The sequence below is a fragment of the Arachis hypogaea genome, chromosome 20, assembly GCF_003086295.3.
Source record: "Arachis hypogaea cultivar Tifrunner chromosome 20, arahy.Tifrunner.gnm2.J5K5, whole genome shotgun sequence".
In the NCBI taxonomy this organism is placed as follows: Eukaryota; Viridiplantae; Streptophyta; class Magnoliopsida; order Fabales; family Fabaceae; genus Arachis; species Arachis hypogaea.
Genome location: NC_092055.1, coordinates 100,755,818 through 100,827,906, shown reverse-complemented (window position 1 = coordinate 100,827,906; position 72,089 = coordinate 100,755,818). Strand labels below are relative to the sequence as shown.

At 37.9% G+C, this 72,089-nt stretch overlaps 2 non-coding genes across 2 annotated transcripts; both read left to right on the top strand.

Annotated features, from left to right (window-relative positions):
* The first annotated feature begins 26,445 nt into the window (after positions 1-26,445).
* LOC112788424 (small nucleolar RNA R71) lies at positions 26,446-26,553 on the top strand. The gene has a single exon (XR_003195788.1). It is a non-coding gene; the product is annotated as a small nucleolar RNA R71 (small nucleolar RNA).
* A 31,938-nt stretch (positions 26,554-58,491) lies between these two features.
* Positions 58,492-58,599, top strand: LOC112788740 (small nucleolar RNA R71). The gene has a single exon (XR_003196091.1). It is a non-coding gene; the product is annotated as a small nucleolar RNA R71 (small nucleolar RNA).
* The last annotated feature ends 13,490 nt before the right edge of the window (positions 58,600-72,089 follow it).

Sequence of the window (72,089 nt, the reverse complement as noted above, 5' to 3'; positions counted from 1 at the left end):
AAGTAATGAAGAATCTCAAGGGAACATTGTAGTATTGGCAACTAAGAAAAGGAATTTCAAAAGGGAGCCTGTTTTCAAAGAAGAAGAGTCAACAAAAGGAAGGAAGAAAAACAAAAACAGAATCAAAAAGGGTTGGAAGAACAAAAAAATTCCAACAGAAGGGCTCTCCAAAGGTGACAAAGTGCAGTTAGTCTATCAACAACTGGGAACAGACCAACAGACTAACGATTACTATACTATGAGCAAAATATTATCACTAGAACATGCTGAGATAGAGCACCAAGGAACAAAGAAGAAGCTCACGATCAGAGGGGACAAGTTGAGGCACTACAGTCATCAACCGCCATAAAAGAGGGAGTCAATGTCAAGCTAGTGACAATAAAAGAGCGCTTGTTGGGAGGCAACCCAACCTGAGGTAGTTTCTTTTCCTAGTTATTTCAATAAAGAGGTTAATTAGCCTTATCTATATTGCAAAAAGCTAAGTTTGGTGTTGCACACCAAAGCAATATAAGGGAGAATGAAGGATTTTAAGTTTGGTGTTCCACCAAAATATCATCATAAAACATATTCTCACCCCTACATAATGCTAGCTTTGAGCACTTAGATAAACTAGTTAACTAGTTTGCTGTTTCCAAATCATTAGTTTATTCCTTTTGAAAAATAAAAAAAAAAAGAAGTTCACATATAAATTGTTGCATGAGGAATATTGGCAAGGGACTAAGTTTGGTGTTCACACACCAAAGTAAGTTCGAGAGCCACACACATACAAGCTTTGCAGATTTACCAACACCTAAAAGGGTTGAACAGCAAGCAACATTTGAGGAGCAGGCAGAAAAATAACCAACAAATTAAAAGAACACCTGAAATACAACTCAAAAGGAGCAATTTGAAGTAAGAATGGAAAACTGCAACTCAACAGGTTGTATCTATTCTTGATCCTTGTTGTTATGTAATGAATTAATTCAAAGAATCCTTTATGCTTGGCTGGAATGATTATTTAGTTGCAAGTGGAAGTACATGTTAAAGAAAGTTATCTGCATAATTTTTGCTTGAAGGTCATCTGCATAATAATTGTCATCACTCATTAACTAGAATACCTTGTCTTGTCTCCCTTGCTGTTTGAATAAAAGAAAAGATGTTTGATTTAGAAAAGTCATTGTTCAATGTTGCAAAAGTTAGAATGAAGATTTGTGGTGGTGTGTGTTTGATTCAATTATTAGCCCATGAAATAAATGTTGCAGAATGACTTGTTTCTTAAAGCTTAAGCTAGTTTGCTGCTATGATCCTTCAAATAATGAAAGCCCCTTGAAAATAAACCAAAACAAAAAGAAAAAGAAAGAAGAAAAGCCAAAAGTTGGCAAAGAAACAAACAATAAGGCTAGACACCAATAGCTTGGACCCTAGGACATATGCCTGTGGTGTTTATGTACTAGGATATGCTTGGACAAGTAGGTTCTAAGGAGTATCTTAAAACTTGGCAACTTAGATGAACTGATTTGGGATTGTCAACTGAAAGTCCACAATAAAGAGCAACCTAGCTACAAAACATTTAGTAATCCAAAGAGATGCTGGGCATCAATGATCCTAGGAAGAAAAAGGTGAGCCATGTGTCTGTGGTGAAAAAAATGTTGAGTGAAAATAAGCCAAAGGCCACTGCAACATTTGACACCAAGCCTCTAATAGATAATAAGCTCTGAAATGCAAAAGAAAGCAGAAAAAGCTAACAAGGGGATTAAGCAAAAGGGTAAGGAATCATAGCAGCAACCTTGGTGAACCCTTAAAGAAGCATAGTTATTTTTACAGAAGTAATAAATGAGCTATTTTTGATCTGCATAAAACCCCATAAAGAAAATTCAACTAAGTGCCTAATAAGGACATGCATGCTTATCTACTTCAATCTATCCTCTCTTATGTTTAAGTGCTTGCTTGGGGACAAGCAAGTTTTAAGTTTGGTGTTGTGATGACAAGTCATCTTAGCCTAGTTTCACTAGCCTTTTTCTTAGTTTTTATTAGGTTTTATGCACTTTCTTGCATTCTAAGTAAGTGATTTGGAATGAAAATGCATGACTTCTTTAAATCAAACAACCACCATGTAATTAGTGCAAAGTCATGAGGTTTAAGCTAAATTTAATTGATTTTTAATGATTTATAAACCTTGTGAATTTTGTGATACTTTTATTGGTTGTTTTGATTACTTGTAGGTGAAGAAAGAAGAAAAGAAGAAAAGCGTGGCACAAGAAACGTGCCCAAGGAAGCAAGAAGCGTGTCCAAAGGAAAGAGAAAGCGTGCTAAAAGGAAAGAAAAAGCATGATCGCATTGAGGAAGAAAGGGAAGCTAAGTTGAAAAAGCTAACTGAGCTTTATAAGGAATGGAAGGAGAAGGAAGCTACAAAGCTAAGTTAAAATAGTTAACTGAGCACCAAGGAAAGCAAGGAAATGGTGCAAAGCTAAGTTAACTAAGTTAACTTTATCAGGACTTCTCCATATTAATTCAAGAAGAAAATTCCAAGGGGTGAAGCCAACAAGATTCGAACCAAGGACCAAGGAGAAGCAAGGAACTCACCTTGCAAGGAAATTCAAGAAGAAATGGCCAAAATGCATCCTCCATGGTTTGAACTTGGAACCACACGCTACTCCTTGCAAGGGAATTTGAGAATAAATAGCTAGAATGCTTCCTCCAGGACTTGAACTTGGGTATTCTTTGAAACATAAGGAAGGAGTGCCACCAAGCTAGCAAGGAAAATCAAGGGAAAATAGCTTAAATGCTTCCTCCAAGTTTCGAACTTGGGAACTCTAGGAAACACAAGGGAGGAACACCCACTCAACCAAGGAAATTAGCCCCAAGGCTTCCTCCACCAAGTGTTGAACCTGGGACCTTGAAGTCTCAAGCAAAGGCGCTACAAGGAAAGCTAAGTTAGAAATTCCAACTGAGCATTGCCTCTCCCCCAAGCCTCCACACTTTGGCGCACACTCCTAGCACACCAAGGGAGCTGTGACACACATTTTGGCGCACCAAGGAGGAAGCCTTGCGCATCATGACACGGTCTAAAGCTAAGTTGGATTTTCCAACTTAGTTCTAAGACAATTGACACCCAAACAAGGCTGGGCACACCACACTTGACACGGATAGAGCATGCTTGAAAGCTAAGTTGGATTTTCCAACTGAGCTTTCCCCTGGAGGTGCAAATTGGGCTAGGAATTGGATTAAAAATCCAATTTAATTCATTTCTTCACCAAATCAAAAGCCCATCCAAATTCCAAAATCCAAGAATAGAAAGTGTATAAATAGGAGTTAGTTTGATGTAATTAGGACCTTTTGACATTTGGAGATTTTACTTTGAATTTTCCTTTTAATTGTCATTTTCATTTTTGAGCTCTTTACTTTGAGTTTGTAATTTCAGAGAACTTGGAAGGAGAATTGATCTCTCTTCTTCTTGGTTCTTGCTTGAGCACTCTTTTATTTTCTTGCTTTGGATCTTGGGTGAAGAATTGAAGAACTTCTGTTTCAATCTCACCTTGAGATCTCTTGTTTACTTCTTCTGCATAATTGAATTTCATTTGCTGTTTACTGCATCTTCTTCTACACTTCTACAATTTTCTTCTTCACTTCTTTTGCAATTATTCTTGTTGGATCAAGGAAGGATTTGAGATCTAGACTTGTTATCTAGTCTCTTCCACCCTGAGATCTTCAACCTCTTTTACATTGCTGCAATTTAAGCACTGCCTTTCTGTCTTTACAATTCTCAAAGCATTTTTACGTTTCTGTTTGAGATCCATTCTAATTCAATTCATCTTCTGCTTTGCTGTTTGATGCAATTTACTTTTGCTTGTTTAAATTCTGCAATCCCAATTCCCAATTCCTTTTACAATTCAAGCAATTTACATTTCTTGCACTTTAAGCTTCAGTTATTTACATTTCTTGCAATCTAAGTTTCTGCAATTTACATTACTTGCACTTTAAGATTCAGCACATTTACTTTCCTGTTCTTTAATTTACTGCAATTTCCCCTTCCCCTTTACATTTCAAGCAATTTAGTTTCTGCCAATTGCAAACAACTCAACCAAATCTTGATTCGCTTAACTAAATCAACCACTAAACTAAAATTGCTCAATCCTTCAATCCCTGTAGGATTGACCTCACTCATGTGAGTTATTATTACTTGATGCGACCCGGTACACTTGCCGGTGAGTTTTGTGTTGGATCGTTTTCCACACATCAGAGAGTCTCGAATCAGAGCTGGAAAACATCTTTAAAGATGTTCCACCTGATCTAGAGGATTTAGAGGAATTGAAAGAGTCTCTGAAATTTCCTCAGGAAGAGGAAAAATCTCCTAAACCCGAGCTCAAACCATTACCACCATCCCTGAAATATGCATTTCTGGGAGAAGGTGATACTTTTCCAGTGATCATAAGCTCTGCTCTAAATCCACAGGAAGAGGAAGCACTAATTCAAGTGCTAAGGACACACAAGACAGCTCTTGGGTGGTCCATAAGTGACCTTAAGGGCATAAGCCCAGCTAGATGCATGCACAAGATCTTATTGGAGGACAATGCTAAGCCAGTGGTTCAACCACAGAGGCGGCTAAATCCAACCATGAAGAAAGTGGTGCAGAAAGAGGTCACTAAATTATTGGAGGCCGGGATTATTTATCCTATTTTAGATAGCCCCTGGGTGAGTCCTGTTCAAGTTGTCCCTAAAAAGGGAGGCATGACAGTAGTTCATAATGAAAAAAATGAACTGGTTCCTACAAGAACAGTTACAGGGTGGCACATGTGTATTGATTACAGAAGGCTCAATACAGCCACCAGAAAGGATCATTTTCCTTTACCATTCATAGACCAGATACTAGAAAGACTAGCAGGTCATAATTATTACTGCTTTTTGGATGGCTATTCAGGCTACAACCAAATTGCAGTAAATCCCCAGGATCAAGAGAAAACAGCATTCACATGTCCATCTGGAGTATTTGCTTACAGAAGGATGCCTTTTGGGCTGTGTAATGCGCCTGCAACCTTTCAGAGATGCATGCTCTCTATTTTCTCTGATATGGTGGAAAAATTTCTGGAAGTCTTCATGGATGACTTCTCAGTATATGGAGACTCATTCAGCTCCTGTCTTGATCACCTGACACTGGTTTTGAAAAGATGCCAAGAGACCAACCTGGTTTTAAACTGGGAAAAATGTCACTTTATGGTGACTGAAGGGATTGTCCTTGGGCATAAAATTTCAAACAAGGGAATAGAGGTGGATCAAGCTAAAATAGAGGTAATTGAAAAATTACCACCACCTGCCAATGTTAAGGCAATCAGAAGCTTTCTGGGGCATGCAGGATTCTATAGGAGGTTCATAAAGGATTTTTCAAAAATTGCAAAACCTCTAAGCAACCTGCTAGCTGCTGACACGCCATTCGTGTTTAACACAGAGTGTCTGCAGGCGTTTGAAACTCTGAAAGCTAAGCTGGTCACAGCACCAGTTATCTCTGCACCAGACTGGACATTACCGTTCGAATTGATATGTGATGCCAGTGATCACGCCATTGGTGCAGTACTGGGGCAGAGGCATGACAAGCTTCTGCATGTCATTTATTATGCTAGCCGTGTCTTGAATGATGCCCAGAAAAATTACACAACCACAGAAAAAGAATTACTTGCAGTGGTTTATGCCATTGACAAGTTTAGATCATACTTAGTAGGATCAAAAGTGATTGTGTACACAGATCATGCTGTTCTTAAATATCTACTCACAAAGCAGGATTCAAAACCCAGACTCATATGATGGGTGTTGCTTCTGCAAGAGTTTGATATAGAAATAAGAGACAGAAAAGGGATAGAGAACCAAGTGGCTGACCATCTGTCCCGGATAGAACCAGTGGAAGGGGCGTCCTCCCCCTCTATTGAGATCTCTGAAACCTTTCCGGATGAGCATTTGTTCGCCATCCAGGAATTACCATGGTTTGCAGACATTGCAAACTACAAAGCTGCAAGGTTCATTCCCAAGGAGTACAGCAGGCAACAAAAGAAAAAATTAATTACTGATGCAAAGTACTACTTGTGGGATGAACTCTATCTCTTTAAGAGATGTGCAGACGGAATAATCTGTAGGTGTGTGCCTAGAGAAGAAGCACAGAGGATCCTATGGCATTGCCATGGATCACAATATGGAGGCCATTTCGGAGGTGAGCGAACAACCACCAAGGTCCTCCAATGTGGTTTCTACTGGCCTACACTCTACAGAGATTCCAGAGAGTTTGTACGTAACTGTGACAGTTGCCATGCCTCACAGTTACACCATGCCTCAACAAGAAATCTTGGAGATTGAGTTGTTTGACGTATGGGGTATTGATTTCATGGGGCCTTTCCCACCATCATACTCAAACACTTATATTCTGGTGGCAGTTGACTATGTATCAAAATGGGTTGAGGCCATTGCCACACCCACCAATGATACTAAAACAGTGCTGAAATTCCCCCAGAAACATATATCCAGCAGGTTTAGTGTCCTTAGGGTACTAATCAGTGATGGGGGCACTCACTTCTGCAACAAACAGCTTTACTCTGCCATGGTCCGGTATGGGATTCGCCACAAAGTGGCGACTCCATATCATCCGCAGACAAATGGTCAAGCTGAAGTTTCTAACAGAGAACTAAAAAGAATCCTGGAATGGACTGTAAGTACCCATAGAAAGGATTGGGCACGAAGCTTGGATGATGCTCTGTGGGCTTACAGAATAGCATTCAAGACTCCTATAGGGACCTCTCCGTACCAACTTGTGTATGGTAAGGCATGCCACCTGCCCATGGAACTGGAACATAAGGCCTACTGGGCAACCAGATTCCTTAACTTTGATGCCAAATTAGCTGGAGAGAAAAGATTGCTCCAGCTGAATGAGCTAGAGGAATTCAGATTCATTGCTTTCGAAAATGCCAAGCTTTACAAAGAGAAATAAAAAAGGTGGCATGACAGAAAGCTATCATCTAGAATCTTTGAACCAGGACAAAAGGTTCTGTTGTTTAACTCTAGGCTCAGGCTATTTCCCGGGAAACTGAAGTCCCGGTGGAGAGGACCATATGTGATTACAAGTGTATCACCATATGGTTATGTGGAGCTTCAAGATATTGATTCTGATAAGAAGTTCATTGTTAATGGACAGAGAATCAAGCACTATCTTGAAGGCAATGTTGAGCAAGAGTGCTCAAGGCTGAGGCTAGATTAAAAACTCAGCAAGGTCCAGCTAAAGATAATAAAGAAGCGCTTGCTGGGAGGCAACCCAGCCATGGGGCATCACTTCCTCTAAGCATTTTGCCCTATTCTTGATTTTATTTGTTTATATAAAGTTCATTGATACTAAGGTAAAGAGTCAATTGTATAAGTTTACAGGGTTACAGAAGGATTCTGCACACAAAACAGAGAAAAAGAGCTCACTGGCAAGAAAACGCTAGTAAAAGTCTGTTTTGGGTGTTCAACGCCCAAAAGAAGCATCCACTGGGCGTTGAACGCCAGTAAGGATAGCCATCTAGGCGTTAAACGCCAGAAAAAAGCATCTTCTGGGCGTTGAACGCCAGAAAGAAGCTCCTTCTGGGCGTTTAACGCCAGATTTACAGCGTCCTGGGCGTTCAGAAAAACGCCCAGTGACAAAGGAGTTCCTGGCGTTCAACGCCAGAAAGAAGCAACAACTGGGCGTTGAACGCCCAGGAGAAGCAGCAGTTGGGTGTTGAACGCCCAAAACATGCAGCGTTTGGGCGTTCAAACGCCAGGATGGTGGGGAGGAGGTAAATTCGTTTTTACTTCAAATTTTTCATTTCAATTTTAATTTTCACGTTTCAATTCATGATTTCTTGCATAAACATGTTACAAACCCTGATTTCTAAAATCCCTAATTTCTAAAAACCCTTCTTTAAAAATATCAAATGTATCTTAATCCATAAGCACAAATCCTTTTTTCAATCCAATTCAACTCTTTTTCAAAATTTTCAAAACAAATCTATCTCTTTTCATTCAAAAATCTTTTCAATTAATCAATATCTTTTTCAAATATCCATATTATCTTTTTCAAAAATCCAAATTTATCTTTTTCAAATATCTTTCATATCTTTTTAATTTTAAATTATATCTTTTCTTATCATACTTATCTTTTTTTTTAAATCATATCTTCTATCTTATCTTTCTCCCTATTTTCGAAAACCCCCCTCCCTTTTAAAAAACCCATTCGGCCTCCTTCCTCTCATCCACCATTCAACACTAGCTCTCCTTCTATCCCTCTCCTTTCTTTTCTTTTGCTTGAGGACAAGCAATCCTCTAAGTTTGGTGTGTTTATCCGTGATCACTAAACCATACCCACTAAGATCATGGCTCCTAAAGGAAAATAACCCACTCCAAGAGGCAAGAAAGAGAGTGTTCCAAAACCACTTTGGAATCAAGGGAGGTTCTTAACCAAAGAACATTCAGACCATTACTACAAAATAATGGGTCTAAGATCTGTGATCCCGGAAGTCAAGTTTGATATGAAAGAAGATGAATATCTGGAGATCCAAGAGCAGATTCGAAACAGGAACTCGGAAGACCTAGCTAATCCTGAAACGAAAGTGGGAAGGAATATGGTTCAAGAATTCTACACTAATCTGTGGCAAACAGACAGACAGAGAATATCTGGAGCTACCCTCTATGACTACAGGACTGTGGTCAGAGGAAAGATTGTTCACATCTACCCTGACAAAATCAGGGAGATCTTTAAGCTACCTCAGCTGAAAGATGACCCAGACTCCTTCAATAGGAGAATGATGAGAACAAACGAGGGCCTGGATAAGATTCTAGAGGATATATGCATCCCTGGAGCCAGGTGGACCACCAGCACGAAGGGTGCCCCAAGTCAACTCAAGAGAGAAGATCTCAAACCAGTCGCCAGAGGATGGCTGGATTTCATTGGGCGTTCTATATTGCCCACTAGCAACCGTTCTGAAGTCAATATTAGAAGAGCAGTGATGATCCATTGCATTATGTTGGGAAAAGAAGTAGAAGTTCATCAACTGATCCCATCTGAATTTTACATACTTGCCAACAAGAACTCCAAGGATGCCAGGTTGGCTTATCCAAGCCTAATCTCTATGCTCTGCAAAGATGCTGGAGTAAAGATGGGAATAACAGAGTATATCTCAGTGGAGCAACCAATCACTAAAATCACAATGGAAAAACAACAAATGCAGGATGACCCCATTAAGAGGAGGGCACAAGAATTCCTACCAGAACTCCCTCAATTTGAATACTGGGAGCATCTTGAGGCATCTGTCACTAAGTTGCAAGAAACCATGGACCAATTGAAGGAAGAACAACAAAATCAAAACAGCATGCTTTGCAAACTGCTCAGAGAACAAGAGGTGCAAGGGCGTGAATTAAGAGAACTAAAGCGTCAGAAACTATCTCTTGAAGGGCCAAGCACCCCACAGACTAAAGAGGCATCCGCTTCCCGAAGTCAAGGTTGTTGAGTTCTGATCTTAACCTTAACCCTGTGATAACTTTTTTTTCTATTATTTGAGTTTCACCTTAGGAGTCATATAATGGCAATTAGTATTTATATCTTGATTTTATCCCCAATTAATCTATAATTTATTTTTCTCATCATCATTAAACATGAATAAAATAGAAGATTTTCTTTAGAACAAGGAGGCAATAATTTTCGAGTTTTTAATAAAACAAATTCTAATTGTTTACATGTGGTGGCAATGCTTTCTGCCTTCTGAATGAATGCTTGAACAGTGCATATGTGGTGCACGAAATTGTGATCTCAGGCAACGGTGCCAGAAACTCTATACGCACGTCTTAATAAATCGTTTTTCATTCACAACTTCGATACAACTAACCAGCAAGTGCACTGGGTCGTCCAAGTAATAAACCTTACCTGAGTAAGGGTCGATCCCACGGAGATTGTTGGTATGAAGCAAGCTATGGTCACCTTGTAAATCTCAGTCAGGCGGATATAAAATAGTTATGGAGTTTTCGAAAATTAAATAATAAGTAAACATAAAATAAGGATAGAAACACTTATGTATATCATTGGTGAGAATTTCAGATAAAGGTATAGAGATGCTTTCGTCCCTCTGAACTCCTGCTTTCCTGCTGTCTTCATCCAATCAGTCCTACTGATGAGAGAACTTTTGCGTGGTCTAGAAATTTGCGGATAAATCTTCGTTGCAAGTATAGTTTCTAAACCTTCAAAAGTCCTTTCATACAAACATTTTGGGTGTCACAAGTAACAAACCCCTTAAAAATTGTTAACCGAGTATTCAAACCTCGGGTCGTCTTCTCAAGGAACTGCGAGGAAGTATGTTCTTATTATTGGTTATAAAGGTTGTAATCGGGGTTTAGAAGGTGAGAAGCAAGTAACTTAAATGACGAGTGAATTAAATGGCAATTAAAAATAAATAATAACTGTAAAACAACTTTTGGCAAGATAAGGGAAATTAGAGGTCCAACTTAGTTATCTCTCTCAACTATAATGAAAGTTGAATCTAAACTCCACTTGGTCAACCTTTACCAGTGCAAAGGAAAGTCAAGGGACTAATTAAATTGACTTTTGAATCCTAATTATTTCCTAAGAAAATGTTGGGATTATTTAAGTTCAGCTCAATTAGCAAGATAACGATTATCAATTACGTTGAGTTTAATAACTGTTGAGTTACTGAATTCTTAATCAGGACCAAAAGGGAAAAAAAAGTAAAATTGCTGAAACAATAAAAACGTCCTTAGATAGGAAGCAATGATAACTTAAATCAAAGAGAACAATCATAAACTGAAAATACCTCAAATATCATTAATTCAAATAACTGTCTGTAACATGAAAGAATTCATAGATCCAATTATAAAGGTAAATAGCCAACTCAGATACTGAAATAAATAAATAGAGTAAAAGGGAAGTTTAAAATAAAGAAATATAAAACCTGGATTGAGAGTCACTCTTAAAACAAGAAGAAATCCTAAATCCTAAAAGAGAGAGAGGAGAAGATCTCCCTCTCAACTAAATCTAAATCATTGAAAACTAAAATTATGCGAGCTCTCTTTTGAATGGATGCATTTCCACACTTTATAACCTCTGGTCTATGCTGTCTGTACTTGGATCTGGGCCAAAAAGGGCTTCAGAATTCACTGGGGGCGTATTCTGTAAATTCTGATACGTGGCCTCTGTCCCGCGTCCGCGTGGGTCACGCGGTCGCGTCATCTGGAGCTTTTTCTTTCCACGCGGTCGCGTCAGTCATGCGACCGCGTCATGTGCGTTCTACTTAAGGCGCGTGGTCGCGTCAGTCATGCGGCCGCGTCGCTGCTGATTCGTGCTTGGCACGCGATCGCGTCATCCATGCGATCGCGTGGATACCAGTTTCCTTAAAGCTCCGTCTTGCTTTCTCCTTCCATTTTTGTATGTTTCCTTTTCCATCCTTTAAGTCATTCTGCCTTAGAAAATCTGAAACTACTCAACACACTAATCACGGCATCGAATGGAAATAAAAGTAATTAAAATAATTAATTTTTAAAGCTTAGGAAACATGTTTTTCACAATATGACATAATAAGGAAGGGAAAGTAAAGCCATGCAATTAATGTGAATAAGTAGGTGAAGGATTGTATAAATCACTCAAATTAAGCACAAAAGAACTCATGAAATATGGGTTTATCAACCTCCCCACACTTAAACACTAGCATGTCCTCATGCTAAATCCAAGGTAAATAATTAAGGTTAAAGTGATGGAATGTTATGAAATGCAACCTATGCTAAATGCATCTACCTAATGAGTCATGCAATTCTAATTCATCCACTCATATATAAAGCCTACATGTAGTCAAATTATTTCACATTCTCAAGGAGATATATATATATATATAGCTAACCCTCAAATAATAAAGCATGTTTTTGCAAATGAGATGAGAAAAAAAAAACTTGCAAGACAATCAGAGATAAATGTTAATGAGCTTTTGAACCCTCACTGGATTTTGTGTTTTCTCTCTAATCACTCAGTGTTTATTGGGTTAATCACTCTATTCTTCTTTTTATTCTTCCTTTCTATAACTTTGTTTTTCGTCTAACCAATCAACAATTATAGAACATAGTCATACCAAAACTCATGAGGTCTTTAATTAAGGTTGTAATGGGGTCAAGGCAAAGGGTAAGGATATATGTATAAGGCTAAGTGAGCTAATAAGTGAATCCTTAATTAGACTAAGTTCTCACCTAACATACATACTTAGTAAAACAATGCTTCTTTACCTATTCTCCCTATTTTCTCGCTTTTGATGTCACATGCTCATGTTTCAATTCTTGTTTTTATCCCATGTGCATTGCTTTTTATTTTGCATTGGGGAGTTCTTTTTTTGTACCCCCTTATTTACATGCTTGAAAACTAACCCTTTTTTTTTTTTTTGAATACACATGGCAATTGAAGCACTTTGATTTTCTCATGAACATGCTTCCCAAATTTATTTTATTTCTTTTAATTTTTCTACCTTTTGTTTCTATCATCCATGTTCCCAAAAGGTTTCCCACATTTAACTCTATTAAGGATTTTCTATCTTAAGCTAACCAAGGATTCACTTGGGATTTTCTTTTGTTTTTCTGCTTAAGGCTAGTAATTTGGCTAAATAGAATAAAGGGGTTTTAAAAGGCTCAAGGGGGCTAACAAGGGTGATGTAAAAGGTAGGTTAATTTGGGGTAAGTGAGCTAAAATCAAATGATGGCCTCAATCATTCTCTTGGTATGTATCTATTCTATATTCTATAATTGGACATATAGATTAAAGCAAAGGAAAGAACATCAGAATAAAAAGAAATGTAACACACAGAAATGAAATTATGGTTCGAATGCAACCATACAATTTAAGCTCAAGACTCACAGGCTGTGTGTTCTCTAGCTGAAAAATCATTTATCACTTATGTATGTCATGCAGGTTTAGTTAAAAATTCTCATTATTCTCTTAAAAAGTAATTTAGGGTAGCCTTTGAAGTTTTAATGTTTCTCCTTGATGAAATGTTGTCAGTTTAACTACATCATGTAATGCTATATATACAAGGTTTTATGGATCTAAATCTATTATGTTCAAGTTCCTAGCTTACTCTTTTTTTTTTTATATTTGTCAATTTAAACTAAGCTATAATTAAGCTATCTTATGTAAAAAGGGTAAACTATACTAATTGATCCACTAATAAGTTAGAATTGCAAACTAAACTAAATAACTAAAATGAACTAAATAACTAAAATATGAACAAAAATTGCAAAATGCAGAAAATAGAGTAAAATACACAAGTAGCAATGTATAAGTACTCAAAAAATAACAATAAAAGAAAAAGAGAAAAATACAGAAAAATATCCAAAATAAAAGAAAAAGTATGTAGTAGTTCACCAAAATAAACGCCAGAGATGGCGACCTCCCCACACATAAAATGAAGCATCGTCCCCGATGCTCAATCAAGCCGGGTGTGAAGGAGTGTCATCACTGGTAGGGATGGTAGCTGGGGTCTCTGTGGCGGTGGTGGGCTGAGAGTCTGGCTGCTGTAGAGGGGGGACTGACTGGATCGGGATCTCCGGATCTGCAGCTTCAAGCTGATGTGGTGCCTCCTGCTGTGGTGTAGCGTGCTCTGTGCCTGCCTGCTGATGAGTCTCCGCCTAGGAATGAGGCTCCTCCTCGTGCTCATCCTCCTCCTCCTCTGATGGCTCTGATGGTGTGTCGGGCTCGGAGGGGATGTCGGCGCCCTGTCTGATCATCAGCTTCAGATGGGAATAGCGTCGCCTACTGCGGTGCTCCAATCTCTCATACCGGCGCCTATTACGGCGCTCCATCTGATCAAGCTGGCGGAATAGACGGTGCACGAGGCGATAAACCGGCTCAGAGGCGGGTGGAGGTGCAGTGGTGGCAGCAGGGGCAGCTGTGGATGAAGAGGGTCCAACAGACGGAGGGGCTATCTCATCAGTAGCAGAGACAGGTGGTGGTCTGTAGCCCAAAGCAAGGAAGTTCCTGTTGTGAGGGATGATGTTCCTGCAGTCCGCTGCTGGTAGTCGCACATCGGCATCCTCCCAAGGTACATCAGCCTGACGGCCTAGCTGTGTAACCAGATAAGGAAAGGGGAGGGTGCCTCGGACGTAGACCCTGGCCATATAATGCCGGATAAAACGAGGCAAGTACAGGTCCTTACCCTCCAGTACACACCAGAGGAGGGTGATCATGGCAGCCGGGATCTCAGTCTCATGAGTACTCGGCATCACATAGTTGCTCAAGATCTGATGCCATAGCCGAGCCTCATCATTGAAGTACACTCTCTTGATCCCTCTATGCATAGTGGTGTCCTGACCCATCTCCCAAGGAACAGCAGGGTCGAGAGCTATCCGTGCCTTCACAGCATCCCAATCAAATCGCATCTGGCCCATGTCCTCCTCAGCCTGTGCATAACCATCTGGCTTATCGGACTTGGCTGGGAGCTGGAGAATGGTCTCTATGGCCTCCTCAGTGACCAGAATTTGCTTTCCCCTCAGGTTCACTGCATCTATGGTAGTAAGGTAGTAGTTGCAATAGAATTCTCGTACCCAAGATGCATTGACCTCTGTCAGTGGTCTCTCCAGAAAGAACCAGCCCCTTTGCTTGATTTGCTCAGTGGTGTATTGCTGGAGGGCTTCTGGAATCTTTAAGGTACGTTCCAGGTATAGATTTTTGGAGTTTGCAAAAGTTGGGTACTTCAGCTCACAGTACCGGTTTGCAAATTTTATAGGATCAGTCAAAGGGAGCAGCTGGTCAGCTTTTTCCTGCTGTGTGAAGTTCTTCTCCCGCCATGAGGAATCGTGCATTAGAGCAATGATGGACTAGGAGGAATCTCCTCTCTTGCGCTTGCCAGTAGCCTTGCCTTTGCCTTTCCTTTGTGAGGCAGACATCCTAAAAAATAGAAAACCAGGAAATGGATAAAATAGAAAGCAAATAGGCAATTTAAACAAAGGAAACTCAAAGAGGTAAGGGAGAAATAGAATAAGAAAAATGAGTAATTGAAATGTGATTGAATTAATGTTAGATGAAAAGAAAAAAAATCAATATGCCATAGTGAGAAAGTTAGAGGAAGTGAAAGTAATCAGAAAAGAGATCAAGAGGGTTAATATGGTAAAAAGAAATTAGTAAATTAAAATTAGTGAGTTAGGAAAGTAAGTGGCATAGAAAAAATTCCAAATAACAAGGATTCACAGGTAAGAATAGAAGTACTCATAATCGAATAAACAGGGTGATGCTGATTCGAATAGAAATAAAGAAATCAGAAATTGGAATCAGTGAATCACAAATGCAGGTTATGAACCAGGAAATCAAAGAGGATAAGAAAGTGGCCCTAGCATTCATGAAATGGTTTGGGGGAAGCAGAGTAAAACAGAGTTGCCAAACCAAAACAAGAATGAAAACAATTTTCAAAAAATTTGGGCAGCATTCCGGCTAAAATTGGATTGTCCCGGAAAATAAACAGCAATCATATCAGTTCATATGAATTAAAAGAAATCAAGCTGCATGTACATAGATATAAAATAAACATAAAAACTCAATGTAAACAGCAGCAACATACAAGAAAGCAGCATATGAATCATGATTATAGCAGCAATAGATTTGCACATAGGATAAAACAGAGGTAAGAGCAGTACAAGTAAACAGACCTAGATCCACTAACCACAGCCTAAGCTACCTAACAACCTAAAAATCCACTACAACATGCAAGTCTAGCTATCCTAATCATGAACATAAACAGAATAAAAAATACAGAAAAGTGACGAACGGATAAAAAGGGTTGCATGTTGCGGAACCTGGTAAGCAGAAGGGGTGGAACAGGGAAGAAGGTGGCTGCGGCGGCGTCCGACGTGGTGGTGGTGCACGGCGTCGCGGTGGCGGCTGAGGGGGCAGTGGCGGAGGGAGGTATTAGGGTTAGTGAGAGAGGGAGAGGATAGGGGAAGGGAGGGCGGTGGTTGTTGCTGGCTGAAGGGGGTGGATGGCGGAGAAGGGGGTGCGGCTGGATGGCCGGCGGTGGCTGGGCGGTGCTCGCGGAGGTGGCTGTGGTGGAGAGGGGAGGAGAGAGGAAGAAGGAAGAAGAGAGAAGGGGAGGGGGGTGGTACGGCGGCGGCGTCTGGGCGGCGGCGGCGTCGGGGTGGTGGCGTGGTGGCTGGGGGGAAGAAGAATAGAGAAGGAGAAGAGGGTTGGGGGTGAAGGGGGGCTGCGCGACTAATAGGGTTCGCGTGGCTGGGGGTTATATTTTCGAATCCTGAAGATGGGGGAGACGCGATCGCGTGGGTCGCGCGATCGCATGAGAGGGGGGAAAGAGGGGTGACACGATCGCGTGGGTCGCGCGATCGCGTCACTGGAATTTGTGCTAAACGCACGACTCCAGCGCCGTTTCAGCGCAACTCTCTGTCTCTTTTTGGGGTGATATGCAATCCATGCGACGCGATCGCGTCGCTCACGCGGTCGCGTGGGATTGGTATTGGGTAAGTGACGCGATCGCATGGGCATGCGATCGCGTAGACCAATTTGTGCGAAACGCACAAGAGCCGCACGATTCCAGCCCAACTTTCTGTTTGTTGGATCCTTACGCCGATATATATATCACGCGGCCGCGTGGGTCACGCGGTCGCATGGGTGGTGTTTTTCGCGATATGACGCGATCGCATGGGGCATGCGGTCGCGTCGTGCAACGCTTTTTTTTTAAACTGAAAATTGCAGGATGCAGTGATTAACATGAATGCTATGCATGATTCCAGGTTAATTTTAAAATAAAATAAAAAAAGGTAAATTGAAAACAATAAACAAGAAATAGATTGAGAAAGAAGCGACCATACCATGGTGGGTTGTCTCCCACCTAGCACTTTTAGTTAAAGTCCTTAAGTTGGACATTGGAAGAGTATCCTGTTATGGTGGCTTATGTTTAAATTCGTCCAAAAATTTCCACCAATGCTTGGAATGCCAATAGCCTCCGGGGTCCCAAACTAGGCATGTAAAGCTTCTGAGCAGCTTCAAACAGATATTCAGCCTCCCGGGATGACGAATATCAGAATATAATCCATGATCCCAAGCTGTGTTTTTAGATCTGCCTCCGTTTTGATTTGTAAGTTTCCATTCGGGCGGGTTAAAAAGTAGAATCTCACCGTGGTGACCAAACGTTCTCCGTGATCCATGCAATTGAGCATGATACCAATCTGTGTACTTTGAGGTGAAGCGTGGAACCTTATTGAACCTGGTGCACCAGTTTTGAGTACGAGCCAATTCCCTTTTACTCTTAAAGCCGCAGAGAGGTCTAAGTTGGCCCTCTGTTTCGGGCAAACCATATTCAAGTGAATAAGTAAAATTATAAGTTAAGGATTGTACCCACTTGAAGCTTGTATTAGGTGGTAATGGCCTTGGGATAGGTGTTTTTGGTGGTTCTGCAAGTTCCGTTTCCTTGTGCTCTTCTGTGAATTCTTCCACTTCCTTGCAAAGATCTTCAATTGTATCTGTATCCTGGTCAAAGTCTTCTATGTCTTCCTTATCACTCGAGTCATAGATTGGAGGTTGAGAGAAATCTACCTCCGCATCATCTTCATATTCACTTGGGGAAAATTCTTCGATCTCAGAGAATTCACTTGCGAATGCAAGTTCATCACTAGGAGAACTAGACTTGTGACTATCATCATCAAGGAAATTTGCTTCTTGGATTATTCCGTATGATTCTTCGTAAACGACTTGCCTTGGAGATTGTACGGTATCCTCCTTAGCATCAACTGTAGCATCTTGGACGGAGTTTTCCTCAATTCTGGATTCCCAAGGAAGCTCAGCATCTCCTAGATCTTTAACCAAATCTTCTTCTTGAACAATGACAGCTTCTTCCACTTGTTCTAGTACGAATTCATTCTCTGTCTTGTCCACTGGAGTCTCTAGTATTTCTTTCATGCTACGCTCTTCATCGGGCTATCCACATGGAGCTGTGGTTGATCCTTGTATATTTGAGCGCCTAGTGGCCCATTGAATTAGTACTTGCTCCAGTTGTTGAATGGTTGTTTGAAATTTAATTACTGTTTTTTTAGGCGATCCTCTGCTTCGCGGTTTGCCGGACTTGGACATGATACAAAGGAAAGTGGTGATGATTGGGAACGATTGGATTGGTATTGGGGTAAAGAAGGATCATATGATGGCGAATGGTGAAGAGAAGCTTGTGAGTGTGGTGGTTCAAGGTTATGTTGAAAGGATGGTTCATATGCACGGGGTGGGGCTTGTTGGTAGTTACAAGGTTGTCCACCATGTCTTTCAGCTGGGCATGCACGGTAGAATGGTCTTTGTCTAGGATATCTCGGAGGGTGTTGCTGCCTAAAGGGTTGATTAGATCATCTTGGTTCCATCCATCCTTGATTGGTCTGACCCTGATGCACATTCCTGCTGTAACTTCTATTTCCTTTAACAATATTAGAACCAAACTCAAAGCAAGAGGGGTGAGAGTTCATAGTAGCAAATAAAGATAAAGAGGAAAAACAAAAATAAATAAACAAGCAAAAGAAAAATATTTACAATAACCAATAATAAGGCACACGTTAGCAGTTCCCCGGCAACGGCGCCATTTTGACGAGAGAACTTTTGCGTGGTCTAGAAATTTGCGGATAAATCCTCGTTGCAAGTATAGTTTCTAAACCTTCAAAAGTCCTTTCATACAAACGTTTTGGGTGTCACAAGTAACAAACCCCTTAAAAATTGTTAACCGAGTATTCAAACCTCGGGTCGTCTTCTCAAAGAACTGCGAGGAAGTATGTTCTTATTATTGGTTATAAAGGTTGTAATCGGGGTTTAGAAGGTGAGAAGCAAGTAATTTAAATGACAAGTGAATTAAATGGCAATTAAAAATAAATAATAACTGTAAAATAACTTTTGGCAAGATAAGGGAAATTAGAGGTCCAACTTAGTTATCTCTCTCAACTATAATGAAAGTTGAATCTAAACTCCACTTGGTCAACCTTTACCAGGGCAAAGAAAAGTCAAGGGACTAATTAAATTGACTTTTGAATCCTAATTATTTCCTAAGAAAAGGTTGGGATTATTTAAGTTCAGCTCAATTAGCAAGATAACGATTATCAATTACGTTGAGTTTAATAACTGTTGAGTTACTGAATTCTTAACCAGGACCAAAAGGGGAAAAAAAGTAAAATTGCTGAAATAATAAAAATGTCCTTAGATAGGAAGCAATGATAACTTAAATCAAAGAGAACAATCATAAACTGAAAATACCTCAAATATCATTAATTCAAATAACTGTCTGTAACATGAAAGAATGAATAGATCCAATTATAAAGGTAAATAGCCAACTCAGATACTGAAATAAATAAATAGAGTAAAAGGGAAGTTTAAAATAAAGAAATATAAAACCTGGATTGAGAGTCACTCTTAAAACAAGAAGAAATCCTAAATCCTAAAAGAGAGAGAGGAGAAGACTCCCTCTCAACTAAATCTAAATCATTGAAAACTAAAATTATGCGAGCTCTCTTTTGAATGGATGCATTCTCACTCTTTATAACCTCTGGTCTATGCTGTCTGTACTTAGATCTGGGCCAAAAAGGGCTTCAGAATTCGCTGGGGCATATTTTGTAAATTCTGATACGTGGCCTTTGTCACGCGTCCGCGTGGGTCACGCGGTCGCGTCATCTGGAGCTTTTTCTTTCCACGCGGTCACGTCAGTCATGCGACCGCGTCATGTTCATTCTACTTAAGGCGCGCGGTCGCGTCAGTCATGCGGCCGCATCGCTGCTGATTCGTGCTTGGCACGCGATCGCGTCATCCATGCGATCGCGTGGATACCAGTTTCCTTAAAGCTCCGTCTTGCTTTATCCTTCCATTTTTGTATGTTTCCTTTTCCATCCTTTAAGTCATTTTGCCTTAGAAAATCTGAAACTACTCGACACACTAATCACGGCATCGAATGGAAATAAAGGTAATTAAAATAATTAATTTTTAAAGCTTAGGAAACATGTTTTTCACAATATGACATAATAAGGAAGGGAAAGTAAAACCATGCAATTAATGTGAATAAGTAGGTGAAGGATTGTATAAATCACTCAAATTAAGCACAAAAGAAGTCATGAAATATGGGTTTATCACCTACTCCTTTCTATGGCTGGCTTTATGTAAGGACATCACCGTTGTCAATGGCTACTTTTTATCCTCTCTGGAAAATGGTCCGATGCGCTGTCACTGCATGGCTAATCGTCTGGAGGCATCACCCTTGTCAATAGCTGCATCCCATCATCTTGTGAAAATGGTCCAAATGCTCTGTCACAGCACGGCTAATCATCTGAGGTTCTCGATCATACTGGAATAGGATTCACCCTCCTTTTGCGTCTGTCACTACGCCCAGCACTCGCGAGTTTGAAGTTTGTCACAGTCATTCAATCCCAGAGTCCTACTCGGAATACCACAGACAAGGTTTAGACTTTCCGGACTCTCATGAATGCCGCCATCAATCTAGCTTATACCACGAAGATTCTGATTAAGAGATCCAAGAGATACTCATTCAATCTAAGGTAGAACAGAAGTGGTTGTCAGGCATACGTTCATAGGGAATGATGATGATTGTCACGTTCATCACATTCAGGTTGAAGTGCGAATGAATATCTTAGAAGCGGAATAAGTTGAATTGAATAGAAAAACAGTAGTACTTTGCATTAATCTTTGAGGAACAGCAGAGCTCCACACCTTAATCTATGGAGTGCAGAAACTCTACTGTTGAAAATACATAAGTGATGAAGGTCCAGGCATGGCCGAGAGGCCAGCCCCCATGATCTAAGAACCAGACGTCCCAAGATGATCAAAAGATCATAAGATAATCCAAAGATGTCAAATACAATAGTAAAAAGTCTTATTTATACTAAACTAGTTACTAGGGTTTACAGAAGTAAGTAATTGATGCATAAATCCACTTCCGGGACCCACTTGGTGTGTGCTTGGGCTGAGCTTGAATGTTACACGTGCAGAGGCTCTTTCTGGAGTTGAACGCCAGGTTGTAACGTATTTCTGGCGTTCAACTCTGGTTTGTGACTTGTTTCTGGCGTTTAACTCTAGACAGCAGCGTAGAACTGGCATTCATTGCCCTTTTACGTCGTCTAAACCCGGCCAAAGTATGGACTATTATATATTGCTGGAAAGCCATGGATGTCTAATTTCCAACGCAATTGGAAGAGCGCCATTTTGAGTTCTATAGCTCCAGAAAATCCACTTTGAGTGTAGGAAGGTCAGAATCCAACAGCATCAGCAGTCCTTCTTCAACCTCTAAATCTGATTTTTGCTCAAGTCCCTCAATTTCAGCCAGAAAATACCTGAAATCACAGAAAAATACACAAATTCATAGTAAAGTCCAGAAATGTGAATTTAACATAAAAACTAATGAAAACATCCCTAAAAGTAACTAGATTCTACTAAAAACATACTAAAAACAATGCCAAAAAGCGTATAAATTATCCGCTCATCACAACACCAAACTTAAATTGTTGCTTGTCCCCAAGCAACTGAAAATCAAATAGGATAAAAAGAAGAGAATATACTATAAATTCCAAACTATCAATGAAACATAGCTCCAATTAAATGAGCGGGACTTGTAGCTTTTTGCCTCTTGAATAGTTTTGGCATCTCGCTTTATCCATTGAAGTTCAGAATGATTGGCATCTATAGGAACTCAGAGTTCAGATAGTGTTATTGATTCTCCTAGTTCAGTATGATGATTCTTGAACACAGCTATTTTATGAGTCTTGGCCGTGGCCCTAAGCACTTTGTTTTCCAGTATTACCACCGGATACATAAATGCCACAGACACATAATTGGGTGAACCTTTTCAGATTGTGACTCAGCTTTGCTAAAGTCCCCAATTAGAGGTGTCCAGGGTTCTTAAGCACACTCTCTTTTTGCTTTGGACCTTGACTTTAACCGCTCAGTCTCAAGTTTTCACTTGACACCTTCACGCCACAAGCACATGGTTAGGGACAGCTTGGTTTAGCCGCTTAGGCCAGGATTTTATTCCTTTAGGCCCTCCTATCCACTGATGCTTAAAGCCTTGGGATCCTTTTTATTTACCCTTGCCTTTTGGTTTTAAGGATTATTGGCTTTTTGCTCTTGCCTCTTGGTTTTAAGAGCTTTTGGCTTTTTCTGCTTGCTTTTTATACTTTTTTTTTCGCCTATTTTTTTTCTGCAAGCTTTGTTCTTTGCTGCTTTTTCTTGCTTCAAGAATCATTTTTTTATGATTTTTTAGATTATCAAATAACATGTCGCCTTGTCATCATTCTTTCAAGAGCCAACATATTTAACATTCTTAAACAACAACTTCAAAAGACATATGCACTGTTCAAGCATTCATTCAGAAAACAAGAAGCATTGTCACCACATCAATATAATTAAACTAAGTTCAAGGATAAATTCGAAACTCATGTACTTCTTGTTCTTTTGAATTAAAACAGTTTTCATTTAAGAGTGGTGATGGATTCATAGGACATTCATAACTTTAAGACATAGTTACTAAATACTAATGATCGTGTAATAAGACACAAACATAGATAAGCACTTAACATAGAGAAAACGAAAAACAGAGAATGCAAGAACAAGGAATGAGTCCACCTTAGTGATGGTGACGTTTTCTCCTTGAGGAACCAATGATGTCCTTGAGCTCTTCTATGTCTCTTCCTTGTCTTTGTTGCTCCTCCCTCATTGCTTTTTGATCTTCTCTTATTTCATGAAGGATGATGGAGTGCTCTTGATGTTCCACCCTTAATTGTCCCATGTTGGAACTTAATTCTCCTAGGGAGGTGTTGATTTGCTCCCAATAGTTTTGTGGAGGAAAATGCATTTGAGGCATCTCCGGGGTCTCATGGTGATAAGCTTCATGCGCCTCTTGAGCTCCATGAATGGGCTCTCTTGCTTGCTCCATCCTTTTCTTAGTGATGGGCTTCTCTTCCTCAATGGGAATGTCTCCTTCTATGAAAGCTCCAGCTGAGTAACATAGATGGCAAATAAGATGAGGAAAAGCTAGCCTTGCCATGGGGGAGGACTTTTCGGTTATTTTGTAGAGTTCAAGGGAGATAACTTCATGAACTTCTACTTCCTCTCCAATCATGATGCTATGAATCATGATGGCCCGATCCACAGTAACTTTAGATCGGTTGCTAGTGGGGATGATGGAGCGTTGGATGAACTCCAACCATCCTCTAGCTACAGGCTTGAGGTCCAGTCTTCTTAGTTGAACCGGCTTGCCTTTGGAGTCAATTTTCCATTGAGCTCCTTCCACACATATGTCCATGAGGACTTGGTCCAACCTTTGATTAAAGTTGACCCTTCTAGTGTAGGGGCGTGCATCTCCTTGCATCATAGGCAAGTTAAATGCCAACCTCACATTTTCCGGACTAAAATCTAAGTATTTCCCCCGAACCATTGTAATATAATTCTTTAGGTCCATGTTCTTACTTTGATCATGGTTCCTAGTGATCCATGCATTGGCATAGAACTCTTGAACCATTAGGATGCCGACTTGTTGGATGGGTTTTGTTAGAACTTCCCAACCTCTTCTTTGGATTTCATGTCGGATCTCCGGATACTCATTCTTCTTGAGCTTGAAAGGGACCTCGGGGATCACCTTCTTCTTGGCCACAACATCATAGAAGTGGTCTTGATGAGCTTTGGAGATGAATATTTCCATCTCCCATGACTCGGAGGTGGAAGCTTTTGTCTTCCCTTTCCCTTTTCTAGAGGATTCTCCGGTCTTAGGTGCCATCAATGGTAATGGAAAAACAAAAAGCTTATGCTTTTACCACACCAAACTTAGAATATTGCTCGCCCTCGAGCAAGAGAAGAAAGAATAGACGAAGAAGAAGAAAATACGGAGGAGAGGGGGAGAGGGATGTATTCGGCTAAGAAGGGGAAGAGAGGGTTGTGTTGTGTAAAAATGAGGAAGAATGGAGGGCTTTATATAGGGAAGGGAGGGGGGGTAAGGTTCGGCCATATAGGGTGGGTTTGGGTGGGAAATTGATTTTGAATTTTGAAGGTAGGTGGAGTTTATGAGGTAGGTTTATGGGGAAGAGTGGATGGATGTGAGTGGTGAAGTGGTGAGAGGGAAGAGAGATTGAGGTGATTGGTGAAGAGTTTTGGGGAAGAGTGTTTATGGGATTGTGTGAAAGAGGGGTGAGAAGAAGTGAGTGGAGGTAAGTGGGGATCCTGTGGGGTCCACAGATCCTGAGGTGATCTTGTGGGGTCCACAGATCCTGAGGTGTTCAAGGATTTACAACTTTACACCAAATTAGGCATGCAAAATGCCCTTGCACATAACTCTGGGCGTTCAGCGCCAGATTGGTGCTTGTTTTGGGCGTTGAACGCCCATTTGTTGCCCATTTCTGGCGTTGAACGCCAGAACCATGCTTGTTCTGGGCGTTCAGCGCCAGCTCTTCTCCAGGGTGCAATTCTGGTGTTCAAACGCCTAGATGCTGCCCATTTTGGGCATTCAGCGCCAGAACCATGCTCTGTTCTGGCGTTGAACGCCAGCCAGATGCTTCTTACTGACGTTTAAACGCCAGTAAGGTCTTCCTCCAGGGTGTGATTTTTCTTCTGCTATTTTTGATTCCGTTTTCAATTTTTATATTTATTTTGTGACTCCACATGATCATGAACCTAATAAAACATGAAAGAACCAGAAAAATAAAAATAGATAAAAATTGGGTTGCCTCCCAACAAGCACTTCTTTAATGTCAATAGCTTGACAGTGGGCTCTCATGGAGCCTCACAGATGTTCAGAGCATTGTTGAGACTCCCCAACACCAAACTTAGAGTTTGGATATAGGAGTTCAACACCAAACTTAGAGTTTGGTTGTGGCCTCACAACACCAAACTTAGAGTTTGACTGTGGGGGCTCTGGTTGACTCTGTAATGAGAGAAGCTTACTGTGCTTCCTCTCCATGGGTACAGAGAGATCCTTGAGTTTTAAACACAAGGTTGTCCTCATTGAATTGAAGGATCAATTCTCCTCCGTCCACATCAATTACAGCTCTTGCTATGGCTAGGAAGGGTCTTCCAAGGATGATGAATTCATCCTCATCCTTCCCAGTATCTAGGACTATGAAATCAGCAGGGATGTAAAGGCCTTCAACCTTTACTAACACGTCCTCTACTTGTCCATAAGCCTGTTTTCTTGAATTGTCTGCCATCTCTACTGAGATTTTAGTGGCTTGCACCCCATAGATTCCCAGTTTCTCTATTATAGAGAGTGGCATGAGGTTTATTCCTGACCCAAGGTCACACAGAGCCTTCTCAAAGGTCATGGTGCCTATGGTACAAGGTATTAATAACTTTCCAGGATCCTGTTTCTTCTGAGGCAATGTCAGTTGATCCAGATCACTCAATTCATTAGTGAACAAGGGAGGTTCATCTTCCCAAGTCTCAATACCAAATAATTTGGCATTCAGCTTCATGATTGCACCAAGGTACTTGGTAACTTGCTCTTCAGTAACATCCTCATTCTCTTCAGAAGAGGAATACTCATTAGAGCTCATGAATGGCATAAGGAGGTTCAATAGAATCTCTATAGTCTCTAGATGAGTCTCAGATTCCTTTGGTTCCTCAGAGGAAAACTCCTTATTGATCACTGGACGTCCCAGGAGGTCTTCCTCCTTGGGATTCACGTCCTCTCCCTCCCTTACAGGTTCGGCCATAGTAATTAATTCAATGGCCTTGCACTCTCCTTTTGGATTTTCTTCTGTATTGCTTGGGAGAGTACTAGGAGGGATTTCAGTGATCCTTTTACTCAGCTGGCCCACTTGTGCTTCCAAATTTCTAATGGAAGACCTTGTTTCATTCATTAAACTTACAGTGGCCTTGGATAGATCAGAGACTAAGTTTGCTAAATTAGAGGTATTTTGTTCAGAGTTCTCTGTCTGTTGCTGAGTGGATGATGGAAAAGGCTTGCTATTGCTAAACCTGTATCTTCCACCATTATTAAAGCCTTGTTGAGGCTTTTGTTGATCCTTCCATGAGAGATTTGGATGATTTCTCCATGATGGATTATAGGTGTTTCCATAAGGTTCACCTGAGTAATTTACCTCTGCTATTGCAGGATTCTCAGGATCATAAGCTTCTTCTTCAGAAGATGCCTCTTGAGTACTGTTGGATGCATCTTGTATTCTATTCAAACTCTTGAGAAATCACATTGACTTGCTAAGTCAATATTTTATTCTGAGCCAATATGGCATTCAGAGTATCAATTTCAAGAACTCCCTTCTTCATAGGCGTCCCATTACTCACAGGATTCCTCTCAGAAGTGTACATGAACTGGTTATTAGCAACCATGTCAATGAGTTCTTGAGCTTCTGCAGGCATTTTTTTAAGTGAATGGATCCACCTACAGAAGTATCCAATGACATTTTAGCCAATTCAGATAGACCATCATAGAATATATCCAGGATGGTCTATTCTGAAAGCATGTCAGAAGGACACTTTTTGGTCAGTCCTTTGTATCTCTCCCAAGCTTCATAGAAGGATTCACCTTCTTTCTGTCTGAAGGTCTGAACATCCACTCTAAGCTTACTCAGCTTTTGAGGAGGAAAGAACTTGGCTAAGAAAGCCTTGACCAACTTATCCCAAGAGTTCAGGCTATCCTTAGGTTGAGAGTCCAACCATATTCTAGCTCTGTCTCTCACAGCAAAAGGGAAAAGCATGAGCTTGTAGACTTCAGGATCTACTCCATTAGTCTTAACAGTATCACATATCTGCAAGAATTCAGTTAAGAACTGAAAAGGATCTTCAGATGGAAGTCCATGAAACTTGCAGTTCTACTGCATCAGAGAAACTAATTGAGGTTTCAGCTCAAAATTGTTTGCTCCAATGGCAGGAATGGAGATGCTTCTTCCATGTAAATTGGAATTAGATGCAGTAAAGTCACAAGCATCCTCCTTGCATTATTATTATTTTCGGCTGCCATCTCCTCTTCTTGTTCGAAATTTTCTGAAAGATGCTTGCTGGATTGTTGTAATTTAGCTTCTCTTAGTTTCCTCTTCAGAGTCCTTTCAGGTTCTGGATCTACTTCAACAAGAATATTCTTGTCTTTGCTCCTGTTCATATGAAAAAGAGGGAACAGAAAAATAATAATAATAGGGATCCTTTTTACCACAGTATAGAGGTCCCTGTGTGAGTAGAAGAAAAGAAAAAGAAAAATCTGAACTCAGAGAAAGAGGGTTCGGATTTTTGGTGAGATGAAGTGTTAGTAGATGAATAAATGAATAGAAGGAGATGAGAGAGAAGGAGAATTTTCAAAAATTATTTTTGAAAAAGAGTTAGTGATTTTCGAGAATAGTTTTTGAAAAAGGTTAGTAATTTTTGAAAATTAAAATAAAAAATTAAAATAATTAGTTAATTAAAAAAAATTTTGAAAAAGAGGGAAGATATTTTCGAAAATTAGAGAGAGAGGAAGTTAGTTAGGTAGTTTTGAAAAAGATAAGAAACAAACAAAAAGTTAGTTAGTTAGTTGAAACAAATTTGAAAATCAATTTTGAAAAGATAAGAAGATAAGAAGTTAGAAAGGATATTTTAAAATCAAATTTTGAAAAAGATAAGATAAAGAGATATTTTTGAAAAGATATGATTGAAATTAGTTTTAAAAAAGATTTGATTTTTAAAATCACAATTAATGACTTGATTCACAAGAAATCATAATATATGATTCTAGAACTCAAAGTTTGAATCTTTCTTAACAAGCAAGTAACAAACTTGAAATTTTTGAATCAAAACATTAATTGATGATGTTATTTTCGAAAATTAGGAGATAAAGATAAGAAAAATATTTTTGAAAAATATTTTTAAAATTTTCGAAAATAACTAAGAAAAGTGAAAAAGATTTGATTTTTGAAAAAGATTTTGAAAAAGATAAGATTTGAAAATTTGATTTGACTCATGAAAACAACTAGATTTTAAAAATTTTTGAAAAAGTCAAATCTAATTTTCAAAATTTATGAGAGAAAAAAAGGAAAGATATTTTTTTATTTTTGAATTTTTATGATGATAGAGAAAAACACTAAAAATGCTCAATGCATGGAAATTTTAGATCAAAACAATGAATGCATGCAAGAATGCTATGAATGTCAAGATGAACACCAAGAACACTATGAAGATCATGATGAACATCAAGAACATATTTTTAAAAAATTTTTAATGCAAAGAAAACATGTATGACACCAAACTTAAAAATTTTTCATGTATAGACACTATGAATGCAAGAATGCATATGAAAAACAAGAAAAGACACAAAACATGAAAACATCAAGATCAAACAAGAAGACTTACCAAGAACAACTTGAAGATCATGAAGAACACTATGAATGCATGAATTTTTCAAAAAATGCAAGATGAGTATGCAATTGACACCAAACTTTCAACTTGACTCAAGACTCAAACAAGAAACATGAAATATTTTTTATTTTTATGATTTTATGATTTTTTTTTTGATTTTTCGAAAATTAATGTGAAAAAGAAAAATAAGGATTCCAAAATTTTTAATATGAATTTCAGGAATCTTATGCTCTTTAGTCTAAAGCTCCAATCAAGGGTCAGGTATGGCTTAATAGCCAGCCAAGCTTTAGTATGTAACTCAGACATGGCACGCCTAGCATGCCCTATCCAGAAGAAGTAGACATGGCTTTACAGCCAGCCAGGCTTCAACATGCTTCATGAAACACTAGAATTCATTCTTAAAAATTATGAAGAAAAATATATTTTTGAAAACATTTTTATTTTAAAATTTCTTTTTTTTTCAAAAACAAAGGAGAAATTTTTGAAAGATTTTTGAAAAATTTTTGAAAATAAAACAAAAAGAAAATTACCTAATCTGAGCAACAAGATGAACCGTCAGTTGTCCAAACTTGAACAATCCCTGGCAACGGCACCAAAAACTTGGTGCACGAAATTGTGATCTCAGGCAACGGCGCCAGAAACTCTGTACGCACATCTTAATAAATCGTTTTTCATTCACGACTTCGATACAACTAACCAGCAAGTGCACTGGGTCATCCAAGTAATAAACCTTACGTGAGTAAGGGTCGATTTCACGGAGATTGTTGGTATGAAGCAAGCTATGGTCACCTTGTAAATATCAGTCAGGCGGATATAAAATAGTTATGGAGTTTTCGAAAATTAAATAATAAGTAAACATAAAATAAGGATAGAAACACTTATGTATATCAATGGTGAGAATTTCAGATAAAGGTATAGAGATGCTTTCGTCCCTCTGAACTCCTGCTTTCCTACTGTCTTCATCCAATCAGTCCTACTCCTTTCTATGGCTGGCTTTATGTAAGGACATCACCGTTGTAAATGGCTACTTTTTATCCTCTCTGGAAAATGGTCCAATGCGCTGTCACTGCATGGCTAATCGTCTGGAGGCATCACCCTTTATCAATGGCTGCATCCCATCCTCTTGTGAAAATGGTCCAAATGCTCTGTCACAGCACGGCTAATCATCTGAGGTTCTCGATCATACTAGAATAGGATTCACCCTCCTTTTGCGTCTGTCACTACGCCCAGCACTCGCGAGTTTGAAGTTCGTCACAGTCATTCAATCTCAGAGTCTTACTCGGAATACCACAGACAAGGTTTAGACTTTCCGGACTCTCATGAATGCCGCCATCAATCTAGCTTATACCACGAAGATTCTGATTAAGAGATCCAAGAGATACTCATTCAATCTAAGGTAGAACGGAAGTGGTTGTCAGGCACACGTTCATAGGGAATGATGACGATTGTCACGTTCATCACATTCAGGTTGAAGTGCGAATGAATATCATAGAAGCGGAATAAGTTGAATTGAATAGAAAAACAGTAGTACTTTGCATTAATCTTTGAGGAACAGCAGAGCTCCACACCTTAATCTATGGAGTGCAAAAACTCTACTGTTGAAAATACATAAGTGATGAAGGTCCAGGCATGGCCGAGAGGCCAGCCCCCATGATCTAAGAACCAGACGTCCCAAAATGATCAAAAGATCATAAGATAATCCAAAGATGTCAAATACAATAGTAAAAAGTCTTATTTATACTAAACTAGTTACTAGGGTTTACAGAAGTAAGTAATTGATGCATAAATCCACTTCCGGGGCCCACTTGGTGTGTGCTTGGGCTGAGCTTAAATGTTACACGTGCAGAGGCTCTTTCTGGAGTTGAACGCCAGGTTGTAACGTATTTATGGCGTTCAACTCTGGTTTGTGACTTGTTTCTGGCGTTTAACTCCAGACAGCAGCGTAGAACTGGCGTTCAACGCCCTTTTACATCATCTAAAATCGACCAAAGTATCGACTATTATATATTGCTGGAAAGCCCTAGATGTCTAATTTCCAACGCAATTAGAAGCGCACCATTTTGAGTTCTGTAGCACCAGAAAATCTACTTTGAGTGCAGGGATGTCAGAATCCAACAGCATCAGCAGTCCTTCTTCAACCTCTGAATCTGATTTTTGCTCAAGTCCCTCAATTTCAGCCAGAAAATACCTGAAATCACAGAAAAACACACAAACTCATAGTAAAGTCTAGAAATGTGAATTTAACATAAAAATTAATGAAAACATCCCTAAAAGTAACTAGATTCTACTAAAAATATACTAAAAACAATGCCAAAAAGCGTATAAATTATCCGCTCATCAATATGTCTTTGGAATTTGATGTTCTTGAATGTTAAATATGTTGGATCTTGAAAGAATGATAAACATGAGACATGTTATTGGTAATCTGAAAAATCGTAAAAATGATTCTTGAAGCAAGAAAAAGCAGTGAATACAAAGCTTGCAAAAAAAAAAAAGAAAAAAGAGAAAGCAAGCAGAAAAAGCCAATAACCCTTAAAACCAAAAGGAAAGGGTAATAAAAAGGATCCAAGGCTTTGAGCATCAGTGGATAGGAGGGCCTAAAGAAATCAAATCCTGGTCTAAGCGGCTAAACCAAGCTGTCCCTAACCATGTGCTTGTGGCGTGAAGGTGTCAAGGGAAAACTTGAGACTGAGCGGTTAAAGTCAAGGTCCGAAGCAAAGAGAAGAGTGTGCTTAAGAACCCTGGACACCTCTAATTGGGGGCTTTAGCAAAGCTGAGTCACAATCTGAAAAGGTTCACCCAATTATGTGTCTGTGGCATTTATGTATCCGGTGGTAATACTGGAAAACAAAGTGCTTAGGGCCACGGCCAAGACTCATAAAAGTAGCTGTGTTCAAGAATCAATATACTGAACTAGGAGAATCAATAACACTATCTGAATTTTGCATTCCTATAGATGCCAATCATTCTGAGCTTCAATGGATAAAGTGAGATGCCAAAACTGTTCGGAAGCAAAAAGCTACTAGCCCCGCTCATTTAATTAGAATCTGAGCTTCACTCAAAAAATCTGAGATATTATTGTTTCTTGACTCATTTGTATTCTATTTTATTTATCTAGTTGCTTGAGGACAAGCAACAGTTTAAGTTTGGTGTTGTGATGAGCGGATATTTTATACGCTTTTTGGGGTTAATTTCATATAGTTTTTAGTATGTTTTAGTTAGTTTTTAGTTTATTTTCATTAGTTTCTAGGAAAAATTCATATTTCTGGACTTTACTATGAGTTTGTGTGTTTTTTTGTAATTTCAGGTATTTTCTCGCTGAAATTGAGGGAGCTGAGCAAAAATCTGATTCAGGCTGAAAAAGGACTACTGATGTTGTTGGATCCTGACCTCTCTGCACTCGGAATGGAATTTCTGGAGCTACAGAAGTCCAATTGATGCGCTTCCAATTGCGTTGGAAAGTAGACATCTAGGGCTTTCCAAAAATATACAATAGTCCATACTTTGCTCAAGGATAGATGACGTAAACTGGCGTTCAACGCCAGTTCCATGTTGCAGTCTGGCGTCCAGCGCCAGAAACACGTTACAAGTTGGAGTTCAACGCCAGAAACACGTTACAGCCTGGCATTGAACACCCAAAACAGCCGAGGCACGTGAGAAGCTTTAGTCTCAGCCCCAGCACACACCAAGTGGGCCCCAGAAGTGGATTTCTGCACTATCTATCATAGTTTACTCATTTTCTGTAAACCTAGGTTACTAGTTTAGTATTTAAACAACTTTTAGAGATTTATTTTGTATCTCATGATATTTTAGATCTGAACTTTGTACTCTTTGACAGCATGAGTTTCTAAACTCCATTGTTGGGGGGTGAGGAGCTCTGCTGTGTCTCAATGAATTAATGCAAGTATTTCTGTTTTCCATTCAAACATGCGTGTTCCTATCTAAGATATCCATTCGCACTTTAACATGAATGTGATGAACGTGACAATCATCATCATTCTCCTACGAACGTGTGCCTGACAACCACTTCCGTTCCACTGTAGAATGAATGAATATCTCTTAGATCTCTTAATAAGAATCTTCGTGGTATAAGCTAGATTGATGGCAGCATTCAAGAGAATCCGAAAAGTCTAAACCTTGTCTGTGGTATTCCAAGTAGGATTCAATGATTGAATGACTGTGATGAGCTTCAAACTCGCGAGTGCTGGGCGTAGTGACAGACGCAAAAGGATAGTAAATCCTATTCCGGTACGATTGAGAACCTGCAGATGATTAGCCGTGCGGTGACAGCACACCTGGACCCTTTTCACTGGAAGGATGGATGGTAGCCATTGACAACAGTGATCCACCAACACACAGCTTGCCATAGGAGGACTTACGTGCGTGAATCAGAAAACAGAGGAAAGCAGAATTTCAGAAGACAAAGCATCTCCAAAACTCCAACATATTCTCCATCATTGCACAATAAGTATTTATATTTATGCCCTCTCACTTTTTACAATTGAACTTAAAAAACACTGTTATTGGCATCCTGACTAAGAATAATAAGATAACCATAGCTTGCTTCAAACCAACAATCTCCGTGGGATTCGACCCTTACTCACGTAAGGTATTACTTGGACGACCCAGTGCACTTGCTGGTTAGTTGTGCGAAGTTGTAAGAGAGTAATGTGAACATTGACATTACAATTTCATGCACCAGATATAGAGATATATTATTTTATATATAAAAAATATAAAATATTTCTAAAAGAATGTAATATTTTTATTTTTTATATTAAAATACAAACTAATGTTAATAAATATTTTTAATAATATATGTTATTTTAAAATTCATTTCAAAAATATAAATCAAAAATATTTAATACATAATAGTATTTAAGTGTGTCATATAAAGTTTGGACATTAACACGAACATGAGACACGACACAACACAAAACATAGGACATGCAACTAAACTCTTAATATAATTTCTTGTCTTAGTCTCATAAATGATTTGCCAATGGAATTAAGAAAACAAATAATAACGTTATTAACTATTCGGAGTTATTTATTTGGTTTGGATTGATTGGCAGGGTAAATACAAAGGCGAGACTGTGTCGACTAGGGGTGATTAGCCAACAAGATACTCTATGTGTATTATGTAACAGAGGTGATGAAAATTATTACCACTTATTTCTTGGTTGTAGTTTTACATGGCAGGTGTGGTGTGCTTGGTTATCTTATGTTGGGATGCAATGGACTTGCCCGGGTACAATGAAGGAGCACTTTTAGAGTTGGACTGAGGTATCAAATAGAAAGGAGGAGCGCAAGGGGTGGATGGTGTGCTTTTGTGCGATCATGTGGAACATTTGGTTGGAACGAAAGCGAAGGATTTTTCAGAAAAAAGAAAAAGGAGCTCATGAGATTATAACTTTATCCTTCCAAAGCTTCACTGAGTGGTTAGGTGCTGATCCCTTTTGTTGTTGATGACAATGCCGGAGATGATAAAAGGGATATTTATGCCTAGATTGGCTGGTTTGTTCTTATTTTATGTTGCTTACTTTCTTGTTACCGTACTTGCTCCATTTTGTGTGTTGAGCTCTTTCTTTCAAAAAAAAAAAAAACTATTCATAAATTCTGGTATAAATGATAATTGTTTGAATTATTTAAATACTATGAACATGTGTATAAATTAGGTATTATATACTATATATAGTGAGCCTTATAGCTACACACCCCGAAGGAATTAGGTGATTGCATCTTTGATTCTCGACCAACAGATGTATTAAAAGTAAAAAGAAGATTGAACAAAAATATACTTGAAAGTTCACACGGTAGTCATAATTACACCTAAATTATATAATGAGTTACGTGTACACACGATTTATTTGTTCTGATAAACACATTTACCTTTTCGGCAATGGATGTGTCCTCCGTTAGCAGAACTGTATACGTGTAATGTTTTAGGTCCAGGATGGCACTATTACTATGAGTGACATAGAAATTTGTTGCCACATTAGATAAAATCTTTTTAAAATTAAATTATTAAGTGAAATTAAACCCAACCCTCTATCCTTTTGTCTCCAAAAATTGTAAAATTCCTGGAACCCTAATGAAAAACAAAGAACATGGCTTCACTTCAGGGAACAAAGTTTAAAAATTTCGAAAAATTAATCAACCAGGCATAATTTAATCAACCAGAACCAAAATTTAAAATCGAAGTAGAGAAAAACAATCAATCAGAACAAAAATTTAAATCAATGGAGAAAAATTTTAATATCTAACAATAGTACCAAATTCAAACCACAACAATAATTTTCTAATAATAGAAGCAGAAATAGATCTGCAAAAGTAGCACTGTAGAAAGTAGAAACAAAACGCTAAAACCGCAAAAGCTTATGCGAGAATGATGAACCATGAGTTGCCAGAATGCAAACGCAAACCTAATGAGAACAGAAAGTAGGAAATCGACATAACAAAGACGGTGAGGCGGTGTGACTGCGATGGATAAGGCGGCAAGGCAACGATGACAGAGGCGACGAGCAGTAATTAACCACGCAACGAAGGAGGTTGTTAAGGAACATTAAGGAAGAGAAGAGAAAACAACAAGGAAGAGAAGAGCAACAGTGAGGAAGATAAGAAGATGAGTGCCAGCAACGAGCAGTTTGGCTCCGGTCTGGCGGTGTAAAGGATAGACAACGATGGTGGACCACTTTTGAGAAGTGAGAGGAGTGCGCCGAAAGGAAAAGAAATTTTTTTGGGATTTTAGGTTTTAGGATTGATAAACTTATAAGTAGTGTTAGAAAAATGACAGAAAAAGAGAAAGAATTAGGAGAGGTTGAGATTAACGAGGAGAGGCTTTTGTTTGGCTGTGGAAAAACCCTACGTGAAGCTATATTCTACTTCTTCATTCTTTGTTAGGGTTCCAAGAATTTATGGAGTCAAAGGGATAGAGGCCACGTCACTCATAGTAATAGTGCCATTCTGGACCTAAAACATTACACATGTGCAGTTTTGTTAACGGAGGCACATGTCTATTACCGGAAAGGTGAATGTGTCTATCAGAACAAATAAATCGTGTGTACGCATGACTCATTAAATGATTTGGGTGTAATTGTGACCACTGTGTGAACTTTTAGGTGTATTTTTATCCATTCTTCCAAAAGTAAAATAAAATAAAAGTTGTCAACTTAATATATATAGGTCATGTTAATTATATTATTTCATTGATTGTTTAAATATTTCTGAAAAAAAAAAAGACCAAGTATCTTAGTCTTCAACTTATATATGTTTAGTGATATGCCAATAATTGTAGAATTTTTTTGTTGTTTCCACCAACAGAGTTGCATAAGCAGAATAGTAGAATCGTTAAAGATGTTGTATGGTGTCGGTTGTCTTCATATGCATAAGATATTCTTATTCACCACTAAAAAAATACACAAAAATTTGTTGATAAATAAATGAACTAAAATGTTGAGAAGATAATAAAAAATTAGTCTAATTTCTATAAACAATTCTGTTAGGTAGGCTACGGATTTTGTGAATAACATAAATAATGGGCTGCATTCTCGGCTTATAGAAGGTAAAAAAAATAGTCCATCACAAATTACCCTTCCAAAAATCCTACTTTCATATTTTATATTTTAACCATCTACCTTCTAACCCTTTTACCGCCGCATACTCCCTCTCCAAACCCTCAGTGTGCCGTCAGTTCCTCCCTTACCAACCAGTCTCAGTGCCATCGAGCTTTTTCACCATCAAGAACGTCGGTTTAGAATGAAAATAACCATCCACATACATAGTAAAATGAATATCCAGCAAATTTCATCGTATCTACTTAAATTCAATCTAAATTAAATAAACATCCATATTAGAATAAAAATAACCAAGGTTCTAAAAACAAAACCGTTCAAGTGACTGGTTTAATGGTTCAACCGTGGATAAATCGTAGTTGAACCGGTTTAATTAAATTTAAATTAAAATTGTTAAAATTAATAGTATGTAATTTTAATTATTTAAATTTAATAATTTATACATTACTAAAATTTAAAGTTTTATAATTTTATATAATAATTTATTTATAATTTATCATTAAAGTTCATAAACAACTTCAAACATCAAAATTTACTATTAAAAAAAATCAAAATGCACATATTTTCAAGATTTCATATTCCTAATATATCTATTTTATATCAATAAAAATTTATAGTTAATAGAATTACCAAATAATAATTATATTTGAGATATTAATAATTTAATCAATAAATTTATTTTAATTCCTAATATATCTAATTTAATACTAATTAATACCTATATATAAAATCCTATTAATACTTTTTACCCTAAAAGAATTCAAATCATAATATCTTGATTTTCTTCTCTTCATCCACCTCCCTTCCTCCTATTCATTCTCTCTCGATCTCTCAAATAAAAGCCAAAACCAGAATCAGAGAGTGCAGTTGTAACGGTGTCACCGTGTTACAGGCCGAAACGAATCTTTCCGCCGGTAATAGAATGCAACAGAAATTCTCCATCATCGCCCAAAGAATCCGTAGCCGCAGATCTCGATGGAACCTTACTCATCTCTCGTTGATCCTTCCCGTACTTTGGCAGCCTACTCTGCGGCCTCATCCTCCTCCTCTCTGTTCTGTTCGTCATCATCGCATATCACTTCATCTACGAAGTCATCGGAATCCAGATCCTCATCTTCATCCCTTTCACTGGACTCAAGATCCCGTTGTGATATTAGGATTTTGAAGTTTTGTAATTAGGATTTTTGGTGATTTTCTTTGCTAGAGTTAGGGTTCTTCAAAATGGGATTTTGAATTTGAGAGAGAAAGAAAGGGGGAGGGGTGCTGTGTGTTCTGCTTAAGCTGGTTTTGTTTTTGGTTTTGATAAAATGGTGCCATTTTTGAGGGTGGCGTAGCAAACCGAAAGTTTAAAAAATCGGTTTGGTTTGGTCAGATCACCGGTTAACTTCCGGTTTGACTAGTTTTTCTATCGATTTTGGAAATTAATCGGACCGACTAGAGGGTTGGTTTTTAGTTAATCCGGTCAAACTGGTTGGTCCGGTCCGATTTTCAGAACATTGAAAATAACTATCTACATAACTAGTAAAACATCTAGTAAATTGTATTATATCTATTTAAATTCAATCCAGATGGTTATTTTCCTACAAACAGGATGTTTACTTGTCAAGCAAATGGGATGTTTGTTCTTAATATGAATCACATCCAGAAACGAAAAAAAAAAGGATGAAGAAAACCACGGTGGTAGAGGGAGGATGGCAATGAGACAACAACAGCGCCGCCTAAGAATCACAAGGTAGAAGCAACAGTGCTTGTGGAATGCGAGATAGTCGTTGTGGCGTGGGGAACACGCGCGACGGGATGAACGAATTGATAGCTCTATCGATGGTTCACTCTCCAGCGGCTTTTACCAGGAATTATAGCCCCTCGCAAATGACAAACCAGCACGACGCAACAGCAACTCCACGAGAGGATGGCGCGACGTTGCAGCAATGCCACCTGTAACACCCTTTCCCCCTAAGCCTTACCTCTAGCCATAAAATAAAGGAAGATAAAGCATCACATCAGTTCTAAAGCTAAAAATATCATATATATATATAAAACTAAAGCGTATAAAATAGAGATACAAAGCGTGAAGTATTCACACGATAACCAAAGCGTGTAGGCACGAGTAAGAACAAAACGTAATATATAAAACTTTGCAAAAGTTCCAGGATATAAAAGGTAGTAAATAAGTAAACAAGTTATATACACAATATCCAAAAGGCAACTAGCCGCAGCCCGCGGAGTTTATACCGACTAGTTTAAACAGAGGATACATCGGAGTTTTGAAAATAAAACAGCTTACATCCTATTTCTTAATATTTTCAGAATACAAGCCTATAGGGTACCATGTATACAAAAGTGAGAGACTACAACAAATAAAGCAAAAGTAAAGCCGAGCTATCCTCTGCTCTGTCACCATGTCTGCAAACTCACCGAGGTGGGTTGCAACCTGTATCTAAAAAATAACAACAATATATAGTATGAGAACTGAGAGTTCTCAATATGGTAACAGTGCCCAAAAGATAAGATATAATGTTTCGGAAAGCCAAAGGCAGTTGAAGAACGAAACTCCCGCACGATCTAGAATTTTCACAAATAAATTCCCATTGTAAGTATAGCTTCTAGGCCGACAAGAATTCCTTTCTTACAAAAGTTTTGGTTGTCACAAGTAACAAAACCCAATAAAAAGTAATAACCGAAATATTTAAACCTCGGGTCATCTTCTCAAGGAATTGCAGGGAGGTATGATTTATTATTGGTTATGGAAAAAGATATATTTTTGGGTTTTTAATGTATAAGATAGAATGCAAGAATAGTAAATGGCAAGAAAGAAAATTGTAAGGAATTAATTTAAATTAATAATAAAACTCTTGGCAAGGTATAAGAACTGGAAGTCCTATCCTAGTTATCCTTATCAATTGTGATGAGAATTGGATTTTTCTCCTACTTTGTTAACATCTAACTATGAAGGTAAGTTAAGTGGATGAATTAATTTGAATCCTCAAGTCCTAGTCTTTCCTTGGGAAAGGCTAGAGTTATTGGAACTCGAATTAATTCTTGAAGAATTCCAATTTTCAGTCAACACCTCGAGTTTGATAACTCAAGCGTCACCAATTATTTAACCAAAGGCAAAAGGGAAAATTCTAAATTAAATTGAAGACATCATAAATAGAATAAAGCAATCATAAATCTGAAACACATCAAATTACGTTTAAACATAAATTCAAATCTAACATGGAAAAGTTCATAAAGTAAATTGGGAAAATAAATAAAAGGAACGTTGAACCTGAGAAGAAGTTGAAATCCTAAATCCTTTAAGAGGAATCCTAATCCTAAAACCTAAGAGAGAGGAGAGAACCTCTCTCTCTAAAAAACTACATCTAAATTATGAAAAGTGAATTATGAGTCGTCTCTCTTCATTCCTCCACTTTGCAGTCTTTAATCTGTGTTTTCTGGGTTTGAAACTGGGCCAGAAATAGCCCAGAAATTGCTGGGAGCGAATTCAAACACGTGCATGTCGCTGGAATTTCTGCAGAATGACGCGTCCGCGTGATTCACGCATGCGCGTCATTTTTTGTATGGCCACTATAACGAATTATATATCAAATTGAAGTTCCGGACGTTAGCTTTCCAACGCAACTAGAACCACATCATTTGGACCTCTGTAGCTCAAGTTATGGTCGATTTAGTACCAGAAGGTCAGGTTGGACAGCTTAGCAATTTCTTCAACTTCTTGTATTCCTTCCACTTTTGCATGCTTCCTTTCCATCCTCTGAGTCATTCCTGCCTTGTAATCTCTGAAAAAACTTAACACACATATCACGGCATCGAATGGTAATAAGAGAGGATTTAAAATTAGCAATTTAAAGGCCCAGGAAACATATTTTCAATCATAGCACAAGATCAGGAAGGAAAATGTAAAACATGCAAATCATATGAATAAGTGGGTGAAAAGCTGATAAAAATCACTCAAATTAGCACAAGATAAACCATAAAATAGTGGTTTATCAGCAGTCCTAGAACTTCTCATGAGCATAAAGATTCAAAACTTATAAATATACTTTAAAGCCAAAAAAGGTTATCTAAACTTAAGGATTTTCTAACTAATAATCACCACGCTGTCCCATAGCCTTCACCAACCTAGCCTCCACGCGATAACATCGCCACCGCCTACCAAACCTCCTCAATCCTAGCAAAACACAAGTAATACAGACAAGTAAAACACAAGAAGAGTTCATATACAGCAAGTAATTCAATTAGCAATTAGACATTTTATTCATTTAGGCATAATGCAAGTAATCAAAGCAAACAAACACATAGTAAATCCATATGATGAATGCCTATCCTATTGGTTGTGATATCACTTGTCGGTTCAACTGTCAACCCGACACATCCTTTTGGATGTCGCCTTTTTGCCACGCCCCTGGGATATGCCCAGCTCACTTTGTGCACCCTTGGAATATAGTGCCCGACTCACTCTTATGCACACCCTTGGGATATAGTGCCTGGCTCACTCTTTCGGGTTATAGTACCCAAGTTCACTCTTATGGCCAGAAAGGTTATGTGAGCGAGAGACTACCTCAGTCCTCATATCTCAACATAGGCAGGAGACTGCCACAGCCCCTACGCCGGCGCCGCAACCTCAACAAGCGGGATCCAACCTCCATCATTGCCAAGCACATAGCGACTTACCAATCATAATATATCAATAATGTGTTATTCAATCTTAGCCTTTCATAATTTCTTGTTCACATTCAATTTCTCAATTCATCATTAATACAATACTCCTCCAATTCGCTCTAGCTATTCCATCCACAGTATGTTGCAAACTTAAGTCACCGTCTTTAAAAATCATAACAAAATATCCCTTTAAATTTGCCTAGTACATTATCACTTGTCCCAAAGCCTAGACACTAGTTAGGAAATCTTAAATAGGGTTTACAGAGGTAAAAAAGCAGAGTAGATAGGCAAAAACAGTTAAAATAAAAACATTTTCAGCAAAACAAGACATTTGTGTGTATGCATGCCTCGTGTGTACGCACGAATTCCCTTCTGGGCGTGCGCATGGTACGCACATGAAAAACATATGATTCTGAAAACGCAAGTCGTGCGTACGCATGGGTCATGTGTACGCATGACCTTGCTTTTGTGCATATACATGGTATGCGCACAACACTCGCACAAGCCCCTTTCATTATCGTAATGCGCATCATGCGTACGTATGACTTTAAAATTCTACAACTTCTGTAGAATTCAGTATATAACCCTAAACTTCAAATGCGCATAACTTTTTCGTAAAATATTATTTTTTATCCGTTCTTCAAACGGCATAGACTAAATGGATATAATTTTCATTCAAAACAAATTTCACAAAATTTGGGAGTCCGGAAGCCAAGTTATGACTCATTAAAGTTCGTCAAAAACAGGTTTTTACCAAAATTTACCAAAGCCTCTAGTTTTCAAAAAACTCAACCCAAACCAAATCAACCATAACCAAAATCAATATCAAAATACCACTACACATTACCAATTACTCCTCAATTACCTCTAAATCATTCCAACACCTATATTATTCAAATTTTTATTTTCTCAACTTATTCAACAATTCCTACTCATAAGCCCACAATATCATGAATCATCATCACAAATCATTGATTACCATTCATTCTCCAACATCACCACAACCTCCTTCATACAAACTCATTCTACATTCAATCTTTATTCAACATTTACATATCACATTATCATCCATCATCATCAAACTCCATATCATCATAACAAGCTCAAGCATACACATTCACATCCGCACTAACTAAGCAATATCGGCAATACTCCACAACAATTAACCAATTCATGCAATTCATACAATTCAATCCTATGTTAAGGTCCACTAGCTTAAGTTTCACACAACATTATATATTAACTAGCGAAAACTGAAACCATACCTTGGCCGACTCTCCTCCAAGCACAAAACACCAAAAAGCCTCTTTCACAAGCTTTCCAATCTTCCAAACCAAAAAACAACAAGTCCCAGCCACAATATATCAATCCTAAGAACTCCAATTCTTCAATTCAACTCCAATCAACATACATTCTCAATCTAATACCATACAAGTTCCAAGATTAACACTAGGGTTCGCATATATGACAAACCACAAGGGTTTAGAGTTTTCTTACCATACCCACTGTGGATTGGGTCAAAATCCAACAACTACCCAATGCTAGTTTGCACCTAAACAACCAAAATACAAGATTTCTTCAAAACCCATAGCCAAAACGCGAAATTATTCAGATGGAATCGAATAGCTTGGCGAGAGTTTCGTGTGGCCATAAACAGCATGCCAATCGGAGCTCCAGATCACAAGTTATGATCGATTTAGTGTAAAGTGAATAGCGAAACCTTCATCTTCTCTCTTTTTCACGTTGATCTCTCTCTCTTTTTGTGAATAAAATGAGCTGAATGCTCATAGTTAAGGCATATATATGTTGGGCCTTGGGCTCAATATGGGCCCGGTCCAACCGATTTAGCTCGTTGGCGCAATCTTGGGCCAAAACCTTTAAAATTAGTGATCGGTTTTCAATTCTAAATACTTTCCTACGTATTTATGAAATTTTTTATTTTCTCACACACAATACTAAACAGATTTAAGCCGGTACTACTGGCTAAATTACTGGTTTATGTTTTTACGCATTTTTTCACAGAAATTTATATTTTTCCACTAGAAAAATCCGCTAAATCCAATTCTCACCATTAAATTTTCAAATTAATATTTTTAGATTTTCTAACTATTCTAGACAATTAAGTTATTATTTTATTCTGATTAAATGGCTACTAAATTCTAATTCTTACACCGCCAGGGAAGAGTGGTGCAAAAACAACGGTAGTAGTGGATGGGCAGGTGGGTGGGAGGCGCGTTGGGTTGAGTGTCAGAGGAGGAGACGCGTCGGATTAACCGACAGAGGTGGAGGCATGTCGGGATGAACGGCAAAGGGGAGGACCGTTGGGATGAACGACAGTGTGAGTGGAGGAGGGGGAGGAGGGTTGAGATGAAATGAAAACATGATGTGATGATATATTAAATGATGGTTATATTGCCTAACCCTAATAATTTAAATTCAAAAATTGATTATTCTAATAAATTGAGAATTTGATTTTAATAATTAATTTAACTTTTTTTTAAATCATTGTTCACGTTGTTCAACATTTACATTGTTTACTTATACTTTCTCTTCTATAAAATATAGACACATTACTAACTTTTTGTGATATATCAAACATGATATTCATTGGACATTTATTTGACACATGTTTTTGTGTTTAATTGTGTCTTAACAAAAAATAAAAATACTTCTTTAGATATGCTTAGACACACCTTATAAAGTATGGATATTTTCTTGAGTTGGTGTTACACGGACACTTTTTGGATACGACACTTGTTTGACACTCATGTTTTCTATGTCCAACCGTGTCTTAATAAAAAATATAAAATATTTTTTCGGACATACTTAGACACATCTAAATACCATTACGTGTTAGTCGTGTCCAACTTTATTCTTAGCTTATATTCTTAAAATGAGTTTAAAAATAATATATTTTATGATTTATTAACACAATTATTTTAAATATTTTATATAATTAAAAAATATTAAAAATAATTAAAACATAATTAATATGAATGAAATATTAAAATATTATTATAATTTATCTAAATAATATTTTATTTAGATAAATTAAAGAAAGAATAATTATACAAACATCCTACATTAATTAAATAAATTATTTTTAAGTGATTTCCGAATAAAGTATACATATTTTTTTCTATAATAAAAAAATTATTACTTCCTAAAGAAATTAAAATGACTTTATTTACTGATATTCATTTTTTTTGTTTCGCACACAGTTTGTGTAGACATTAGGCGAACTTCATCACCCTTTCCTCAGTGCGCCTAGACATTAGGCGAATTACATCCTGCTTCTCTCAGTTCGCCTAGACATTAAACGAACTGTAACAAAACTACATTATATAAATACAATAAGTGTGAGATGAATTCATTTGCACCAAATCTCACCTCTCACTTTCTTGGCCGCTTTCACCACATTCTCTCACTTTTTTATTTGCAAAATGTGCTAAATGTCGTTGTTAGCAATTCATTATATATGATAGAGAAATATTATTAGATCATAATGGATCTGTTATATTTAGTTTTATTCAACTCATATTTATGAACATCCCACCAGATGTGAGATGTCTAGTGACTTTCAGTAATTTTGTTCTGTTTGCTATTAGTCAGTAACGCAAAAAACGGGTAAAGAAAATTTTTTACAAATATCCAATAGAAGTAGATGACACTTTTTATTACAAAAGGTATTATTTTAATAAGTATCAATTATGAGGAGGTAAAAAACTAAACTGGTTGATATACCTGATGATGAGGAGGAGAATGATATAGAGATGAATCACTTCACAGACTCACAACTCGCACTGACTCAGCCTACTGTTTTCCAGTCATATGATCATCCCCCTCACTTTATCACGTTGAATCTCGTTGCAATGAACCAAGATTGATCTTTTGGCCAGGATGCCCCGATGACCCGACCAATGAGTTCGTACATGTAAATCATGTGGTATATCAGTAGAACTTGATCCTGTGGGTTGCCCTAATCCACCAAAACTAAATGCGTCCATTGGTAATACCATTACAAATACTCATGAGAAGGGCACAAATTAAAGTTATGATGCAAATACAATCGATTGTCACCCCGAGCATGCTACATGTCATACCAAGCCATCATAAACTCTAGGTACCACTCATCTCTTCCCCAGCGACCATCATGATCATGCATCTCATCAATGTTCAGTGGTGGCATATGGATATGCTGATCTGCATCGAATTGTCTGACCACAGAGTCCACCTAATACCACTCGATGATCGGAAAGTATAGTAGAGGGTACACAACATTCTATATAACCTTGTCTTATAGTACGCTATCCAGAACATTGTGCTGGATGAGCAGGTAATCATATAGAATTCATTCAACCTGCAAAGAATCCACACGTCACAAAATAAATAATAAGGCAATTATTCATGAACACATTTGTACTTGAACACAAATATATGGATTACATATGCTAGTCATCCTAGTTCAATTAAGAATCCATCTCCAAATCCTCAGCCTAGTTTTCTCGCGGCCCCTAGTAGGCTCATATCCCAACCACCTACAAACCCTATTAGTTCTTATAAATTATACATTCTTATTCTGAATTTTTGAAAACAATGACTGTGTGGAGTTGTTTGGATCCTGTTTCGTTACCTCAAATGGTGCTTCCTCTCTCTACCACCGTTAAAAGAGCTGCCACCTCCGTTCCCTCTATTGCTGGAGCTACATCTCTCCTCCCTCCTCCAGGTAGGTTACCCTCATCCCTCTCCCTATTATTCCATCCTTTGTTTTAGTAAAAAAAATTCTAACCCCCTTTTTGAACCACCATTCAATTTGGTTTTCGCACTGTCGCCACCATCACCACCACGTTGTCGCCTCCACCACCGGTGTCATTGCTGCTATGCTGGATAGATATGCATACTTTAATTATTATATTGATATTTGATTAATGGTTTATGTTTAATTGGGTTATGTTTAATTTGATAGTAGATTGATTCAATTCAAATATTTGTTTAGTTTTAAGGTTGTATAACCTTATGCTAGTAATATGAACTTTCATTATTAACTTTAAGGATGTGATAAATTATTCTCTTATCTCTGTCATATGTCACACATAAATCACTACAAGAAAAATATTGAGTATCGACGGATTTGTTGGCGGAATAACGAAAATAATCTGCTGGTATAATGTTTACCGGTAAGTTTTCTTGTCTGACGGTAACATGCAGAAGAATTCGAAGTTTAAGTAATGGTAACCTGATGCCACTTTTCGACAAAATCTTTCTGACGGTAACTGTGGTGCCAAATGTGGAAACTTTGCACCTGATTACCGTCGGATTTTTCTAATGAAAAATGTTAACGTTGGGAAAATTCCAACGGTAAATCTGACAAAAATGCTAATTTTTTCTATTTTTCATTTTCAATCTATAATGGACCCCAAAAGTTAATAATCGATAGTCAACTTCCAATAAGTAAAGTATAAATTAATAATAAAAAAAGTGATTTATATATGATGTGAAAGATCAAACATATAGTATAAAAAACACGAAAGAAATAAAGAAATACATAAGATAGAACTAAGGCTAGCATGCGTTGTAATTATATGATCTGACTACAATAAGGTTTAAATATACAACAAGCTAGTTAAACTATATTCATGTTAACCTTATTCAGAATCATTATCCTCTTCATCTGGTTTATCATCCTCCTCTTCCGAGGTAATTTTTTGATCATCAAACTTGTCTTCTTCTTCTTCTTTGTCTCCATCGACCCCCTCTTCTTCATCAAGATTTCCGTTCTCTAGTGGTAGTATATCATCATCTCCCCTAAGGTCAATGATGTCATCATTCATAACAGCTGACCTAAGGGTACCAGTGTCAACCACCACTTTTGAAGGAGTTGGGTCATCAATTTAGTAAGGTTGCTGACCCTCTGTCCCCTCAGACTCTATGCAAACTCCTAGCTTCATCTTAACCATAACAACCCAACTAGACTTGCATGACCCTAAATAAGGCAAATAGTATACCTGTCGTGCATTTTGAGGTAGAATAAAAAGGATCATAGTGCCTATATTTTCTGGTTACATTTACTTCAGTGATATTGTAGTCCTTGTGATTTCGTGTTCCCTCTCGCGAACTTGGATCATACCATTCACATTTAAACATGCACACCCTGTACATAGTGCAAAAAATACTCTAATTAGATTGTATTGTGCAACACACCATACCAATTAGAATGGCCACTACTTGCATCCCACGAACCCAGACTCCGGTGTTATTTGTTTTCTTTCCCACCAACCATTGTAGAGAATAGAGCTGATATCTATTAATATTGTATATTGTATAGCTTGTACCCTTATTCATTGGGTCCCAACTAAGTGCAAATAGTTCCCAATCTACTATGTCAGATAAAGAGACACTGACGTATTCTCGAATCCAATGTAGAAAATTGTTCAGTGATGTATCAGAATTTATTTCTTAGAATAACCTATGATACAATATGATAAATAATGAAATTTCAGTGCATGAAGTTTTGATTAGATAAAGAAGTTATTATCTGACTAATTGTAATATTTACGAAGACGTAAAAAACTAACCCCAGGTAGAGTAAAACCTGGTCATAGTTAAACAACACATGCAGATGTGCGGTATGAATTTCCTTTTTCTTTAACCAATATTCACTACCCGCGTCCATTGCAACTCCTTCCAAAACAAATATTGGATAGGTTGTTCATTTGACGAGGATTCTCCCCTCTTGTCGTTCCTTCCATCCTTGTTCTATGTGATTCAACATGAGACTCAAAATAGAAAGAGCAAAATGCGGATGTTTCTTTAACTAGGAAAACTTCGTAGATGCTTTCCTCGATCCGAGCTCTATTCTTCATGGTCCACTTGAAGGATCCAATCATCCTCTCAAAAGGGTACATCCACCTAAATTAGATCGGCCCACACACTCTTAGTTCGTATGGAAGGTGGATTGCTAAGTGTTTCATAACATCAAAAAATCTTGGAGGAAATATCCTCTCTAACTTACAAAGGATGATGGAATGTTCTTCTCCATAATTGTGAGATCATTAACGCTAAGTTTCATAGTACATAACTCCCTAAAGAACTCACTTATTTCTGTGAGGGGTTTCTAGATGTTGGTAGGAAGTTCTTTGAATGCGACAAGAAGTAGTGACTCCATAAAGACATGATAATCATGACTCTTCAACCCAGCAAGCCTACCCTGTGAGACATTTACACACCTACCTAAGTTAGAGGCGTAACCATCAGGGAACCTCAATCCCCTAATTCACCTACAAATATTTTTTCTCTAGTCTTTTGTTAGAGCAAACACCACCTTTAGTTTAGCCCATCGGCTGTTCTCAAGTCTCTTTAAGTTTAGATATGGCTGCTTGCAAATTTTTGCTAAGTCCAACTTTGCCTTATCGTTATCCTTTGTTCTCTCATCGTCCATTATGGTGTGCATAATATTATCAAACACGTTTTTCTTTCAATGTGCATCATGTCAAGACAATGGCGAACCAAGTTGTCTTTTCAAAAAGGCAACTCTCAAAATATACTCTGTTTTGTCCAATTATGCTCTCTGCCATATCCCAGAGATCATAACCCTATCCCGTTATCAACGATCCTCGCGATTCTACTGGCACGATACCAAAATTGCAAACCACTCAACCTCACTGGTGCCTCTTCTTGTTTAGTTTTATTCTTCCTAAACAAGTCCTTGTTATGCCGAAAAGGATAATCAATATTAAGGAACCTTCAATGACAATCAAACCACAAATTCTGCCCCCAATTAGTCAACAAAAATGCCTTCGTATCCTCCATACAAAAGGGACACGACATTCTACGCTGAGTGGACCAACTTGATAACATCCCATATATAGGAAAGTCGTTAATGGTCCACATTAGTGCAGCATGCAATCATAAGTTTTTTCTCGTTGAAATATCATATATTTCTAAACTATGAATCCATAACTCCATTAATTCATCTACCAAGAGTTTCAAGAAGACATCTATTTTGACCTTTGGGTTGCTTGTACTAGGGATGATACAAGTTAGAAATATGTATGGATCTTTCATGCATATTTCGAGAGGTAGGTTATAAGGAGTCACCACAGCAGGCCAACAAGAGTACGCACTACCGAAATTAGAGTTCGGTGCAAACCTATTAGAGCACAATGCTAATGTGACATTTTTAGGGTCACTCACAAATGAAGGGTGGACCCGATCAAAGTACTTCCAAGCATCCCCGTATGACGGGTGCGTTATAAAACTGTCATCTCTCTTGTTGTTGCTATGCTAAGTCATGTGAGGGGTTGAACTCATTGATGCATGCAATCATTTTAGCCTAGGGATTAAGGGCAAGTAGTGCGTCTGTTTGTTTAAAAGTCTCTTGGCATATCATTTACCAGTCCGTTCTCTCTCGACTTGAAACCTTGGTGCATCACAAAATCTACAAGCGGTTAGATCTACATCCCCTTGTAATATAACATACAACCATTCAAACAACAATCAATTTTTACAGTATTTAGACTTAACTTTGAAACTAACTTCTTTACTTCATAGTGGCTCTGTGGGATGCTAGTAATCATGCCAGGTACTAGTTCGTTGCAAAAAGTGACCCACTTATCAATGGACTCTTGTGTATGATTTGACTTAGATTTAATACTCATCATTCTAATACATGCAGAAAATTTTGAATGAATGCACCCCTTAAACAAAGGTTTTACTGTAGATTCTGACAGATGATAAAATCTCTTTACCTCCGAGTTAGGCTTTTGCTCAACATCTTTCATATCGGGAACACCAGTTACATCAAACACCATCTCGTTGTATCTCTCTTGGTTACCCTCCTAACTCATTTCTTCCATGTTTAGTTCTCTAACCACGCGAACTATCGTTGATTGACACTCAGACCTATTAGAATTTGAGGTAGACCGATTAATTTCCTGGCTCATCCACCTCTCCGTATTCCGTCCATATCCAATACCTATCCTTGAACCCATTATGGTAGAGATGAAGTATTTTATCCGAAGGTCCTAACTAGTTAATCAATCAACACTTATAGCACGGATACCTAGATACCCCTTGAGAATTAAACATTTGTATGTTGAAGACATACGCAACAAACTCATCAATCCCCTCAAAGAACTCAGGTATTAAACCCCCTAGTCTGTCGTTCTCCCTATTGTAAAAAAATCCTAGAATTCAACCAATAACGCAACTTATGAAAATTTTTAGAAAATTTAACAGAGTTTTATCTATAATTAGAATATCCCACCTAATCCAATTATCATTTTCTCACAAACCAAACATGTTTTAAAGAATGTAAACAAAAATTTGGTAGAAGAAACAACTGCAGGCATAAATTAGGACAAACACATTCAATAAAACATCAAATCCTAGCCGTTTTAGTGCACAACCTCTTATAACTCCACATTTTTTTAGCAAAAAGGGTTTCGAGAAGGCGCCACTACGCAACCTTCTCCCACTTCGGTCCTAAAACTCTATCCTAGAAAAAGTAAGTCCAGCATAAAACTTAAATAATTCATTATATTCAGAGATAGAAAATTGACCTTGGATACGATTGTACAAACTAAGAAAGAAATGAACTCCAATTGATCTCAGAGAAAATAGCACCGTACTAATAAAAAGGACAACTTATTAGATTCACAAGGTAAAACTACATCAAAAACTAATATGCAATTAATTAAAACATAATTTTAATTTCATCAAGTTAACAACAAGCATAACAAAAAATTATATAAATTGAATGCAGTTGAAAAAAATTCATTCAGTAAACTCAAATAAAATCTTCGATCAACTCAAACACTCTTAATACTCAAATAAAATTTTTCAACAAATCAAGCACTCTTAATTTCATCGTACCATAACCTACACTAACATTATGTAATTTCTAACCACACTAAATTAACATAACAATTTCTAATCACACACTTCATTAAACAAAATTAATTACTATTTTAATAAAATAGCTAACAAAACCCAAAACTCACAAAGAAAAAATCTAGAAAAATAAATAAAAATATAAAAAATTATCTCTGATAGTGGCTGTAGGATGGTGGAAGTGTGATGATGATAGGAGGTGGTGGTGACGACGACAAAGTGAGAACCTCCGACGGGAATGGACACCAACAACGGCGGTAATGGTGACAACTCCAGCAATGGTGATAGTGACATCCAACGGCGGAGACGATGGCAGCTTCAATGGATCAGCGGAGAGGAGAGACAGAAAAAGAGAAGAGAGAAAGCAGAAGAGAAGAGAAGAGAGAGAGAGAGAGAGAGAGAAAGATAGAGAGAGAGAGAGAGGTTTCACAGAAGTGAGGGAGAAGGATTTCACGTTTGAATTTTATCCCAATTTTACTGTCTGATTTACCGATGGATTTATGGTATTCGCCATTGCCTAAACAATGCGTTTCACTAAAACCCGTTATCATCGAAAAATTTTGTCGTAAAATCCAACGGTAAAATTGGCGTAAATAAAATAAAATTTTGCGCCACACCTTATCATTGGATTTAGTGACGGAATTCCTAATTTGACGGTAATATTTTCGAGGGACGAATTTTTTACTCAAAGCTGTTGGTGAAATCAACGTACGTCTGTTGGTAAAATCTGACGCTAAATCTGACGATATTCAATGTCTTTCTTGTAGTGAATGAAATTAATCACTTAACTCCTTTGTTCTTAATTGTTTATTTAATATTTTTTAAATATACTAACTTTATTTCTATTTTAGGATTTTCTTTTTTGTTTGAACTTTGTTTAGCTTTAATCGTGGGTTGTTTGTCCTAATATACATGGGTTGTTCGTTCAGTACTTAGGTTAGTTTCTATCTCTAAATATGTTAAATTATTTAAGTTGTATGTTGGACTTACTTTTCCTAGGATAGAGTTTTATGACAAAAGTGAGAAAAGATTGCCGAGTAGCGCTTTCTCGAACCCTTTATTTGCTGAAAAATTGTGGAGCAATAAGAGGTTGCGCCCTAGAACGGCAAATTTTTTATGTTTTATTGAATGCATGTATTGTTTAAAATTGATAAATTTTTTTGTGGAGGTCTCTGAGTTAAGGTGAAACTCCACCTAATTTTCATTTAAATTGTTTAAAAGCATGTTTGTTTTGTGAGAAAATAAAAATTATATTTGGTGGAGGATTCTAATTATAGAAGAAACTCTGTTGATATTTCTAAAAAATTTATTGTATTGTTATTTGAATTCTAGGTTATTTATTGTAAAATAATTCCAAGTCATTGGTGCACGAAATTGTGATCTCAGGCAACGGCACTAGAAACTCTGTACGCACGTCTTAATAAATCGTTTTTCATTCACAACTTCGATACAACTAACCAGCAAGTGCACTGGGTCGTCCAAGTAATAAACCTTACGTGAGTAAGGGTCGATCCCACGGAGATTGTTGGTATGAAGCAAGCTATGGTCACCTTGTAAATCTCAGTCAGGCGGATATCAAAAGGTTATGGAGTTTTCGAACATAAATAATAAATAGATAGAAAATAAGGATAGAAACACTTATGTAATTCATTGGTGAGAATTTCAGATAAGCATATAGAGATGCTTTCGTTCCTCTGAACCTCTGCTTTTCTGCTGTCTTCATCCAATCAGTCTTACTCCTTTCCATGGCTGGCTTTTTGTAAGGACATCATCGTTGTCAATGGCTACTTTTAATCCTCTCTGGAAAATGGTCCGATGCGCTGTCACTGCACGGCTAATCGTCTGGAGGCATCACCCTTGTCAATGGCTGCATCCTATCCTCTTGTGAAAATGGTCCAAATGCTCTGTCACAGCACGGCTAATCATCTGAGGTTCTCGATCATATTGGAATAGGATTCACCCTCCTTTTGCATCTGTCACTACGCCCAGCACTCGCGAGTTTGAAGTTCGTCACAGTCATTCAATCCTAGAGTCCTACTCGGAATACCACAGACAAGGTTTAGACTTTCTGGACTCTCATGAATGCCGCCATCAATCTAGCTTATACCACGAAGATTCTGATTAAGAGATCCAAGAGATACTCATTCAATCTAAGGTGGAACGGAAGTGGTTGTCAGGCACGCGTTCGTGGGGGAATGATGATGATTGTCACGTTCATCACATTCAGGTTGAAGTGCGAATGAATATCTTAGAAGCAGAATAAGTTGAATTAAATAGAAAAACAGTAGTACTTTGCATTAATCTTTGAGGAACAGCAGAGCTCCACACCTTAATCTATGGAGTGCAGAAACTCTACTGTTGAAAATACATAAGTGATGAAGGTCCAGGCATGGCCGAGAGGCCAGCCCCCATGATCTAAGAACCAGACGTCCCAAGATGATCAAAAGATCATAAGATAATCCAAAGATGTCAAATAGAATAGTAAAAAGTCTTATTTATACTAAACTAGTTACTAGGGTTTACAAAAGTAAGTAATTGATGCATAAATCCACTTCCGGGACCCACTTGGTGTGTGCTTGGGCTGAGCTTGAATGTTACACGTGCAGAGGCTCTTTCTGGAGTTGAACGCCAGGTTGTAACGTATTTCTGGCGTTCAACTCTGGTTTGTGACTTGTTTCTGGCGTTTAACTCCAGACAGCAGCGTAGAACTGGCGTTCAACGCCCTTTTACGTCGTCTAAACTCGGCCAAAGTATGGACTATTATATATTGCTGGAAAGCCCTGGATGTCTACTTTCCAACGCAATTAGAAGCGCACCATTTTGAGTTCTGTAGCTCCAGAAAAGCTACTTTGAGTGCAGAGAGGTCAGAATCCAACAGCATCAGCAGTCCTTCTTCAACCTCTGAATCTGATTTTTGCTCAAGTCCCTCAATTTCAGCCAGAAAATACATGAAATCACAGAAAAACACACAAACTCATAGTAAAGTCCAGCAATGTGAATTTAACATAAAAACTAATGAAAACATCCCTAAAAGTAACTAGATTCTACTAAAAACAATGCCAAAAAACGTATAAATTATCCGCTCATCACAACACCAAACTTAGATTGTTGCTTGTCCCCAAGCAACCGAAAATCAAATAGGATAAAAAGAAGAGAATATACTATAAATTCCAAACTATCAATGAAACATAGCTCCAATTAAATGAGCGGAACTTGTAGCTTTTTGCCTCTTGAATAGTTTTGGCATCTCACTTTATCCATTGAAGTTCAGAATGATTGGCATCTATAGGAACTCAGAGTTCAGATAGTGTTATTGACTCTCCTAGTTCAGTATAATGATTCTTGAACACAGCTATTTTATGAGTCTTGGTCGTGGCCCTAAGCACTTTGTTTTCCAGTATTACCACCGGATACATAAATGCCACAGACACATAATTGGGTGAACCTTTTCAGATTGTGACTCAGCTTTGCTAAAGTCCCCAATTAGAGGTGTCCAGAGTTCTTAAGCACACTCTTTTTTTGCTTTGGACCTTGACTTTAACCGCTCAGTCTCAAGTTTTCACTTGACACCTTCACGCCACAAGCACATGGTTAGGGACAGCTTGGTTTAGCCGCTTAGGCCAGGATTTTATTCCTTTAGGCCCTCCTATCCACTGATGCTCAAAGCCTTGGGATCCTTTTTATTTACCCTTGCCTTTTGGTTTTAAGGGTTATTGGCTTTTTGCTCTTGCCTCTTGGTTTTAAGAGCTTTTGGCTTTTTCTGCTTGCTTTTTCTCTCTTTTTTTTTCTTTCTATTTTTTCGCTTTTTTTTTTTTTGCTGCAAGCTTTATTCTTTGCTGCTTTTTCTTGCTTCAAGAATCATTTTTATGATTTTTTAGAGTATCAAATAACATGTCTCCTTATCATCATTCTTTCAAGAGCCAACATATTTAACATTCTTAAACAACAACTTCAAAAGACATATGCACTGTTCAAGCATTCATTCAGAAAACAAGAAGCATTGTCACCACATCAATATAATTAAACTAAGTTCAAGGATAAATTCGAAACTCATGTACTTCTTGTTCTTTTGAATTAAAACATTTTTCCTTTAAGAGAGGTGATGGATTCATAGGACATTCATAACTTTAAGACATAGTTACTAAATACTAATGATCATGTAATAAGACACAAACATAGATAAGCACTTAACATAGAGAAAACGAAAAACAGAGAATGCAAGAACAAGGAATGAGTCCACCTTAGTGATGGTGACGTTTTCTCCTTGAGGAACCAATGATGTCCTTGAGCTCTTCTATGTCTCTTCCTTGTCTTTGTTGCTCCTCCCTCATTGTTTTTTGATCTTCTCTTATTTCATGAAGGATGATGGAGTGCTCTTGATGTTCCACCCTTAATTGTCCCATGTTGGAACTTAATTCTCCTAGGGAGGTGTTGATTTGTTCCTAATAGTTTTGTGGAGGAAAATGCATTTGAGGCATCTCCGGGGTCTCATGGTGATGAGCTTCATGCGCCTCTTGAGCTCCATGAATGGGCTCTCTTGCTTGCTCCATCCTTTTCTTAGTGATGGGCTTCTCTTCCTCAATGGGAATGTCTCCTTCTATGAAAGCTCCAGCTGAGTAACATAGATGGCAAATAAGATGAGGAAAAGCTAGCCTTGCCATTGGGGAGGACTTTTCGGCTATTTTGTAGAGTTCAAGGGAGATAACTTCATGAACTTCTACTTCCTCTCCAATCATGATGCTATGAATCATGATGGCCCGATCCACAGTAACTTCAGATCGGTTGCTAGTGGGGATGATGGAGCGTTGGATGAACTCCAACCATCCTCTAGCTACAGGCTTGAGGTCCAGTCTTCTTAGTTGAACCGGCTTGCCTTTGGAGTCAATTTTCCATTGAGCTCCTTCCACACATATGTCCATGAGGACTTGGTCCAACCTTTGATTAAAGTTGACCCTTCTAGTGTAGGGGCGTGCATCTCCTTGCATCATAGGCAAGTTAAATGCCAACCTCACATTTTCCGGACTAAAATCTAAGTATTTCCCCCGAACCATTGTAATATAGATCTTTGGGTCCGGGTTCTTACTTTGATCATGGTTCCTAGTGATCCATGCATTGGCATAGAACTCTTGAACCATTAGGATGCCAACTTGTTGGATGGATTTTGTTAGAACTTCCCAACCTCTTCTTTGGATTTCATGTTGGATCTCCGGATACTCATTCTTCTTGAGCTTGAAAGGGACCTCAGGGATCACCTTCTTCTTGGCCACAACATCATAGAAGTGGTCTTGATGAGCTTTGGAGATGAATCTTTCCATCTCCCATGACTCGGAAGTGGAAGCTTTTGTCTTCCCTTTCCCTTTTCTAGAGGATTCTCCGGTCTTAGGTGCCATCAATGGTAATGAAAAAATAAAAAGCTTATGCTTTTACCACACCAAACTTAGAATATTGCTCGCCCTCGAGCAAGAGAAGAAAGAATAGATGAAGAAGAAGAAAATATGGAGGAGAGGGGAGAGGGATGTATTCGGCCAAGAAGGGGAAGAGAGGGTTGTGTTGTGTGAAAATGAGGAAGAATGGAGGGCTTTATATAGGGAAGGGAGGGGGTAAGGTTCAGCCATATAGGGTGGGTTTGGGTGGGAAATTAATTTTGAATTTTGAAGGTAGGTGGAGTTTATGAGGTAGGTTTATAGGGAAGAGTGGATGGATGTGAGTGGTGAAGTGGTGAGAGGGAAGAGAGATTGAGGTGATTGGTGAAGAGTTTTAGGGAAGAGTGTTTATGGGATTGTGTGAAAGAGGGGTGAGAAGAAGTGAGTGGAGGTAGGTGGGGATCCTGTGGGGTCCACAGATCCTGAGGTGTTCAAGGATTTACAACTTTGCACCAAATTAGGCATGCAAAATGCCCTTGCACACAACTCTGGACGTTCAGCGCCAGATTGGTGCTTGTTTTGGGCGTTGAACGCCCATTTGTTGCCCATTTCTGGCGTTGAACGCCAGAACCATGCTTGTTCTGGGCGTTCAGCGCCAGCTCTTCTCCATGGTGCAATTCTGGCGTTCAAACGCCCAGATGCTGCCCATTTTGGCATTCAGCGCCAGAACCATGCTCTGTTATGGTGTTGAACGCCAGCCAGATGCTTCTTACTGGCGTTTAAACGCCAGTAAGGTCTTCCTCCAAGGTGTGATTTTTCTTCTGCTATTTTTTATTCCGTTTTCAATTTTTATATTTATTTTGTGACTCCACATGATCATGAACCTAATAAAATATGAAAGAACAAGAAAAATAGAATTAGATAAATAAAAATTTGGTTGCCTCCCAACAAGCGCTTCTTTAATGTCAATAGCTTGACAGTGGGCTCTCATGGAGCCTCACAGATGTTCAGAGCATTGTTGAGACTCCCCAACACCAAACTTAGAGTTTGGATATGGGAGTTCAACACCAAACTTAGAGTTTGGTTGTGGCCTCCCAACACCAAACTTAGAGTTTGACTGTGGGGGCTCTGGTTGACTCTGTTTTGAGAGAAGCTTTTTATGCTTCCTCTCCATGGGTACAGAGAGAGATCCTTGGGTTTTAAATATAAGGTTGTCCTCATTTAATTGAAGGATCAATTCTTCTCTGTCCACATCAATCACAGCTCTTGCTGTGGCCAGGAAGAGTCTTCCAAGAATGATGGATTCATCCTCATCCTTCCCAGTATCCAGGATTATAAAATCAGCAGGGATGTAAAGGTCTTTAACCTTTACTAACATGTCCACTACTTGTCCATAAGCTATTTTCATGTATTTATCTGCCATTTCTAATGAGAAATTGGCTTCCTGTACCTCAAGGGTTCTTAGTTTCTCCATTACAGAGAGTGGCATGAGGTTTAATCCTGACCCAAGGTCACACAGAGCCTTCTCAAAGGTCATGGTGCCTATGGTACAAGGTATTAAGAACTTTTCAGGATCCTGTTTCTTCTGAGGCAATGTCAGTTGATCCAGATCACTCAGTTCATTAGTGAACAAGGGAGGTTCATCTTCCCAAGTCTCAATACCAAATAATTTGGCATTCAGCTTCATGATTGCACCAAGGTACTTGGTAACTTACTCTTCAGTAACATCCTCATTCTGTTCAGAAGAGGAATACTCATCAGAGCTCATGAATGGCATAAGGAGGTTCAATAGAATCTCTATAGTCTCTAGATGAGTCTCAGATTCATTTGGTTCCTCAGAGGGAAACTCCTTATTGATCACTGGACATCCCAGGAGGTCTTCCTCCTTGGGATTCACGTCCTCTCCCTCCCTTACAGGTTCGGCCATGGTAATTAATTCAATGGCCTTGCACTCTCCTTTCGGATTTTCTTCTGTATTGCTTGGGAGAGTACTAGGAGGGATTTCAGTGATCCTTTTACTCAGCTGGCCCACTTGTGCTTCCAAATTTCTAATGGAAGACCTTGTTTCATTCATGAAACTTACAGTGGCCTTGGATAGATCAGAGACTAAGTTTGCTAAATTAGAGGTATTTTGTTCAGAGTTCTCTGTCTGTTGCTGAGTGGATGATGGAAAAGGCTTGCTATTGCTAAACCTGTATCTTCCACCATTATTAAAGCCTTGTTGAGGCTTTTGTTGATCCTTCCATGAGAGATTTGGATGATTTCTCCATGATGGATTATAGGTGTTTCCATAAGGTTCACCTAAGTAATTTACCTCTGCTATTGCAGGATTCTCAGGATCATAAGCTTCTTCTTCAGAAGATGCCTCTTGAGTACTGTTGGATGCAGCTTGCATTCCATTCAGACTCTGAGAAATCATATTGACTTGCTGAGTCAATATTTTATTCTGAGCCAATATGACATTCAGAGTATCAATTTCAAGAACTCCCTTCTTCATAGGCGTCCCATTACTCACAGGATTCCTCTCAGAAGTGTACATGAACTGGTTATTAGCAACCATGTCAATGAGTTCTTGAGCTTCTGCAGGCGTTTTCTTTAAGTGAATGGATCCACCTGCAGAAGTATCCAATGACATTTTAGCCAATTCAGATAGACCATCATAGAATATATCCAGGATGGTCCATTCTGAAAGCATGTCAGAAGGACACTTTTTGGTCAGTCCATTGTATCTCTCCCAAGCTTCATAGAGGGATTCACCTTCTTTCTGTCTGAAGGTCTGAACATCCACTCTAAGCTTACTCAGCTTTTGAGGAGGAAAGAACTTGGCTAAGAAAGCCTTGACCAGCTTATCCCAAGAGTTCAGGCTATCCTTAGGTTGAGAGTCCAACCATATTCTAGCTCTGTCTCTCACAGCAAAAGGGAAAAGCATGAGCCTATAGACTTCAGTATCTACTCCATTAGTCTTAACAGTATCACATATCTGCAAGAATTCAGTTAAGAACTGAAAAGGATCTTTAGATGGAAGTCCATGAAACTTGCAGTTCTGCTGCATCAGAGAAACTAATTGAGGTTTCAGCTCAAAATTGTTTGCTCCAATGGTAGGAATGGAGATGCTTCTTCCATGTAAATTGGAATTAGGTGCAGTAAAGTCACCAAGCATCCTCCTTGCATTATTATTATTTTCGGCTGCCATCTCCTCTTCCTGTTCGAAAATTTCTGTAAGGTTATCTCTTGGATTGTTGTAATTTAGCTTCTCTTAGTTTCTTTTTCAGAGTCCTTTTAGGTTCTGGATCTGCTTCAACAAGAATATTCTTGTCTTTGCTCCTGCTCATATGAAAAAGAGGGAACAGAAAAATAATAATAATAGGGATCCTTTTTACCACAGTATAGAGGTCCTTGTGTGAGTAGAAAAAAAAGAAGAAGAAAAAATCTGAACTCAGAGAGAGAGGGTTCGGATTTTTGGTGAGATGAAGTGTTAGTAGATGAATAAATGAATAGAAGGAGATGAGAGAGAAGGAGAATTTTCGAAAATTATTTTTTTGAAAAAGAGTTAGTGATTTTCGAAAATAGTTTTTGAAAAAGGTTAGTAATTTTCGAAAATTAAAATCAAAAATTAAAATAATTAGTTAATTAAAAAGAAATTTTGAAAAAGAGGGAAGATATTTTCGAAAATTAGAGAGAGAGGGAGTTATTTAGGTAGTTTTGAAAAAGATAAGAAACAAACAAAAAGTTAGTTAGTTAGTTGAAAGAAATTTGAAAATCAATTTTGAAAAGATAAGAAGATAAGAAGTTAGAAAGGATATTTTAAAAATTAAATTTTTGAAAAAGATAAGATAAGAAGATATTTTTGAAAAGATATGATTGAAATTAGTTTTGAAAAAGATTTGATTTTTAAAATCACAATTAATGACTTGATTCACAAGACATCACAAGATATGATTCTAGAACTCAGTTTGAATCTTTCTTAACAAGCAAGTAACAAACTTGAAATTTTTGAATCAAAACATTAATTGATGATGTTATTTTCGAAAATTAGGAGATAAAGATAAGAAAAAGATTTTTGAAAAATATTTTTAAAATTTTCGAAAATAACTAAGAAAAGTGAAAAAGATTTGATTTTTGAAAAAGATTTTGAAAAAGATAAGATTTTTAAATTGAAATTTTGATTTGACTCATGAAAACAACTAGATTTTAAAAATTTTTGAAAAAGTCAAATCTAATTTTCGAAATTTTTGAGAGAAAAAAAGGAAAGATATTTTTTTGATTTTTGAATTTTTATGATGATAGAGAAAAACATTAAAAATGCTCAATGCATGGAAATTTTAGATCAAAACAATGAATGCATGCAAGAATGCTATGAATGTCAAGATGAACACCAAGAACACTATGAAGATCATGATGAACATCAAGAACATATTTTTGAAAAATTTTTAATGCAAAGAAAACATGTATGACACCAAACTTAAAAATTTTTCATATATAGACACTATGAATGCAAGAATGCATATGAAAAATAAGAAAAGACACAAAACATGAAAACATCAAGATCAAACAAGAAGACTTACCAAGAACAACTTGAAGATCATGAAGAACACTATGAATGCATGAATTTTTCAAAAAATGCAAGATGAGTATGCAATTGACACCAAACTTTCAACTTGACTCAAGACTCAAACAGGAAACATGAAATATTTTTTATTTTTATGATTTTATGATTTTTTTTTTTTGGATTTTTCGAAAATTAATGTGAAAAAGAAAAATAAGGATTCCAAAATTTTTAATATGAATTCCAGGAATCTTGTGCTCTTTAATCTAAAGCTCCAATCTGAGGGTTAGGCATGGCTTAATAGCCAGCCAAGCTTTAGCATGAATATGCGAGTAATTCATTCAATTTTAGGCCAAAACCTCAGTCCAAAAGAATTTAGACATGGTTTTATAGCCAGCCATGCTTCAACATGCTTCATGAAACACTAGAATTCATTCTTAAAAATTCTGAAGAAAAATATATTTTTTGAAAACATTGTTTTTTTGAAAACAGATGAGAAATTTTTGAAAGGTTTTTTGAAAAATTTTTGAAAATAAAACAAAAAGAAAATTACCTAATCTGAGCAACAAGATAAACCGTCAGTTGTCCAAACTCGAACAATCCCCGACAACGGCGCCAAAAACTTGGTGCACGAAATTGTGATCTCAGGCAACGGCGCCAGAAACTCTGTACGCACGTCTTAATAAATCGTTTTTCATTCACAACTTCGATACAACTAACCAGCAAGTGCATTGGGTCGTCCAAGTAATAAACCTAAGGTGGAACGGAAGTGGTTGTCAAGCACGCGTTCGTGGGAGAATGATGATGATTGTCACGTTCATCACATTCAGGTTGAAGTGTGAATGAATATCTTAGAAGCGGAATAAGTTGAATTGAATAGAAAAAAAAGTAGTACTTTGCATTAATCTTTGAGAAAAAGCAGAGCTCCACACCTTAATCTATGGAGTGCAGAAACTCTACTGTTGAAAATACATAAGTGATGAAGGTCCAGGCATGGCCGAGAGGCCAGCCCCCATGATCTAAGAACCAGACGTCCCAAGATGATCAAAATATCATAAGATAATCCAAAGATGTCAAATACAATAGTAAAAAGTCTTATTTATACTAAACTAGTTACTAGGGTTTACAGAAGTAAGTAATTGATGCATAAATCCACTTCCGGGACCCACTTGGTGTGTGCTTGGGCTGAGCTTGAATGTTACACGTGCAGAGGCTCTTTCTGGAGTTGAACGCCAGGTTGTAACGTATTTCTGGCGTTCAACTCTGGTTTGTGACTTGTTTCTGGCATTTAACTCTGGACAGCAGCGTAGAACTGGCGTTCAACACCCTTTTACGTCATCTAAACGCGGCCAAAGTATGGACTATTATATATTGCTGGAAAGCCCTGGATATCTACTTTCCAACGCAATTGGAAGCACGCCATTTTGATTTCTGTAGCTCCAGAAAATCTATTTTGAGTGCAGAGAGGTCAGAATCCAACAACATCAGCAGTCCTTCTTCAACCTCTAAATCTGATTTTTGCTCAAGTCCCTCAATTTCAGCCAGAAAATACCTGAAATCATAGAAAAACACACAAACTCATAGTAAAGTCCAGAAATATGAATTTAACATAAAAACTAATGAAAATATCCCTAAAAGTAACTAGATTCTACTAAAAACATACTAAAAACAATGCCAAAAAGCGTATAAATTATCCGCTCATCAGTCATCATTTGTGTATGTATGATAAGGACAATAGTCAAAGTTTATTAAACATTATCCAGGAAAATGCCTATTCATACTATTAAAGTTTCTTAATATATGATAAACTAAATTGAACTCAATGCATCTAAAATATTTTCTATTATATATCTAATATTTGAATTGAATCAATCCACTGTGGGGATAGAAGGAGTAGCTCCGATCTTTTTCACTCAACGAAACAGGATCCAGGTGAGTCCACACAATCTTTGGAGGAGATTGGAGGTGGCCAATACTATCGTAGGTTGCCCAGAGGGGTTGCCAAAGATAGTTGTAAGGGAGAGAGAGAGAGAGAGAGAGAGAGAGAGAGAGAGAGAGAGAGAGGGGGGGGGGAGAATGGTGGATAGAGAAAGGGATTCAAAAATGAGGGACGCTGGCTTCGTATTTTCAATTTAGGTTAACCTTACTGTTAGATTTACCGTTGAATAAATCTAATGGTGATGTTTTCAAGGTTACAAAAACATAGTGTTTCTCTAATTAGGCCTAGTGGCCTACCGATGGATTTATCTGCCCGTAAGTTTGACCTTCAACTTCGTGCCTCTTTTTTTGTTTTTTTCCTCTAATTATTACCAAATAAAATCCACCAAGAATACTTTGACCTGACAAATTTATTGTCTCAACTGCTGGTAAATCCAACAGTAAAGCTGTCGCTAAAGTGTGACTAAAAGGATCTCCTTTCGTCTGAAACCCCAACTGATAAGCCACATCCTGCAGGGTAATCGTCAGCTCCCCACAGGAGAATTGAAAAATGTATGACTCTGAACACCACCTCTCGATCAAAGCAGACACCGGCGTCCAGCCAATCATGATCCAATTCAAGCTTGTAGCTACATGTCCAAAGCCTGCTTATATAAGGAATGGCCTAGCTAGCTCGTTGGGCTGTGTTAATATATTTTTTCTAGTGCATAAGATCTTATCACTTGAAAAAAACAAACAAAATTATATAAAATTCTGACTACAAAAAGTATAAATTTTATACACATTGAATGCATAATTTAAATTTTTTACCATTTGCTAAAGCCTTTCGACAATATGATTATCCCTATCTAGTTTATACAGGTTCTGCTCATACCCTCTCAACAAGTAGTACTGCATCTGTACAGTCTATTGACGGAGAAAAATTATTGGTTTAGAATTTTCACAAATATAATCTCGTCGAAGTATAGATCCAAACCAACAATTAACCCTCAATCAAAGTTTAATTTTGTTTGTCACAATACAAACCAATAATAACCGAGAGTATTTAAACCTCGGGTCGTCTCTCAAAGGAATTGCAGGAAAGTGTGCATATTATTGGTTATGAGATATTTTTTAGGGTTTGAAATGATGAACGGAAAATGTAACTTGCAAGAAAGTAAAGCTACAACTAAGGAACTATAAATGCTAAAACGCACTCATGGCAAGGATTTAAAGTCAAGGTTTCCTATCCTAGATCATTGACCACAACACGATAATTACAAAGAGTTAATTCCACTTAGTCAAGTGGACATAATTGATCCTAAAACCAACTAACAAACCTAAATTACCAATCACACTGGACATCAATGACATCAACGAACCTAAGTCCTCAATACCAAATCAAGAGTGCTAAAAATCTACCATAAAACTAAGCAAAGCATTTTATCAAATATGTGGTGTACATAAAAATAAGAGCATGGTAAATTGCAAGAATAATAAAATCTAAGACAACCAATTGCAAGAAATCAATAAAGACAACTAAATTAAATCATAATAAAACATAAAACATTAAATTGCATTAAAGAAAATCAAAATCCAACAAGGGTTCATGAAAGTAAAAATGGCAACATAGAGAAATTAACAAGAGAAATTAAGAAGATTAAGACAATAGAACAAGAAAAATTAAAGAAAACTAAATCAAAACATATATTTAACCCTAAATCTAAGAGTAAATTAAGCACAAACCCTAAATTCTAGAGAGAAGAGAGAGCTTTTCTCTCTAGAAATCTAACCTAAAGCATGGCTAAAACTATACTATGACTACTCGGATCATTCTCCCTTCAATTCCTGGTTCAATAGCATTAGAAATTGGTTGGATTGGGCCCAAAATGCTCCAGAAATCGCTGGTCACGTGTTGCCTTAAGTGAGTAATGTTTTTTGTATTTTGCGTACGCGGCACTTTGACTATGTATGCGGACGTCTTAACGCACGTTCACCATAGACAATTATATATCATTTTGAAGTCCCGGATGTTAGCTTTCTAATTCCACTTGAATCGCCTCATTTGGAGTTCTGTAGCTCAAGTTATAATCACTTGAGTACAAAGAGGTCAGGATTGACAGCTCTACAAATCCTTCACTTCTTCATGAATTCTCTACTTTTGCATGTTTTTCCTTCATCCTTCTAAGCAATCCTTGCCTCCTAAACCTTAAATACTTATACAAACAAATCAAGGTATCGAATGGAATAAAAGTGAATTGCCACCTTCAACTGGTGGATCAACCGGTTGCTACATGATCTTTCTTCTACTTTCCTTTTTGCTTATGGTAAATCATCCTGAAAGATAGAAAACAGGATAGTAAGATGAGTAAATTCAAAAGCAAGGAAGCATAGGTTGTTGGAATGAGGTAAGAATCACTAAAATGAAGTGAGTTAATAAGGTTGTGACATTAATGAAAATAGTGCGTGAATTCTAAATTGTGCGCGGTATAGAACTCACACATTAGCATTTAAAAGCTATGTCACAATTACACAAAAGAAGTATGCACTTCACTCATTTTAGTGTACTTGAGATACTTTGAAGGAAACTTGTAGGTTAAGACAAACAATTAAGTAATAAAGAAGCATAAAAGCACTCAAGCAAGAATCAAGCAATTGTGAAATAGATAATGAATGAAAATTAGTTGATGTGCAAGAAAACTTAGCAGACAAAGAAACATGTGGAACTCACACATCAATCAATGACACACTTTGAATTTCTGCTCGCATTACCTAATTGACATAAAGTGGGGCACATGGGTGTTATGCAACTTAGGAAAAGAGCGATATAAGGTAAAATCAATCACATAGCAAGCATGGTCCATATAGCTTGAGAATTTTAAAAAGATGTCCTTAGGTGAGCTTACGAACCAATTTCATAATTTTATGATGTAACTGCATTAACTAGGCGATGTAAATGAAAACCAACATAATTTTAAAAAGATGGGGCACATGGGTGTTATGCAACTTAGGAAAAGAGCGATATAAGGTAAAATCAATCACATAGCAAGCATGGTCCATATAGCTTGAGAATTTTAAAAAGATGTCCTTAGGTGAGCTTACGAACCAATTTCATAATTTTATGATGTAACTGCATTAACTAGGCAATGTAAATGAAAACCAACATAAGTAAGCATCACCTAACAACAAATGCATCAAATAAAAACAATTGCCTAATAATAGATATTGAAATCGAATCACGTGGTGGCCAAAACATGCAATTCAAACGTTTTAGAATGCGTTGAAGGCAACTTTATAAGTACTTCGTCTACACAAGTATCAAGCAAGCAAAATTTAGTACCAAGCAACAAATTATAACATCAATCACAATCCAACAATGAATAATTTAGTAGCAAGAAATAGCAAATCAGATTAATAATCCAACACTTTTCACCTAGTTTAACTTATACTAACAACCTAATCCACTAAAACAAGAAATTAAACTAACTAACTAGCCAATTAAAGAAGATAGTAGTCGAAGGAGGGAAAAAAGAGAAGAGAAGAGAAAATAAGAAAAGAAGTGAAGAGAAGAGAAGAAAAGAAAAATATGTGAAACAGGGGAGTCATGCATACGCGGAACCATGTATGCATACACATGACATGATTATTCTTTTTAGGGCTCATGTACGCGAGCTATATGCACGCGGAAGGAAGTTCGCGTACGCAAACAGCTTGTACGCGGATAGTGCTCTCTGTTTGAGGGGGTTGCGTACGCGAAGGTGACCGCGTACGCGAAATGATCCAAAAAAGCAGGGTTGCATACGCGGCATAGGGCCACGTACGCGGGACTATCAGGGCACCAAAATTTTTTTTTTACACCCTTCAAGAGTTCACCACATATAAGATACAACTAATTCCTAAACTCTAAGACCCAAAACAAAGAAAATTCACTTTCTCAAGCAAATATTCAACATAGAAAAAGGAAAAGTAGAAGATCTTACCAAGACTTAAACATAAACAAGACTTTCCAAGACTTAAACATACAATGCAAAAGAAAAAAAGTAATTCAAAATAAGATTATTACCTATTCAAATATGCAACCTAAAACAAAAATTTACTCAAGCAACTAACATCTAAGAGTAATATATCCAAGAATGATAAAAAGAGGGGGCACCTAACAATGAAAACTCAATTTATTCATCAACTATATACAAAAGAGAAGGTGGAAAGAATTTACCATGGTGGGGTGTCTCTCACCTAGCACTTTTAGTTATAGTCCTTAAGTTAGACATTTGGTGGGATTCTTGTCAAGGTAGCTTATGCTTGAATTCTTCCTTGAATCCCCACCAATGTTTGCATTTTCTATAGCCTCTGGGATCCCAAACTAGGTGTACCAAGCTTCCAAGGAATCTCAAGCAAGTAACAAGACCCCAAAGTTGTTGATTCTCAAATTGTATTCAGGGGTCCCAAACCTTGTTTGTCAACACCCTTCCTTCTTGATCTTCATGCTTCCATTCGGGTGTCATCACTTCAGAATTCTCATTTTAGCACCAAACTTTCCTCCTAGACTCATTCAATTTAGCATTCCTCCAACCATGGGACCTAAGCCTTGAGGGTTCAACCTTAATGAGCCTAACATTATTTTGCCAACCACTACACAACTCTCTCTTACTCTTCAATCCACAAAGAGTTCTAAGTTGACCATCCGTTTCAAGCAAACCATATTCAAATGGGACAATAAAGCTAAGAGTTATGAATTTTACCCACTCAAATGATATAATGGACGGTTGCTTAGTGAGAAAGGTCCTAACCGGCTTTGGCAAGGTGATTGCAACTCCCTTTTCCTCTTCTTGAATTACCTCCACCTCTTGACAAGCTTCCTCAATTTCAATTCTTTGTTCACCAACTTCTTCTACACATTCCTCATTGCTCAAGTCATGTGTTGGAGGTTGTGCACGGTCCTCTTTATCATCAATTTCACAACACAATGAGGAAGGTTCAACAATCTCAAATAGCACATTGGTTAGTGTGAAATCATCTTCAATGGTGGGGCTTGCAGCTTGCTCAACTTCTTCCAATCTTTCATCATTCATAATATGCCTTAGAGGTTGTACTTTATCCTCCTCAACATCAATTTTAAGCTCAATGGAAGAAGGTTCTACAACCTTGGAATCCACCTCACACTCAACTTCTCCTATATCTTCTACCACTTCTTCCTCTTCAACAATTTTGGCATCCTCCACTTGTTCCAATACAAACGTCCACTCATCATCCTCCACTTGAGTTTCTAACCTCTCTTTCATACTCCGCTCTTTAATTGATTCTCCACATTTGGCCATGGGAGTAATTTGAGTGTATAAGAGTTGTGAGACAAAATTACTTACTACCTCAGTCAAGGTAGCTATGAATTCTACTTGCATCCTTTAAGCTTCACATCTCTCTTGAAGAAATGAAATGAGAGTGTCATTCATGAGTGTTTGAGGTGGAGAGGGGTTCATTGTTTTGGAAAAAGGTTTCATAATTGAAAGGTGGTTCATATTGGTGAGAGCATTGAGGTGATATATATAGAATTTGTGGCTCATGGGAGTATTGGTATTAGAATAGGGGAGGTTCTAAGTATAGTTCACATGGCTCATATGGTTGTTGGTATGGTGGATATGGGTTAGGATCATATAGAGGTGTTTGGTGGTATAGGAATTATGAGTATGGTGGTTGAGGGCTATGTTAAGGAGGGGGTTCATAAGTATATGGTGGTTGTGGTTGATAACCACAAGAAGACTGATAAACCCCTATTTTATGATTCATCTTGTGCTCAAATTGAGTATTTTTATCAATTCTTCACCCACTTATTCATATGAATTGCATGGTTTTACTTTATCTTCCTTATTTTATAATATATGTGAAAACATGTTTCCTATGCTTTAAAAATATTAATGTTAATTATCCTTTATTACCATTCGATGCCGTGATCTGTGTGTTAAGTATTTTCAGGCTTCATAGGGCAGGAATGGCTTAGAAGACAGAAAGGAAATGATAAACCCCGATTTTGTGATTTATCTTGTGCTTATATTAGGGGATTTCACCACCTTTTTCCACATTTATTCAATGAAATAGCATGATTTTGTAATTCTCCCTTGAATTTTGTTTAAGTGTAAAAACATGATTTTTAGGCCCTAAATTGGTAATTTTGATTTGCTTTAATTCCATTCGATGCCTTGATGTGTGTATTGAGTGATTTCAGGTTTATAAGGCAAGTATTGGATGGAAGAAATGAGTAGAAAAGCATACAAGGGGAGAATGTATGAAGAAACAAAGATTGGGAATGCATCCAAGGACGCGCACGCGCACAAGGCACGCACGCACAAAAGTGGTCTCGCCTATAGACGCGCACGCATACATGCCGCGTCCGCGCGGATGGAGAATTTGCCAATCGATGCGCACGCGCACATGGCGCGCACGCGCCAGTACTCTCACGTGGGCCACTTAAAGGCAAAACGCTGGGGGCGATTTCTGAGCTGCCCAGGCCCAAATCTAACTTGTTTCTGAGTGTATTTCATGCAGAATTGAAGTCCAAGCAAAGGGGGAGCAATTAGTTTAGCCAACATGAGCCTTTAGTTAGTTTTCTAGAGAGAGAAGCTCCCTCTTCTCTCTAGAATTAGGTTAGGATTAGGTTAGATTATCTTAGATCCATGTTTAATTACTTGATCTCATCTTTTTTTTTTTATAATTTCTCATTTCTACATCTTGATCCTCTTATTTGTGATGTTAATTTCTCAATTTGCTCTCTTTTGTGATGATGAACTCATGTTGGATTTGGTTTACATTTAATGCAATTTTGATGTTGATGTTCTTTTTATTGATGAATTGAATTGTGTTCTTACCCTTCTTGCACTTAGTAGTTGTTAGATTTTATTATTCTTGCAATTTATGATGTTCACTTCTATTGCACTCTATGTGTTTGACGAAATGTTCTCTTTAGTTTTTGAGTAGTTTTTGTCAACTCTTGGTCTAAGCCAAGGGAATTGAGTAAACTTGAGTCATTGGGTATGATGGATTTGGTGATTTGAGAACCCATGGTGATCAATTTGATACCCATTGATGCTAACCCACTACTAAGTTAATTAGTAGGTAGGTTAGGACTTAAGGGTTGATGTGATCAAACCTATTTGACGTACTTCAAGCTTAGGAGTAAATGTTACGTACTTAAAGCTTTTGGGAAGTAGACTTAATGGGTTGGCCTCTCACAATTATCCAAATTTGGTTTGTTGACAAGGATCGTGATCTCAGTTACCTAAGTCTTAGCCAAGAGTTCTTTATCTTGCTTTCTTTACCTACTTACTTAATTTACTTTCTTGCCATCTCATGAACCACCCCCCCTTTACCCCTTCATAGCCAATAATTGAGAACTACATTGTTTCCTAGGGAGACGACCCGGAGTCCAAATACTTCGGTTTATAAATTTAAGGGTTTGTTACTTGTGACAACTCAAGTTTTTGCATGTGCGGACTCATTGTTTGGTTTAGAAACTATACTAGCAACGAGAGTTCATTTGTGAATTCTAAACCCATCAAAAGTCCGTTCATCAAAATGGCATCGTTGCCAGGGAAACACAATGGTGCTATGTTATTGGCTATTGTATATATTGTGAATAGCTTGAATTTTGGTTTGTTTGCTAGTTTTTGCTAGTTTATGATTTTATCTTCTTTGTTTTTTATTAATCTTTGTTTTTATTTTCTCTTTCACTATGAATTTTCATCCTTTTGGCTATGAGTGTAGTTAAAACTATGTTGTAGGAAATGAAAGCTCCAATGAGGATATACATCAAGGATTTGGAAATCAAGGATGGGAGAAACCTCAAGCTTATGAACAACCTTCATGGCAACAACCTCCTATGAACTCTTATGGGTATAATCCTGATCCTAATGTGTATCAATCCAATGTGTGTGATAATCCTCATTGTGGTTGTCAACCACAATCATTATATGCATGTGATCCTATTCCTCAATATAGCCATACACCATACTCACAAGCCTCACACCACCATTCAAATCCATATGACCATAACTCATACACACCATATCAACCACCATATGAACCACATCTAGAACAACCACCATTCAAACACCAATACTCCCAAGAACCACAAATTCCACATACACCACCTTAAGAATTCCACCAATATGAACCACCTTCCAACATCAACAATCTTCCCTCAAACACTAAACCCTATCTTTCACCACCACCTCCCGACGAAGCCTTCATATTAAAACTGAGAGACCTTGAATCTCGTATCTTAAGGCGACAAAAGGAGGATGAAACTAAGTTTAAGGAGCTAAGAGCAAGGATAGCTAGCATGGTAGAAGCCGTGAATCACCTAACATCCCACCTAAGCTCATGCACCCTAAGTACCCCTATTGTTGAATGTGGAGAAACAACCAAGGAGCGTCGTGAAGGAATGAACTTGAAGCTCCATGGTAAGGAAGAAGAGTTGAAGCAAGAAGTGCAACAAGAGGAGAAGACAGAGATTGGCGAACAAAAGGAAGTAGTGGATGGATGTTTGGGATATGTTGAGTACATAAAGGATGTTAAAGAGGAGAGTAAAGTTGCAAAAGTAAACGGAGAGTTGAAGGAAATTGATCAAGAAGTGGACTCCATCACCAGTGATTTTTTGCCCATATGGATCAATCCCTTTGACGACCTTGTTGAGCCTCCTCCCAATGGACTAGAAAGCAAGGTTGAGGAGAGTGTGCAACCTCCAAAACCTGTTGTGAATAAAGAACTGGAAGAATTGTTCCACGCAACAAGCCCTCCTATCTATGATAATTTCGCATCAACATATGATCCTTTCCAGTTTGAAGAGTCCTTCCCCAAAATGCTTAGACTTGATGATGAGGTAGACTTCACTAAACCTCCCGTCTATGATGAGAGTGATTGGGAAGAGATAGAAGAAATTAGTGAAGAAGAATGTGAACTTGAGGAAGCCTGGCAAGAGGAGAAACTTGAAAGACCTTGCCAAGTGGTGGAAACCTCTAGAAGAGGATGGACGGGAGTAGAGCATGCTCTACCAAGATCTTTGGAAACTCCTCCACCTAGTTTGTCATCCAATCCTTCGCTTGAGTGGGTAAAACTTCTAACTCTCAGCTTTATTATCCCACTTGAGTATAGTCTGCTTGAGACGGATGGCCAACTTAGGGCGCCTTGTGGACTTAAGCGAAAGAGGAGGATGTTTAGTGGTTGGCGTTCTAAATCTAGACTCATTATGGTTGGAAGCTCAAAATTGAAGAGCATGGATTGGTGTAATGCCCAATTAAATGGGTCTAGAAGGATAGTTTGGTGTTTTCATGAGAATTCATTTTTCACATCACTCGGACAGAATCAAGGCAATCAACTAGAAGACGGGTGCGAAGATAAAGTATGGGATCCTGGATCACATCATAGTAATCAATTTTGGGAGCTCATATTTTGGAGAGAACCTCACCAAAGCTTGGTGAAGATGGTTGGAACTTCTGACAACCGATTGAAGAACAAGCACTCTTGGAGGTTCAAGGATGGATACAAGCATAAGCCACCTTGACAAGGGGCCTCCTAAATGTCCAACTTAAGGACTTAAACCAAAAGTGCTTGGTGGGAGACACCCCACCATGGTAAACTCTTTTCATTCTCTTGTAGATATAATGAATGAATGAATTGAGTTCTATTGTACATAATTTCTTAACTTCTTAGTATATTTTGCTTGCTTGCTAAGGTGTTTATACATTCTATGCTTTAATTAGGGATGATTCTTTGAACTTGAGTTTTTGCTTGAATTACAAGTTTCCTCAATTTGTTTGAAAAATCCCCAATAC